The sequence below is a fragment of the Vicugna pacos genome, unplaced genomic scaffold, assembly GCF_048564905.1.
Source record: "Vicugna pacos unplaced genomic scaffold, VicPac4 scaffold_195, whole genome shotgun sequence".
NCBI lineage: Eukaryota > Metazoa > Chordata > Mammalia > Artiodactyla > Camelidae > Vicugna > Vicugna pacos.
This window is the reverse complement of record NW_027328874.1, coordinates 380,066-442,372: the sequence shown is the minus strand read 5'-3', so window position 1 is coordinate 442,372 and position 62,307 is coordinate 380,066. Positions and strand designations below refer to the sequence as shown.

Below are 62,307 nucleotides of genomic sequence, written 5' to 3'. Positions count from 1 at the left end.
AAGACTGCAAATGGGATATCAACACAATGTCAAAAATAGTTGTCTTCGGACAATCCCTCCCACCACGGCTGTATAGAAACAAAGAGCTAAGCAAATATCACATTTCTGTGAAATGTATCTGGATAGTGTTGATTCATCGATGCCCAGTTGGCAGAGAAGAAGTGCAACCTGCACTCACTCGCTCCCATGTACAGAGCAATGGAAACATCCACTCACCCAGCCCTTAGCATAGGACACTGGCAGAAGAGAGGTCTGTTACTCCCAAAAACAGGATGAGGCCTCAGGACACCTGGAAGCAGGAGAATGCAAAGCAGGGAATGGAAACCAGTGCAGGTTCGGACCCCTGGTGATGGAGCAACAAGGGTGAAACTCTGTTTAACTTGGACGCACACTCTCAAGCGGACAGGAGACATGGGTTTGAAGGTGATGTGCTGAGATTTACAAGAGTGCACAGCAGATGCTTGGCTGAGAGAACTCAAAGAAACCAGCGCAAAATATCCCCACAGTTAATTCTGAGACCAAGATCCCAGCTGCCAAATTTGAGGTAGCAGAGGCAATGGTCAGTGAGGCATAGAGCTACGGATGATGGCACACGCTGAGTCTCAGGGATCTGGAGTGCGTTGTGGGATGTGGTGGGTCAAATCAAGAGAGCAAACCGAACTGTGTACCAATAATAAATCAACCACACTGGTCGCGCGGTTGCGATTACCGATATGTCCCATGGCCACACCCAGTACATCTGCAGGACCAGGGACCAATTGGGAATTTTGCCAATAGAGCACGTGTGGGGCTGAATCAGAGATATCGTGCATCTGGTCTGAGGGATCCAGGGGGCCTTGAATTTGAAATCAGAATGAAAAGCCTTAGGATATGCTACATTCATAACCTGGGCTGGGATTATGGTTTGGTTTGAGTCACAGGATGCGCAACAACTCTGTGGTTGCCTTCGTGCACCCGTGCCACAAGGATGAGAGGACAAGGGAGAGTGGTCCAAGTCCACAGCGTGAGAAGAGGAAGCATTCCCCTCAGCACTATCTCCCAAAAGCGGATGCTACATTTTGGATGGCACCGGCACGGTACGGCACCTAGGACAACAAGGAAGGTCTGCGGGATCATTCCAGCAGGCCCTGATATGTGACATCCATAGATATGCTTCCACTGGTGTTTCTGTAGACAGAGAAGCTCTGGAAAGAACTGATTTCATTGGGACATTCCCGTGGCAATAAAAAGCAGAAGAGCACTCTCAGTTTGCTGTTTTGGAAACACTCCAAAATGACATAGAGAAGAATGCAGAGCTGAGAACTTTTAGAAGCTTCATTTCCACAAGAGGAAGTGTCCTGTGCACTTTCAGAAGTGTGAGATAAGTATAATCAAAATGAAGTTATGCTAATCGAAGTAGTATGGGTTGTTCACCACAACTAATGCAACACCAGCAATTGGAGATATACCAAACAACACACACAGGTACAGGTTATGGCATCAATGCCTAGGAGAAATTGTCCTCACAGAAATCCCATGGAATTGCGTAGAGACAAGAGTCTAAAATTTTCAATTAACAAAGCCCTAGAAGTCTACATTAGATACCTGATATTACCTGACCAGTAGAGATGAAGAAGAACAGTAAAAGAAACAGGAAGTACCATTTTCAGTTCCAAAGATATTGAAGGCGCAAAAGATAAGCTTTCAAACAACTAGTCTGCAAAACGCTATCCAGAACAAGTGTTGAAAATGAAGGTCAGGAAAACACTGAAGAACACCAGTGTCTCAGAATCACAAAAGGCAGAATACCAGAAAAGGGGAAGAGAAAGTCTCAACACGAGCCAAAAATATCAGGAAACTCAATGGTTGTGATAATATCAGGGCTAAAATTCAGTCCTTAGCAGACTAGATAATGCAGAGGGACGCGTGAATGACTGTGAAGACAGGGGAAGAGAAAAACCTCGGTCAGAAGCAGACATAGGAAAGCAAGTGCCAACAAATGGAAACATTGCAGTTGAACCCTGGGTTAAGACAGGGCATGAAAGAATAGAAATCATGAGTCCCAGATGGAAAAGCAAGAGATAAAGAAACAAAAAGTGTCTGAAAATTTATCTGTAGAAAAATCAGACTGAAACTTGCTGAAAGCCAAGAAAGAATCATCTATGCGAATTCAGGAATTACACAGCATCCGAAGGAGGTGGAATCCCAATAGACCTACCAGCAGCTGTATGATTCAAATCAACAAAGTTCACGAATATCCGAGTGATTTAAAATGCACCTGGAGGAAACAACATAGTCACAAGGAAACCTCCAGAGGGGTTTCAGCTGATATCTCGGCAGCAATATTGCAGGACAGGGAGGAGTGCCAGGACACAGACCATATCCTGAATGGCCAAATGCTGCCACCTAGGGTAGCCTATGCCACATGAACACCATTTCAAATAACGGCAGAGCTAGAGAATTCTACAGACCGGCAAATCTTAAAAGAATTCAGCAGTTCAAAAGTTTTTCTAAAAGAAAGGTTGAGAAAACTCCCCTGAATAGAAAAGCAGCAAGATGGAATGGAAAGAAGAAACCATTATTGGAAATGCAAGAAGAGCATGTGTGGCAGAGAAGAAAGAAGAAGAACTTAAGGAGGACATCAAAACCCTAAAGATGGGAGAGGGAAGCAGGAAATCATAGGTGATTGGAAGCACTCTCTTAAGTGAATCAGCTTATTTGACTCTGTTTGAAGCGAAAGGAGAGATGCATGGCCTGACGTGTTTGCAAAACAAGCGAGAAGAAGACCAACAAAGAATCAAACCAACAAACAAGCACCAAAATGGTATGGTTGGCTGACATATACAAAGGGAACCATGATTATTCAAAAGAAAATACTCAAGGTGAGGTCAAGGGTCATTCAGAACGCATCGACCCAGTATCGTGGCTTGCATGTACTCAGCACACTTGTATTCGGAAATCAGAAGCGTGCATTCATATTCGTAAATTTTGATTCATAAGAGCATATCGTGACCTAACACTAATGCCGATTTGGAATCAAATGGACTCCTAGTCCGTGATGTAGACTTGTATGTCTTCCAACAGGATGAAGGAATGCCATATTCTAGGCTACGTAGAGAAGAAATGTAAGAAGCCTATAACAAAGGCAAGTAGCTCTGCCAAAGTGTACTAAGTGCAAAAGAGACCGACAGCAAAGTGCACATTGGGGTTGGTTTCATTTCTTGGAATTTCAGCCCCCATGAATCCAATGGATCCATGTCCTGAGAGTGTGGGTGTTTCAGCAGAAATCAGGCGACGCATATGTATTCCGGGTGTACGGATATTACAGGAACATAAGTCTCCTTTAGTGGGTCCCTGTGTACTGTGAACTGTTAGAAAGTTTAAAGACGTGTGAAACCATCAACTGAAAAGGGACACACTTCCCTCCATTGGTACGGTGCATAGAGCTCTGAACAAAAGGAAAGAGGGAAGAAGAAAGGCCCATGGGACGCTAGTGGGTAGAATCACATTTACCTTAGGAACCTCTCGTCGGATGCAGCCCCTCCCCCAACACTGACAAGATGCAGCAGCCATTGGGGATGGCAGTTAGCGGTTGGATTCCAGGTGGAATGTTGGTGTTTACCGCGAGGCTTGTTGTGGCTGTTGGATCCTAGGTAACCGGGCAGAGTTCTGTGGGTGGATCAGTGTGATGGAGGGGCTGCCGCCCTCTGTGGAGCTTGGCTTAGGTCTTTGGTCCGGGAAGCTGTGTAAGTTCGAGATACTGCTGCTGCCCAAAGACCTGAGGTCACAGGTCAGTTTCCAGAACCTGAAAGGGCAGACAGTGGAAGATCTGCCTGTCATCAGCTTACTGGTCAGGCTCCGAGGTACTTTCAGACTTGCCCAGTCCTGGTGAAGTCGACTTTAGGGGAGACACGAAGAGAAGCTGGCCGGTAAGCTGGCTGCACGGATTGAGGAGAGATGCGAACACATGGATGAGAGATGTTCTGCTACAATGGAGAATACTGGCGTGGAGACAGCTGTAGAGGATACCAGGCTCAAAAGACATTCATGAGACATATTGAAACTCACTGATACAGGCAGAAACATACGGAGTGCCAACGTGGACTTGAGGAAGTTCCTCAATTCTCTTCTCCAATAACGGGTCCAAGGTCCCTGACGTCTGAAGGAGAAGAAATGGCAGAGATGATCAAAACGCTCCTGTTCTTGGAAGAGGTCGTGAGAATCCACACGTCCCAAGGGGCATTCCCAAGCCATTCAGACCAAAATTCAACAAGCCCAGGTAAGCCTTTTCCCAGGTTTGGGCCTAGCTAGTGAGCACTTGCCCTTGCCTCCCCTCCACTCAGGCATCCATTTTGAAGGATCAGTACCTGAGCTGCAATGAAGCCATTACGAGAAGAGCAAGCCCCTCCTAGAATCAGAGTTCCTCCAGCTTCACTCTCTGTGAACAACAGTGAACACCTTAAAGGTCAAATAGTCTCGGCTGAAATAGATAAAATTGAATACTTAGCTCACACCTAGAAACGATGTCCTTCTGCTAGATTCAGCAAATGTTGTGTTTATCTCTTCCCTGGGGTGAAGGGAGTGTGGTAAGTGAGGGGAATCTTTGACTGAACATGAATCTGTATTAGGCTTCAGTTTTTCAAGACAGTGAAGGTAAATAGTACAAGTCAGAAAGTGAACTGAACTGTAAAAGTCGCCAATGACATTAAAGACACAGCTTATGTGGATGGTCTTTCACTTGAGTCAAGCCCCCGGGGGCACTATATCATGGGGGTGCAGACTTGGTTGCGTTAAATGGCTTTAAACTACAGGATCGGATGATTAAGCGTTCTCAACACTGATAGAAAAACACCTGGTTCTCAATAGACTAGCATAACTGCAGCAGGATTCTCCTAGCTAGAATGCCTCTAGGTGCTTTTGGATTCAAACCTAAATGTATATATTTGGTTTGTTTCCTCTTGTATTTTCCTAGAGAGGGATGTTACCCCTTGAAATGCCAACATTGGCCAGTAGGTGTCATTGGGATACAGGGCACCACATGCACAAGTGTATCCAAGGTTGGGGGTTATTCCATGTTTCCAAAAGTTATTTCATGGTTCCTGTTGGTTTCGGAGGCTTCAACCTTAAAGAGCTGACATGACCCCTTGAACAGTTTGGACTGCTAGTTTGCATTCTATCTGTCTAGCTTTTCCGTAGAGCTGACACAATGTTACCAAAATTGACAAGTCTGGCTTCTAGGTCGATTTAGTGTGTTTCAAAATATAACTCCATTTTCGTATAACTCCCAAAACATGTAAATGAGTTCTGTTAAACTTCTTAAAGACTGCAAATGGGATATCAACACAATGTCAAAAATAGTTGTCTTCGGACAATCCCTCCCACCACGGCTGTATAGAAACAAAGAGCTAAGCAAATATCACATTTCTGTGAAATGTATCTGGATAGTGTTGATTCATCGATGCCCAGTTGGCAGAGAAGAAGTGCAACCTGCACTCACTCGCTCCCATGTACAGAGCAATGGAAACATCCACTCACCCAGCCCTTAGCATAGGACACTGGCAGAAGAGAGGTCTGTTACTCCCAAAAACAGGATGAGGCCTCAGGACACCTGGAAGCAGGAGAATGCAAAGCAGGGAATGGAAACCAGTGCAGGTTCGGACCCCTGGTGATGGAGCAACAAGGGTGAAACTCTGTTTAACTTGGACGCACACTCTCAAGCGGACAGGAGACATGGGTTTGAAGGTGATGTGCTGAGATTTACAAGAGTGCACAGCAGATGCTTGGCTGAGAGAACTCAAAGAAACCAGCGCAAAATATCCCCACAGTTAATTCTGAGACCAAGATCCCAGCTGCCAAATTTGAGGTAGCAGAGGCAATGGTCAGTGAGGCATAGAGCTACGGATGATGGCACACGCTGAGTCTCAGGGATCTGGAGTGCGTTGTGGGATGTGGTGGGTCGAATCAAGAGAGCAAACCGAACTGTGTACCAATAATAAATCAACCACACTGGTCGCGCGGTTGCGATTACCGATATGTCCCATGGCCACACCCAGTACATCTGCAGGACCAGGGACCAATTGGGAATTTTGCCAATAGAGCACGTGTGGGGCTGAATCAGAGATATCGTGCATCTGGTCTGAGGGATCCAGGGGGCCTTGAATTTGAAATCAGAATGAAAAGCCTTAGGATATGCTACATTCATAACCTGGGCTGGGATTATGGTTTGGTTTGAGTCACAGGATGCGCAACAACTCTGTGGTTGCCTTCGTGCACCCGTGCCACAAGGATGAGAGGACAAGGGAGAGTGGTCCAAGTCCACAGCGTGAGAAGAGGAAGCATTCCCTTCAGCACTATCTCCCAAAAGCGGATGCTACATTTTGGATGGCACCGGCACGGTACGGCACCTAGGACAACAAGGAAGGTCTGCGGGATCATTCCAGCAGGCCCTGATATGTGACATCCATAGATATGCTTCCACTGGTGTTTCTGTAGACAGAGAAGCTCTGGAAAGAACTGATTTCATTGGGACATTCCCGTGGCAATAAAAAGCAGAAGAGCACTCTCAGTTTGCTGTTTTGGAAACACTCCAAAATGACATAGAGAAGAATGCAGAGCTGAGAACTTTTAGAAGCTTCATTTCCACAAGAGGAAGTGTCCTGTGCACTTTCAGAAGTGTGAGATAAGTATAATCAAAATGAAGTTATGCTAATCGAAGTAGTATGGGTTGTTCACCACAACTAATGCAACACCAGCAATTGGAGATATACCAAACAACACACACAGGTACAGGTTATGGCATCAATGCCTAGGAGAAATTGTCCTCACAGAAATCCCATGGAATTGCGTAGAGACAAGAGTCTAAAATTTTCAATTAACAAAGCCCTAGAAGTCTACATTAGATACCTGATATTACCTGACCAGTAGAGATGAAGAAGAACAGTAAAAGAAACAGGAAGTACCATTTTCAGTTCCAAAGATATTGAAGGCGCAAAAGATAAGCTTTCAAACAACTAGTCTGCAAAACGCTATCCAGAACAAGTGTTGAAAATGAAGGTCAGGAAAACACTGAAGAACACCAGTGTCTCAGAATCACAAAAGGCAGAATACCAGAAAAGGGGAAGAGAAAGTCTCAACACGAGCCAAAAATATCAGGAAACTCAATGGTTGTGATAATATCAGGGCTAAAATTCAGTCCTTAGCAGACTAGATAATGCAGAGGGACGCGTGAATGACTGTGAAGACAGGGGAAGAGAAAAACCTCGGTCAGAAGCAGACATAGGAAAGCAAGTGCCAACAAATGGAAACATTGCAGTTGAACCCTGGGTTAAGACAGGGCATGAAAGAATAGAAATCATGAGTCCCAGATGGAAAAGCAAGAGATAAAGAAACAAAAAGTGTCTGAAAATTTATCTGTAGAAAAATCAGACTGAAACTTGCTGAAAGCCAAGAAAGAATCATCTATGCGAATTCAGGAATTACACAGCATCCGAAGGAGGTGGAATCCCAATAGACCTACCAGCAGCTGTATGATTCAAATCAACAAAGTTCACGAATATCCGAGTGATTTAAAATGCACCTGGAGGAAACAACATAGTCACAAGGAAACCTCCAGAGGGGTTTCAGCTGATATCTCGGCAGCAATATTGCAGGACAGGGAGGAGTGCCAGGACACAGACCATATCCTGAATGGCCAAATGCTGCCACCTAGGGTAGCCTATGCCACATGAACACCATTTCAAATAACGGCAGAGCTAGAGAATTCTACAGACCGGCAAATCTTAAAAGAATTCAGCAGTTCAAAAGTTTTTCTAAAAGAAAGGTTGAGAAAACTCCCCTGAATAGAAAAGCAGCAAGATGGAATGGAAAGAAGAAACCATTATTGGAAATGCAAGAAGAGCATGTGTGGCAGAGAAGAAAGAAGAAGAACTTAAGGAGGACATCAAAACCCTAAAGATGGGAGAGGGAAGCAGGAAATCATAGGTGATTGGAAGCACTCTCTTAAGTGAATCAGCTTATTTGACTCTGTTTGAAGCGAAAGGAGAGATGCATGGCCTGACGTGTTTGCAAAACAAGCGAGAAGAAGACCAACAAAGAATCAAACCAACAAACAAGCACCAAAATGGTATGGTTGGCTGACATATACAAAGGGAACCATGATTATTCAAAAGAAAATACTCAAGGTGAGGTCAAGGGTCATTCAGAACGCATCGACCCAGTATCGTGGCTTGCATGTACTCAGCACACTTGTATTCGGAAATCAGAAGCGTGCATTCATATTCGTAAATTTTGATTCATAAGAGCATATCGTGACCTAACACTAATGCCGATTTGGAATCAAATGGACTCCTAGTCCGTGATGTAGACTTGTATGTCTTCCAACAGGATGAAGGAATGCCATATTCTAGGCTACGTAGAGAAGAAATGTAAGAAGCCTATAACAAAGGCAAGTAGCTCTGCCAAAGTGTACTAAGTGCAAAAGAGACCGACAGCAAAGTGCACATTGGGGTTGGTTTCATTTCTTGGAATTTCAGCCCCCATGAATCCAATGGATCCATGTCCTGAGAGTGTGGGTGTTTCAGCAGAAATCAGGCGACGCATATGTATTCCGGGTGTACGGATATTATAGGAACATAAGTCTCCTTTAGTGGGTCCCTGTGTACTGTGAACTGTTAGAAAGTTTAAAGACGTGTGAAACCATCAACTGAAAAGGGACACACTTCCCTCCATTGGTACGGTGCATAGAGCTCTGAACAAAAGGAAAGAGGGAAGAAGAAAGGCCCATGGGACGCTAGTGGGTAGAATCACATTTACCTTAGGAACCTCTCGTCGGATGCAGCCCCTCCCCCAACACTGACAAGATGCAGCAGCCATTGGGGATGGCAGTTAGCGGTTGGATTCCAGGTGGAATGTTGGTGTTTACCGCGAGGCTTGTTGTGGCTGTTGGATCCTAGGTAACCGGGCAGAGTTCTGTGGGTGGATCAGTGTGATGGAGGGGCTGCCGCCCTCTGTGGAGCTTGGCTTAGGTCTTTGGTCCGGGAAGCTGTGTAAGTTCGAGATACTGCTGCTGCCCAAAGACCTGAGGTCACAGGTCAGTTTCCAGAACCTGAAAGGGCAGACAGTGGAAGATCTGCCTGTCATCAGCTTACTGGTCAGGCTCCGAGGTACTTTCAGACTTGCCCAGTCCTGGTGAAGTCGACTTTAGGGGAGACACGAAGAGAAGCTGGCCGGTAAGCTGGCTGCACGGATTGAGGAGAGATGCGAACACATGGATGAGAGATGTTCTGCTACAATGGAGAATACTGGCGTGGAGACAGCTGTAGAGGATACCAGGCTCAAAAGACATTCATGAGACATATTGAAACTCACTGATACAGGCAGAAACATACGGAGTGCCAACGTGGACTTGAGGAAGTTCCTCAATTCTCTTCTCCAATAACGGGTCCAAGGTCCCTGACGTCTGAAGGAGAAGAAATGGCAGAGATGATCAAAACGCTCCTGTTCTTGGAAGAGGTCGTGAGAATCCACACGTCCCAAGGGGCATTCCCAAGCCATTCAGACCAAAATTCAACAAGCCCAGGTAAGCCTTTTCCCAGGTTTGGGCCTAGCTAGTGAGCACTTGCCCTTGCCTCCCCTCCACTCAGGCATCCATTTTGAAGGATCAGTACCTGAGCTGCAATGAAGCCATTACGAGAAGAGCAAGCCCCTCCTAGAATCAGAGTTCCTCCAGCTTCACTCTCTGTGAACAACAGTGAACACCTTAAAGGTCAAATAGTCTCGGCTGAAATAGATAAAATTGAATACTTAGCTCACACCTAGAAACGATGTCCTTCTGCTAGATTCAGCAAATGTTGTGTTTATCTCTTCCCTGGGGTGAAGGGAGTGTGGTAAGTGAGGGGAATCTTTGACTGAACATGAATCTGTATTAGGCTTCAGTTTTTCAAGACAGTGAAGGTAAATAGTACAAGTCAGAAAGTGAACTGAACTGTAAAAGTCGCCAATGACATTAAAGACACAGCTTATGTGGATGGTCTTTCACTTGAGTCAAGCCCCCGGGGGCACTATATCATGGGGGTGCAGACTTGGTTGCGTTAAATGGCTTTAAACTACAGGATCGGATGATTAAGCGTTCTCAACACTGATAGAAAAACACCTGGTTCTCAATAGACTAGCATAACTGCAGCAGGATTCTCCTAGCTAGAATGCCTCTAGGTGCTTTTGGATTCAAACCTAAATGTATATATTTGGTTTGTTTCCTCTTGTATTTTCCTAGAGAGGGATGTTACCCCTTGAAATGCCAACATTGGCCAGTAGGTGTCATTGGGATACAGGGCACCACATGCACAAGTGTATCCAAGGTTGGGGGTTATTCCATGTTTCCAAAAGTTATTTCATGGTTCCTGTTGGTTTCGGAGGCTTCAACCTTAAAGAGCTGACATGACCCCTTGAACAGTTTGGACTGCTAGTTTGCATTCTATCTGTCTAGCTTTTCCGTAGAGCTGACACAATGTTACCAAAATTGACAAGTCTGGCTTCTAGGTCGATTTAGTGTGTTTCAAAAAATAACTCCATTTTCGTATAACTCCCAAAACATGTAAATGAGTTCTGTTAAACTTCTTAAAGACTGCAAATGGGATATCAACACAATGTCAAAAATAGTTGTCTTCGGACAATCCCTCCCACCACGGCTGTATAGAAACAAAGAGCTAAGCAAATATCACATTTCTGTGAAATGTATCTGGATAGTGTTGATTCATCGATGCCCAGTTGGCAGAGAAGAAGTGCAACCTGCACTCACTCGCTCCCATGTACAGAGCAATGGAAACATCCACTCACCCAGCCCTTAGCATAGGACACTGGCAGAAGAGAGGTCTGTTACTCCCAAAAACAGGATGAGGCCTCAGGACACCTGGAAGCAGGAGAATGCAAAGCAGGGAATGGAAACCAGTGCAGGTTCGGACCCCTGGTGATGGAGCAACAAGGGTGAAACTCTGTTTAACTTGGACGCACACTCTCAAGCGGACAGGAGACATGGGTTTGAAGGTGATGTGCTGAGATTTACAAGAGTGCACAGCAGATGCTTGGCTGAGAGAACTCAAAGAAACCAGCGCAAAATATCCCCACAGTTAATTCTGAGACCAAGATCCCAGCTGCCAAATTTGAGGTAGCAGAGGCAATGGTCAGTGAGGCATAGAGCTACGGATGATGGCACACGCTGAGTCTCAGGGATCTGGAGTGCGTTGTGGGATGTGGTGGGTCGAATCAAGAGAGCAAACCGAACTGTGTACCAATAATAAATCAACCACACTGGTCGCACGGTTGCGATTACCGATATGTCCCATGGCCACACCCAGTACATCTGCAGGACCAGGGACCAATTGGGAATTTTGCCAATAGAGCACGTGTGGGGCTGAATCAGAGATATCGTGCATCTGGTCTGAGGGATCCAGGGGGCCTTGAATTTGAAATCAGAATGAAAAGCCTTAGGATATGCTACATTCATAACCTGGGCTGGGATTATGTTTTGGTTTGAGTCACAGGATGCGCAACAACTCTGTGGTTGCCTTCGTGCACCCGTGCCACAAGGATGAGAGGACAAGGGAGAGTGGTCCAAGTCCACAGCGTGAGAAGAGGAAGCATTCCCCTCAGCACTATCTCCCAAAAGCGGATGCTACATTTTGGATGGCACCGGCACGGTACGGCACCTAGGACAACAAGGAAGGTCTGCGGGATCATTCCAGCAGGCCCTGATATGTGACATCCATAGATATGCTTCCACTGGTGTTTCTGTAGACAGAGAAGCTCTGGAAAGAACTGATTTCATTGGGACATTCCCGTGGCAATAAAAAGCAGAAGAGCACTCTCAGTTTGCTGTTTTGGAAACACTCCAAAATGACATAGAGAAGAATGCAGAGCTGAGAACTTTTAGAAGCTTCATTTCCACAAGAGGAAGTGTCCTGTGCACTTTCAGAAGTGTGAGATAAGTATAATCAAAATGAAGTTATGCTAATCGAAGTAGTATGGGTTGTTCACCACAACTAATGCAACACCAGCAATTGGAGATATACCAAACAACACACACAGGTACAGGTTATGGCATCAATGCCTAGGAGAAATTGTCCTCACAGAAATCCCATGGAATTGCGTAGAGACAAGAGTCTAAAATTTTCAATTAACAAAGCCCTAGAAGTCTACATTAGATACCTGATATTACCTGACCAGTAGAGATGAAGAAGAACAGTAAAAGAAACAGGAAGTACCATTTTCAGTTCCAAAGATATTGAAGGCGCAAAAGATAAGCTTTCAAACAACTAGTCTGCAAAACGCTATCCAGAACAAGTGTTGAAAATGAAGGTCAGGAAAACACTGAAGAACACCAGTGTCTCAGAATCACAAAAGGCAGAATACCAGAAAAGGGGAAGAGAAAGTCTCAACACGAGCCAAAAATATCAGGAAACTCAATGGTTGTGATAATATCAGGGCTAAAATTCAGTCCTTAGCAGACTAGATAATGCAGAGGGACGCGTGAATGACTGTGAAGACAGGGGAAGAGAAAAACCTCGGTCAGAAGCAGACATAGGAAAGCAAGTGCCAACAAATGGAAACATTGCAGTTGAACCCTGGGTTAAGACAGGGCATGAAAGAATAGAAATCATGAGTCCCAGATGGAAAAGCAAGAGATAAAGAAACAAAAAGTGTCTGAAAATTTATCTGTAGAAAAATCAGACTGAAACTTGCTGAAAGCCAAGAAAGAATCATCTATGCGAATTCAGGAATTACACAGCATCCGAAGGAGGTGGAATCCCAATAGACCTACCAGCAGCTGTATGATTCAAATCAACAAAGTTCACGAATATCCGAGTGATTTAAAATGCACCTGGAGGAAACAACATAGTCACAAGGAAACCTCCAGAGGGGTTTCAGCTGATATCTCGGCAGCAATATTGCAGGACAGGGAGGAGTGCCAGGACACAGACCATATCCTGAATGGCCAAATGCTGCCACCTAGGGTAGCCTATGCCACATGAACACCATTTCAAATAACGGCAGAGCTAGAGAATTCTACAGACCGGCAAATCTTAAAAGAATTCAGCAGTTCAAAAGTTTTTCTAAAAGAAAGGTTGAGAAAACTCCCCTGAATAGAAAAGCAGCAAGATGGAATGGAAAGAAGAAACCATTATTGGAAATGCAAGAAGAGCATGTGTGGCAGAGAAGAAAGAAGAAGAACTTAAGGAGGACATCAAAACCCTAAAGATGGGAGAGGGAAGCAGGAAATCATAGGTGATTGGAAGCACTCTCTTAAGTGAATCAGCTTATTTGACTCTGTTTGAAGCGAAAGGAGAGATGCATGGCCTGACGTGTTTGCAAAACAAGCGAGAAGAAGACCAACAAAGAATCAAACCAACAAACAAGCACCAAAATGGTATGGTTGGCTGACATATACAAAGGGAACCATGATTATTCAAAAGAAAATACTCAAGGTGAGGTCAAGGGTCATTCAGAACGCATCGACCCAGTATCGTGGCTTGCATGTACTCAGCACACTTGTATTCGGAAATCAGAAGCGTGCATTCATATTCGTAAATTTTGATTCATAAGAGCATATCGTGACCTAACACTAATGCCGATTTGGAATCAAATGGACTCCTAGTCCGTGATGTAGACTTGTATGTCTTCCAACAGGATGAAGGAATGCCATATTCTAGGCTACGTAGAGAAGAAATGTAAGAAGCCTATAACAAAGGCAAGTAGCTCTGCCAAAGTGTACTAAGTGCAAAAGAGACCGACAGCAAAGTGCACATTGGGGTTGGTTTCATTTCTTGGAATTTCAGCCCCCATGAATCCAATGGATCCATGTCCTGAGAGTGTGGGTGTTTCAGCAGAAATCAGGCGACGCATATGTATTCCGGGTGTACGGATATTACAGGAACATAAGTCTCCTTTAGTGGGTCCCTGTGTACTGTGAACTGTTAGAAAGTTTAAAGACGTGTGAAACCATCAACTGAAAAGGGACACACTTCCCTCCATTGGTACGGTGCATAGAGCTCTGAACAAAAGGAAAGAGGGAAGAAGAAAGGCCCATGGGACGCTAGTGGGTAGAATCACATTTACCTTAGGAACCTCTCGTCGGATGCAGCCCCTCCCCCAACACTGACAAGATGCAGCAGCCATTGGGGATGGCAGTTAGTGGTTGGATTCCAGGTGGAATGTTGGTGTTTACCGCGAGGCTTGTTGTGGCTGTTGGATCCTAGGTAACCGGGCAGAGTTCTGTGGGTGGATCAGTGTGATGGAGGGGCTGCCGCCCTCTGTGGAGCTTGGCTTAGGTCTTTGGTCCGGGAAGCTGTGTAAGTTCGAGATACTGCTGCTGCCCAAAGACCTGAGGTCACAGGTCAGTTTCCAGAACCTGAAAGGGCAGACAGTGGAAGATCTGCCTGTCATCAGCTTACTGGTCAGGCTCCGAGGTACTTTCAGACTTGCCCAGTCCTGGTGAAGTCGACTTTAGGGGAGACACGAAGAGAAGCTGGCCGGTAAGCTGGCTGCACGGATTGAGGAGAGATGCGAACACATGGATGAGAGATGTTCTGCTACAATGGAGAATACTGGCGTGGAGACAGCTGTAGAGGATACCAGGCTCAAAAGACATTCATGAGACATATTGAAACTCACTGATACAGGCAGAAACATACGGAGTGCCAACGTGGACTTGAGGAAGTTCCTCAATTCTCTTCTCCAATAACGGGTCCAAGGTCCCTGACGTCTGAAGGAGAAGAAATGGCAGAGATGATCAAAACGCTCCTGTTCTTGGAAGAGGTCGTGAGAATCCACACGTCCCAAGGGGCATTCCCAAGCCATTCAGACCAAAATTCAACAAGCCCAGGTAAGCCTTTTCCCAGGTTTGGGCCTAGCTAGTGAGCACTTGCCCTTGCCTCCCCTCCACTCAGGCATCCATTTTGAAGGATCAGTACCTGAGCTGCAATGAAGCCATTACGAGAAGAGCAAGCCCCTCCTAGAATCAGAGTTCCTCCAGCTTCACTCTCTGTGAACAACAGTGAACACCTTAAAGGTCAAATAGTCTCGGCTGAAATAGATAAAATTGAATACTTAGCTCACACCTAGAAACGATGTCCTTCTGCTAGATTCAGCAAATGTTGTGTTTATCTCTTCCCTGGGGTGAAGGGAGTGTGGTAAGTGAGGGGAATCTTTGACTGAACATGAATCTGTATTAGGCTTCAGTTTTTCAAGACAGTGAAGGTAAATAGTACAAGTCAGAAAGTGAACTGAACTGTAAAAGTCGCCAATGACATTAAAGACACAGCTTATGTGGATGGTCTTTCACTTGAGTCAAGCCCCCGGGGGCACTATATCATGGGGGTGCAGACTTGGTTGCGTTAAATGGCTTTAAACTACAGGATCGGATGATTAAGCGTTCTCAACACTGATAGAAAAACACCTGGTTCTCAATAGACTAGCATAACTGCAGCAGGATTCTCCTAGCTAGAATGCCTCTAGGTGCTTTTGGATTCAAACCTAAATGTATATATTTGGTTTGTTTCCTCTTGTATTTTCCTAGAGAGGGATGTTACCCCTTGAAATGCCAACATTGGCCAGTAGGTGTCATTGGGATACAGGGCACCACATGCACAAGTGTATCCAAGGTTGGGGGTTATTCCATGTTTCCAAAAGTTATTTCATGGTTCCTGTTGGTTTCGGAGGCTTCAACCTTAAAGAGCTGACATGACCCCTTGAACAGTTTGGACTGCTAGTTTGCATTCTATCTGTCTAGCTTTTCTGTAGAGCTGACACAATGTTACCAAAATTGACAAGTCTGGCTTCTAGGTCGATTTAGTGTGTTTCAAAATATAACTCCATTTTCGTATAACTCCCAAAACATGTAAATGAGTTCTGTTAAACTTCTTAAAGACTGCAAATGGGATATCAACACAATGTCAAAAATAGTTGTCTTCGGACAATCCCTCCCACCACGGCTGTATAGAAACAAAGAGCTAAGCAAATATCACATTTCTGTGAAATGTATCTGGATAGTGTTGATTCATCGATGCCCAGTTGGCAGAGAAGAAGTGCAACCTGCACTCACTCGCTCCCATGTACAGAGCAATGGAAACATCCACTCACCCAGCCCTTAGCATAGGACACTGGCAGAAGAGAGGTCTGTTACTCCCAAAAACAGGATGAGGCCTCAGGACACCTGGAAGCAGGAGAATGCAAAGCAGGGAATGGAAACCAGTGCAGGTTCGGACCCCTGGTGATGGAGCAACAAGGGTGAAACTCTGTTTAACTTGGACGCACACTCTCAAGCGGACAGGAGACATGGGTTTGAAGGTGATGTGCTGAGATTTACAAGAGTGCACAGCAGATGCTTGGCTGAGAGAACTCAAAGAAACCAGCGCAAAATATCCCCACAGTTAATTCTGAGACCAAGATCCCAGCTGCCAAATTTGAGGTAGCAGAGGCAATGGTCAGTGAGGCATAGAGCTACGGATGATGGCACACGCTGAGTCTCAGGGATCTGGAGTGCGTTGTGGGATGTGGTGGGTCGAATCAAGAGAGCAAACCGAACTGTGTACCAATAATAAATCAACCACACTGGTCGCGCGGTTGCGATTACCGATATGTCCCATGGCCACACCCAGTACATCTGCAGGACCAGGGACCAATTGGGAATTTTGCCAATAGAGCACGTGTGGGGCTGAATCAGAGATATCGTGCATCTGGTCTGAGGGATCCAGGGGGCCTTGAATTTGAAATCAGAATGAAAAGCCTTAGGATATGCTACATTCATAACCTGGGCTGGGATTATGGTTTGGTTTGAGTCACAGGATGCGCAACAACTCTGTGGTTGCCTTCGTGCACCCGTGCCACAAGGATGAGAGGACAAGGGAGAGTGGTCCAAGTCCACAGCGTGAGAAGAGGAAGCATTCCCTTCAGCACTATCTCCCAAAAGCGGATGCTACATTTTGGATGGCACCGGCACGGTACGGCACCTAGGACAACAAGGAAGGTCTGCGGGATCATTCCAGCAGGCCCTGATATGTGACATCCATAGATATGCTTCCACTGGTGTTTCTGTAGACAGAGAAGCTCTGGAAAGAACTGATTTCATTGGGACATTCCTGTGGCAATAAAAAGCAGAAGAGCACTCTCAGTTTGCTGTTTTGGAAACACTCCAAAATGACATAGAGAAGAATGCAGAGCTGAGAACTTTTAGAAGCTTCATTTCCACAAGAGGAAGTGTCCTGTGCACTTTCAGAAGTGTGAGATAAGTATAATCAAAATGAAGTTATGCTAATCGAAGTAGTATGGGTTGTTCACCACAACTAATGCAACACCAGCAATTGGAGATATACCAAACAACACACACAGGTACAGGTTATGGCATCAATGCCTAGGAGAAATTGTCCTCACAGAAATCCCATGGAATTGCGTAGAGACAAGAGTCTAAAATTTTCAATTAACAAAGCCCTAGAAGTCTACATTAGATACCTGATATTACCTGACCAGTAGAGATGAAGAAGAACAGTAAAAGAAACAGGAAGTACCATTTTCAGTTCCAAAGATATTGAAGGCGCAAAAGATAAGCTTTCAAACAACTAGTCTGCAAAACGCTATCCAGAACAAGTGTTGAAAATGAAGGTCAGGAAAACACTGAAGAACACCAGTGTCTCAGAATCACAAAAGGCAGAATACCAGAAAAGGGGAAGAGAAAGTCTCAACACGAGCCAAAAATATCAGGAAACTCAATGGTTGTGATAATATCAGGGCTAAAATTCAGTCCTTAGCAGACTAGATAATGCAGAGGGACGCGTGAATGACTGTGAAGACAGGGGAAGAGAAAAACCTCGGTCAGAAGCAGACATAGGAAAGCAAGTGCCAACAAATGGAAACATTGCAGTTGAACCCTGGGTTAAGACAGGGCATGAAAGAATAGAAATCATGAGTCCCAGATGGAAAAGCAAGAGATAAAGAAACAAAAAGTGTCTGAAAATTTATCTGTAGAAAAATCAGACTGAAACTTGCTGAAAGCCAAGAAAGAATCATCTATGCGAATTCAGGAATTACACAGCATCCGAAGGAGGTGGAATCCCAATAGACCTACCAGCAGCTGTATGATTCAAATCAACAAAGTTCACGAATATCCGAGTGATTTAAAATGCACCTGGAGGAAACAACATAGTCACAAGGAAACCTCCAGAGGGGTTTCAGCTGATATCTCGGCAGCAATATTGCAGGACAGGGAGGAGTGCCAGGACACAGACCATATCCTGAATGGCCAAATGCTGCCACCTAGGGTAGCCTATGCCACATGAACACCATTTCAAATAACGGCAGAGCTAGAGAATTCTACAGACCGGCAAATCTTAAAAGAATTCAGCAGTTCAAAAGTTTTTCTAAAAGAAAGGTTGAGAAAACTCCCCTGAATAGAAAAGCAGCAAGATGGAATGGAAAGAAGAAACCATTATTGGAAATGCAAGAAGAGCATGTGTGGCAGAGAAGAAAGAAGAAGAACTTAAGGAGGACATCAAAACCCTAAAGATGGGAGAGGGAAGCAGGAAATCATAGGTGATTGGAAGCACTCTCTTAAGTGAATCAGCTTATTTGACTCTGTTTGAAGCGAAAGGAGAGATGCATGGCCTGACGTGTTTGCAAAACAAGCGAGAAGAAGACCAACAAAGAATCAAACCAACAAACAAGCACCAAAATGGTATGGTTGGCTGACATATACAAAGGGAACCATGATTATTCAAAAGAAAATACTCAAGGTGAGGTCAAGGGTCATTCAGAACGCATCGACCCAGTATCGTGGCTTGCATGTACTCAGCACACTTGTATTCGGAAATCAGAAGCGTGCATTCATATTCGTAAATTTTGATTCATAAGAGCATATCGTGACCTAACACTAATGCCGATTTGGAATCAAATGGACTCCTAGTCCGTGATGTAGACTTGTATGTCTTCCAACAGGATGAAGGAATGCCATATTCTAGGCTACGTAGAGAAGAAATGTAAGAAGCCTATAACAAAGGCAAGTAGCTCTGCCAAAGTGTACTAAGTGCAAAAGAGACCGACAGCAAAGTGCACATTGGGGTTGGTTTCATTTCTTGGAATTTCAGCCCCCATGAATCCAATGGATCCATGTCCTGAGAGTGTGGGTGTTTCAGCAGAAATCAGGCGACGCATATGTATTCCGGGTGTACGGATATTATAGGAACATAAGTCTCCTTTAGTGGGTCCCTGTGTACTGTGAACTGTTAGAAAGTTTAAAGACGTGTGAAACCATCAACTGAAAAGGGACACACTTCCCTCCATTGGTACGGTGCATAGAGCTCTGAACAAAAGGAAAGAGGGAAGAAGAAAGGCCCATGGGACGCTAGTGGGTAGAATCACATTTACCTTAGGAACCTCTCGTCGGATGCAGCCCCTCCCCCAACACTGACAAGATGCAGCAGCCATTGGGGATGGCAGTTAGCGGTTGGATTCCAGGTGGAATGTTGGTGTTTACCGCGAGGCTTGTTGTGGCTGTTGGATCCTAGGTAACCGGGCAGAGTTCTGTGGGTGGATCAGTGTGATGGAGGGGCTGCCGCCCTCTGTGGAGCTTGGCTTAGGTCTTTGGTCCGGGAAGCTGTGTAAGTTCGAGATACTGCTGCTGCCCAAAGACCTGAGGTCACAGGTCAGTTTCCAGAACCTGAAAGGGCAGACAGTGGAAGATCTGCCTGTCATCAGCTTACTGGTCAGGCTCCGAGGTACTTTCAGACTTGCCCAGTCCTGGTGAAGTCGACTTTAGGGGAGACACGAAGAGAAGCTGGCCGGTAAGCTGGCTGCACGGATTGAGGAGAGATGCGAACACATGGATGAGAGATGTTCTGCTACAATGGAGAATACTGGCGTGGAGACAGCTGTAGAGGATACCAGGCTCAAAAGACATTCATGAGACATATTGAAACTCACTGATACAGGCAGAAACATACGGAGTGCCAACGTGGACTTGAGGAAGTTCCTCAATTCTCTTCTCCAATAACGGGTCCAAGGTCCCTGACGTCTGAAGGAGAAGAAATGGCAGAGATGATCAAAACGCTCCTGTTCTTGGAAGAGGTCGTGAGAATCCACACGTCCCAAGGGGCATTCCCAAGCCATTCAGACCAAAATTCAACAAGCCCAGGTAAGCCTTTTCCCAGGTTTGGGCCTAGCTAGTGAGCACTTGCCCTTGCCTCCCCTCCACTCAGGCATCCATTTTGAAGGATCAGTACCTGAGCTGCAATGAAGCCATTACGAGAAGAGCAAGCCCCTCCTAGAATCAGAGTTCCTCCAGCTTCACTCTCTGTGAACAACAGTGAACACCTTAAAGGTCAAATAGTCTCGGCTGAAATAGATAAAATTGAATACTTAGCTCACACCTAGAAACGATGTCCTTCTGCTAGATTCAGCAAATGTTGTGTTTATCTCTTCCCTGGGGTGAAGGGAGTGTGGTAAGTGAGGGGAATCTTTGACTGAACATGAATCTGTATTAGGCTTCAGTTTTTCAAGACAGTGAAGGTAAATAGTACAAGTCAGAAAGTGAACTGAACTGTAAAAGTCGCCAATGACATTAAAGACACAGCTTATGTGGATGGTCTTTCACTTGAGTCAAGCCCCCGGGGGCACTATATCATGGGGGTGCAGACTTGGTTGCGTTAAATGGCTTTAAACTACAGGATCGGATGATTAAGCGTTCTCAACACTGATAGAAAAACACCTGGTTCTCAATAGACTAGCATAACTGCAGCAGGATTCTCCTAGCTAGAATGCCTCTAGGTGCTTTTGGATTCAAACCTAAATGTATATATTTGGTTTGTTTCCTCTTGTATTTTCCTAGAGAGGGATGTTACCCCTTGAAATGCCAACATTGGCCAGTAGGTGTCATTGGGATACAGGGCACCACATGCACAAGTGTATCCAAGGTTGGGGGTTATTCCATGTTTCCAAAAGTTATTTCATGGTTCCTGTTGGTTTCGGAGGCTTCAACCTTAAAGAGCTGACATGACCCCTTGAACAGTTTGGACTGCTAGTTTGCATTCTATCTGTCTAGCTTTTCCGTAGAGCTGACACAATGTTACCAAAATTGACAAGTCTGGCTTCTAGGTCGATTTAGTGTGTTTCAAAAAATAACTCCATTTTCGTATAACTCCCAAAACATGTAAATGAGTTCTGTTAAACTTCTTAAAGACTGCAAATGGGATATCAACACAATGTCAAAAATAGTTGTCTTCGGACAATCCCTCCCACCACGGCTGTATAGAAACAAAGAGCTAAGCAAATATCACATTTCTGTGAAATGTATCTGGATAGTGTTGATTCATCGATGCCCAGTTGGCAGAGAAGAAGTGCAACCTGCACTCACTCGCTCCCATGTACAGAGCAATGGAAACATCCACTCACCCAGCCCTTAGCATAGGACACTGGCAGAAGAGAGGTCTGTTACTCCCAAAAACAGGATGAGGCCTCAGGACACCTGGAAGCAGGAGAATGCAAAGCAGGGAATGGAAACCAGTGCAGGTTCGGACCCCTGGTGATGGAGCAACAAGGGTGAAACTCTGTTTAACTTGGACGCACACTCTCAAGCGGACAGGAGACATGGGTTTGAAGGTGATGTGCTGAGATTTACAAGAGTGCACAGCAGATGCTTGGCTGAGAGAACTCAAAGAAACCAGCGCAAAATATCCCCACAGTTAATTCTGAGACCAAGATCCCAGCTGCCAAATTTGAGGTAGCAGAGGCAATGGTCAGTGAGGCATAGAGCTACGGATGATGGCACACGCTGAGTCTCAGGGATCTGGAGTGCGTTGTGGGATGTGGTGGGTCGAATCAAGAGAGCAAACCGAACTGTGTACCAATAATAAATCAACCACACTGGTCGCACGGTTGCGATTACCGATATGTCCCATGGCCACACCCAGTACATCTGCAGGACCAGGGACCAATTGGGAATTTTGCCAATAGAGCACGTGTGGGGCTGAATCAGAGATATCGTGCATCTGGTCTGAGGGATCCAGGGGGCCTTGAATTTGAAATCAGAATGAAAAGCCTTAGGATATGCTACATTCATAACCTGGGCTGGGATTATGTTTTGGTTTGAGTCACAGGATGCGCAACAACTCTGTGGTTGCCTTCGTGCACCCGTGCCACAAGGATGAGAGGACAAGGGAGAGTGGTCCAAGTCCACAGCGTGAGAAGAGGAAGCATTCCCCTCAGCACTATCTCCCAAAAGCGGATGCTACATTTTGGATGGCACCGGCACGGTACGGCACCTAGGACAACAAGGAAGGTCTGCGGGATCATTCCAGCAGGCCCTGATATGTGACATCCATAGATATGCTTCCACTGGTGTTTCTGTAGACAGAGAAGCTCTGGAAAGAACTGATTTCATTGGGACATTCCCGTGGCAATAAAAAGCAGAAGAGCACTCTCAGTTTGCTGTTTTGGAAACACTCCAAAATGACATAGAGAAGAATGCAGAGCTGAGAACTTTTAGAAGCTTCATTTCCACAAGAGGAAGTGTCCTGTGCACTTTCAGAAGTGTGAGATAAGTATAATCAAAATGAAGTTATGCTAATCGAAGTAGTATGGGTTGTTCACCACAACTAATGCAACACCAGCAATTGGAGATATACCAAACAACACACACAGGTACAGGTTATGGCATCAATGCCTAGGAGAAATTGTCCTCACAGAAATCCCATGGAATTGCGTAGAGACAAGAGTCTAAAATTTTCAATTAACAAAGCCCTAGAAGTCTACATTAGATACCTGATATTACCTGACCAGTAGAGATGAAGAAGAACAGTAAAAGAAACAGGAAGTACCATTTTCAGTTCCAAAGATATTGAAGGCGCAAAAGATAAGCTTTCAAACAACTAGTCTGCAAAACGCTATCCAGAACAAGTGTTGAAAATGAAGGTCAGGAAAACACTGAAGAACACCAGTGTCTCAGAATCACAAAAGGCAGAATACCAGAAAAGGGGAAGAGAAAGTCTCAACACGAGCCAAAAATATCAGGAAACTCAATGGTTGTGATAATATCAGGGCTAAAATTCAGTCCTTAGCAGACTAGATAATGCAGAGGGACGCGTGAATGACTGTGAAGACAGGGGAAGAGAAAAACCTCGGTCAGAAGCAGACATAGGAAAGCAAGTGCCAACAAATGGAAACATTGCAGTTGAACCCTGGGTTAAGACAGGGCATGAAAGAATAGAAATCATGAGTCCCAGATGGAAAAGCAAGAGATAAAGAAACAAAAAGTGTCTGAAAATTTATCTGTAGAAAAATCAGACTGAAACTTGCTGAAAGCCAAGAAAGAATCATCTATGCGAATTCAGGAATTACACAGCATCCGAAGGAGGTGGAATCCCAATAGACCTACCAGCAGCTGTATGATTCAAATCAACAAAGTTCACGAATATCCGAGTGATTTAAAATGCACCTGGAGGAAACAACATAGTCACAAGGAAACCTCCAGAGGGGTTTCAGCTGATATCTCGGCAGCAATATTGCAGGACAGGGAGGAGTGCCAGGACACAGACCATATCCTGAATGGCCAAATGCTGCCACCTAGGGTAGCCTATGCCACATGAACACCATTTCAAATAACGGCAGAGCTAGAGAATTCTACAGACCGGCAAATCTTAAAAGAATTCAGCAGTTCAAAAGTTTTTCTAAAAGAAAGGTTGAGAAAACTCCCCTGAATAGAAAAGCAGCAAGATGGAATGGAAAGAAGAAACCATTATTGGAAATGCAAGAAGAGCATGTGTGGCAGAGAAGAAAGAAGAAGAACTTAAGGAGGACATCAAAACCCTAAAGATGGGAGAGGGAAGCAGGAAATCATAGGTGATTGGAAGCACTCTCTTAAGTGAATCAGCTTATTTGACTCTGTTTGAAGCGAAAGGAGAGATGCATGGCCTGACGTGTTTGCAAAACAAGCGAGAAGAAGACCAACAAAGAATCAAACCAACAAACAAGCACCAAAATGGTATGGTTGGCTGACATATACAAAGGGAACCATGATTATTCAAAAGAAAATACTCAAGGTGAGGTCAAGGGTCATTCAGAACGCATCGACCCAGTATCGTGGCTTGCATGTACTCAGCACACTTGTATTCGGAAATCAGAAGCGTGCATTCATATTCGTAAATTTTGATTCATAAGAGCATATCGTGACCTAACACTAATGCCGATTTGGAATCAAATGGACTCCTAGTCCGTGATGTAGACTTGTATGTCTTCCAACAGGATGAAGGAATGCCATATTCTAGGCTACGTAGAGAAGAAATGTAAGAAGCCTATAACAAAGGCAAGTAGCTCTGCCAAAGTGTACTAAGTGCAAAAGAGACCGACAGCAAAGTGCACATTGGGGTTGGTTTCATTTCTTGGAATTTCAGCCCCCATGAATCCAATGGATCCATGTCCTGAGAGTGTGGGTGTTTCAGCAGAAATCAGGCGACGCATATGTATTCCGGGTGTACGGATATTATAGGAACATAAGTCTCCTTTAGTGGGTCCCTGTGTACTGTGAACTGTTAGAAAGTTTAAAGACGTGTGAAACCATCAACTGAAAAGGGACACACTTCCCTCCATTGGTACGGTGCATAGAGCTCTGAACAAAAGGAAAGAGGGAAGAAGAAAGGCCCATGGGACGCTAGTGGGTAGAATCACATTTACCTTAGGAACCTCTCGTCGGATGCAGCCCCTCCCCCAACACTGACAAGATGCAGCAGCCATTGGGGATGGCAGTTAGTGGTTGGATTCCAGGTGGAATGTTGGTGTTTACCGCGAGGCTTGTTGTGGCTGTTGGATCCTAGGTAACCGGGCAGAGTTCTGTGGGTGGATCAGTGTGATGGAGGGGCTGCCGCCCTCTGTGGAGCTTGGCTTAGGTCTTTGGTCCGGGAAGCTGTGTAAGTTCGAGATACTGCTGCTGCCCAAAGACCTGAGGTCACAGGTCAGTTTCCAGAACCTGAAAGGGCAGACAGTGGAAGATCTGCCTGTCATCAGCTTACTGGTCAGGCTCCGAGGTACTTTCAGACTTGCCCAGTCCTGGTGAAGTCGACTTTAGGGGAGACACGAAGAGAAGCTGGCCGGTAAGCTGGCTGCACGGATTGAGGAGAGATGCGAACACATGGATGAGAGATGTTCTGCTACAATGGAGAATACTGGCGTGGAGACAGCTGTAGAGGATACCAGGCTCAAAAGACATTCATGAGACATATTGAAACTCACTGATACAGGCAGAAACTTACGGAGTGCCAACGTGGACTTGAGGAAGTTCCTCAATTCTCTTCTCCAATAACGGGTCCAAGGTCCCTGACGTCTGAAGGAGAAGAAATGGCAGAGATGATCAAAACGCTCCTGTTCTTGGAAGAGGTCGTGAGAATCCACACGTCCCAAGGGGCATTCCCAAGCCATTCAGACCAAAATTCAACAAGCCCAGGTAAGCCTTTTCCCAGGTTTGGGCCTAGCTAGTGAGCACTTGCCCTTGCCTCCCCTCCACTCAGGCATCCATTTTGAAGGATCAGTACCTGAGCTGCAATGAAGCCATTACGAGAAGAGCAAGCCCCTCCTAGAATCAGAGTTCCTCCAGCTTCACTCTCTGTGAACAACAGTGAACACCTTAAAGGTCAAATAGTCTCGGCTGAAATAGATAAAATTGAATACTTAGCTCACACCTAGAAACGATGTCCTTCTGCTAGATTCAGCAAATGTTGTGTTTATCTCTTCCCTGGGGTGAAGGGAGTGTGGTAAGTGAGGGGAATCTTTGACTGAACATGAATCTGTATTAGGCTTCAGTTTTTCAAGACAGTGAAGGTAAATAGTACAAGTCAGAAAGTGAACTGAACTGTAAAAGTCGCCAATGACATTAAAGACACAGCTTATGTGGATGGTCTTTCACTTGAGTCAAGCCCCCGGGGGCACTATATCATGGGGGTGCAGACTTGGTTGCGTTAAATGGCTTTAAACTACAGGATCGGATGATTAAGCGTTCTCAACACTGATAGAAAAACACCTGGTTCTCAATAGACTAGCATAACTGCAGCAGGATTCTCCTAGCTAGAATGCCTCTAGGTGCTTTTGGATTCAAACCTAAATGTATATATTTGGTTTGTTTCCTCTTGTATTTTCCTAGAGAGGGATGTTACCCCTTGAAATGCCAACATTGGCCAGTAGGTGTCATTGGGATACAGGGCACCACATGCACAAGTGTATCCAAGGTTGGGGGTTATTCCATGTTTCCAAAAGTTATTTCATGGTTCCTGTTGGTTTCGGAGGCTTCAACCTTAAAGAGCTGACATGACCCCTTGAACAGTTTGGACTGCTAGTTTGCATTCTATCTGTCTAGCTTTTCCGTAGAGCTGACAAAATGTTACCAAAATTGACAAGTCTGGCTTCTAGGTCGATTTAGTGTGTTTCAAAATATAACTCCATTTTCGTATAACTCCCAAAACATGTAAATGAGTTCTGTTAAACTTCTTAAAGACTGCAAATGGGATATCAACACAATGTCAAAAATAGTTGTCTTCGGACAATCCCTCCCACCACGGCTGTATAGAAACAAAGAGCTAAGCAAATATCACATTTCTGTGAAATGTATCTGGATAGTGTTGATTCATCGATGCCCAGTTGGCAGAGAAGAAGTGCAACCTGCACTCACTCGCTCCCATGTACAGAGCAATGGAAACATCCACTCACCCAGCCCTTAGCATAGGACACTGGCCGAAGAGAGGTCTGTTACTCCCAAAGACAGGATGAGGCCTCAGGACACCTGGAAGCAGGAGAATGCAAAGCAGGGAATGGAAACCAGTGCAGGTTCGGACCCCTGGTGATGGAGCAACAAGGGTGAAACTCTATTTAACTTGGACGCACACTCTCAAGTGGACAGGAGACATGGGTTTGAAGGTGATGTGCTGAGATTTACAAGAGTGCACAGCAGATGCTTGGCTGAGAGAACTCAAAGAAACCAGCGCAAAATATCCCCACAGTTAATTCTGAGACCAAGATCCCAGCTGCCAAATTTGAGGTAGCAGAGGCAATGGTCAGTGAGGCATAGAGCTACGGATGATGGCACACGCTGAGTCTCAGGGATCTGGAGTGCGTTGTGGGATGTGGTGGGTCGAATCAAGAGAGCAAACCGAACTGTGTACCAATAATAAATCAACCACACTGGTCGCGCGGTTGCGATTACCGATATGTCCCATGGCCACACCCAGTACATCTGCAGGACCAGGGACCAATTGGGAATTTTGCCAATAGAGCACGTGTGGGGCTGAATCAGAGATATCGTGCATCTGGTCTGAGGGATCCAGGGGGCCTTGAATTTGAAATCAGAATGAAAAGCCTTAGGATATGCTACATTCATAACCTGGGCTGGGATTATGGTTTGGTTTGAGTCACAGGATGCGCAACAACTCTGTGGTTGCCTTCGTGCACCCGTGCCACAAGGATGAGAGGACAAGGGAGAGTGGTCCAAGTCCACAGCGTGAGAAGAGGAAGCATTCCCTTCAGCACTATCTCCCAAAAGCGGATGCTACATTTTGGATGGCACCGGCACGGTACGGCACCTAGGACAACAAGGAAGGTCTGCGGGATCATTCCAGCAGGCCCTGATATGTGACATCCATAGATATGCTTCCACTGGTGTTTCTGTAGACAGAGAAGCTCTGGAAAGAACTCATTTCATTGGGACATTCCCGTGGCAATAAAAAGCAGAAGAGCACTCTCAGTTTGCTGTTTTGGAAACACTCCAAAATGACATAGAGAAGAATGCAGAGCTGAGAACTTTTAGAAGCTTCATTTCCACAAGAGGAAGTGTCCTGTGCACTTTCAGAAGTGTGAGATAAGTATAATCAAAATGAAGTTATGCTAATCGAAATAGTATGGGTTGTTCACCACAACTAATGCAACACCAGCAATTGGAGATATACCAAACAACACACACAGGTACAGGTTATGGCATCAATGCCTAGGAGAAATTGTCCTCACAGAAATCCCATGGAATTGCGTAGAGACAAGAGTCTAAAATTTTCAATTAACAAAGCCCTAGAAGTCTACATTAGATACCTGATATTACCTGACCAGTAGAGATGAAGAAGAACAGTAAAAGAAACAGGAAGTACCATTTTCAGTTCCAAAGATATTGAAGGCGCAAAAGATAAGCTTTCAAACAACTAGTCTGCAAAACGCTATCCAGAACAAGTGTTGAAAATGAAGGTCAGGAAAACACTGAAGAACACCAGTGTCTCAGAATCACAAAAGGCAGAATACCAGAAAAGGGGAAGAGAAAGTCTCAACACGAGCCAAAAATATCAGGAAACTCAATGGTTGTGATAATATCAGGGCTAAAATTCAGTCCTTAGCAGACTAGATAATGCAGAGGGACGCGTGAATGACTGTGAAGACAGGGGAAGAGAAAAACCTCGGTCAGAAGCAGACATAGGAAAGCAAGTGCCAACAAATGGAAACATTGCAGTTGAACCCTGGGTTAAGACAGGGCATGAAAGAATAGAAATCATGAGTCCCAGATGGAAAAGCAAGAGATAAAGAAACAAAAAGTGTCTGAAAATTTATCTGTAGAAAAATCAGACTGAAACTTGCTGAAAGCCAAGAAAGAATCATCTATGCGAATTCAGGAATTACACAGCATCCGAAGGAGGTGGAATCCCAATAGACCTACCAGCAGCTGTATGATTCAAATCAACAAAGTTCACGAATATCCGAGTGATTTAAAATGCACCTGGAGGAAACAACATAGTCACAAGGAAACCTCCAGAGGGGTTTCAGCTGATATCTCGGCAGCAATATTGCAGGACAGGGAGGAGTGCCAGGACACAGACCATATCCTGAATGGCCAAATGCTGCCACCTAGGGTAGCCTATGCCACATGAACACCATTTCAAATAACGGCAGAGCTAGAGAATTCTACAGACCGGCAAATCTTAAAAGAATTCAGCAGTTCAAAAGTTTTTCTAAAAGAAAGGTTGAGAAAACTCCCCTGAATAGAAAAGCAGCAAGATGGAATGGAAAGAAGAAACCATTATTGGAAATGCAAGAAGAGCATGTGTGGCAGAGAAGAAAGAAGAAGAACTTAAGGAGGACATCAAAACCCTAAAGATGGGAGAGGGAAGCAGGAAATCATAGGTGATTGGAAGCACTCTCTTAAGTGAATCAGCTTATTTGACTCTGTTTGAAGCGAAAGGAGAGATGCATGGCCTGACGTGTTTGCAAAACAAGCGAGAAGAAGACCAACAAAGAATCAAACCAACAAACAAGCACCAAAATGGTATGGTTGGCTGACATATACAAAGGGAACCATGATTATTCAAAAGAAAATACTCAAGGTGAGGTCAAGGGTCATTCAGAACGCATCGACCCAGTATCGTGGCTTGCATGTACTCAGCACACTTGTATTCGGAAATCAGAAGCGTGCATTCATATTCGTAAATTTTGATTCATAAGAGCATATCGTGACCTAACACTAATGCCGATTTGGAATCAAATGGATTCCTAGTCCGTGATGTAGACTTGTATGTCTTCCAACAGGATGAAGGAATGCCATATTCTAGGCTACGTAGAGAAGAAATGTAAGAAGCCTATAACAAAGGCAAGTAGCTCTGCCAAAGTGTACTAAGTGCAAAAGAGACCGACAGCAAAGTGCACATTGGGGTTGGTTTCATTTCTTGGAATTTCAGCCCCCATGAATCCAATGGATCCATGTCCTGAGAGTGTGGGTGTTTCAGCAGAAATCAGGCGACGCATATGTATTCCGGGTGTACGGATATTACAGGAACATAAGTCTCCTTTAGTGGGTCCCTGTGTACTGTGAACTGTTAGAAAGTTTAAAGACGTGTGAAACCATCAACTGAAAAGGGACACACTTCCCTCCATTGGTACGGTGCATAGAGCTCTGAACAAAAGGAAAGAGGGAAGAAGAAAGGCCCATGGGACGCTAGTGGGTAGAATCACATTTACCTTAGGAACCTCTCGTCGGATGCAGCCCCTCCCCCAACACTGACAAGATGCAGCAGCCATTGGGGATGGCAGTTAGCGGTTGGATTCCAGGTGGAATGTTGGTGTGTACCGCGAGGCTTGTTGTGGCTTTTGGATCCTAGGTAACCGGGCAGAGTTCTGTGGGTGGATCAGTGTGATGGAGGGGCTGCCGCCCTCTGTGGAGCTTGGCTTAGGTCTTTGGTCCGGGAAGCTGTGTAAGTTCGAGATACTGCTGCTGCCCAAAGACCTGAGGTCACAGGTCAGTTTCCAGAACCTGAAAGGGCAGACAGTGGAAGATCTGCCTGTCATCAGCTTACTGGTCAGGCTCCGAGGTACTTTCAGACTTGCCCAGTCCTGGTGAAGTCGACTTTAGGGGAGACACGAAGAGAAGCTGGCCGGTAAGCTGGCTGCACGGATTGAGGAGAGATGCGAACACATGGATGAGAGATGTTCTGCTACAATGGAGAATACTGGCGTGGAGACAGCTGTAGAGGATACCAGGCTCAAAAGACATTCATGAGACATATTGAAACTCACTGATACAGGCACAAACATACGGAGTGCCAACGTGGACTTGAGGAAGTTCCTCAATTCTCTTCTCCAATAACGGGTCCAAGGTCCCTGACGTCTGAAGGAGAAGAAATGGCAGAGATGATCAAAACGCTCCTGTTCTTGGAAGAGGTCGTGAGAATCCACACGTCCCAAGGGGCATTCCCAAGCCATTCAGACCAAAATTCAACAAGCCCAGGTAAGCCTTTTCCCAGGTTTGGGCCTAGCTAGTGAGCACTTGCCCTTGCCTCCCCTCCACTCAGGCATCCATTTTGAAGGATCAGTACCTGAGCTGCAATGAAGCCATTACGAGAAGAGCAAGCCCCTCCTAGAATCAGAGTTCCTCCAGCTTCACTCTCTGTGAACAACAGTGAACACCTTAAAGGTCAAATAGTCTCGGCTGAAATAGATAAAATTGAATACTTAGCTCACACCTAGAAACGATGTCCTTCTGCTAGATTCAGCAAATGTTGTGTTTATCTCTTCCCTGGGGTGAAGGGAGTGTGGTAAGTGAGGGGAATCTTTGACTGAACATGAATCTGTATTAGGCTTCAGTTTTTCAAGACAGTGAAGGTAAATAGTACAAGTCAGAAAGTGAACTGAACTGTAAAAGTCGCCAATGACATTAAAGACACAGCTTATGTGGATGGTCTTTCACTTGAGTCAAGCCCCCGGGGGCACTATATCATGGGGGTGCAGACTTGGTTGCGTTAAATGGCTTTAAACTACAGGATCGGATGATTAAGCGTTCTCAACACTGATAGAAAAACACCTGGTTCTCAATAGACTAGCATAACTGCAGCAGGATTCTCCTAGCTAGAATGCCTCTAGGTGCTTTTGGATTCAAACCTAAATGTATATATTTGGTTTGTTTCCTCTTGTATTTTCCTAGAGAGGGATGTTACCCCTTGAAATGCCAACATTGGCCAGTAGGTGTCATTGGGATACAGGGCACCACATGCACAAGTGTATCCAAGGTTGGGGGTTATTCCATGTTTCCAAAAGTTATTTCATGGTTCCTGTTGGTTTCGGAGGCTTCAACCTTAAAGAGCTGACATGACCCCTTGAACAGTTTGGACTGCTAGTTTGCATTCTATCTGTCTAGCTTTTCCGTAGAGCTGACACAATGTTACCAAAATTGACAAGTCTGGCTTCTAGGTCGATTTAGTGTGTTTCAAAATATAACTCCATTTTCGTATAACTCCCAAAACATGTAAATGAGTTCTGTTAAACTTCTTAAAGACTGCAAATGGGATATCAACACAATGTCAAAAATAGTTGTCTTCGGACAATCCCTCCCACCACGGCTGTATAGAAACAAAGAGCTAAGCAAATATCACATTTCTGTGAAATGTATCTGGATAGTGTTGATTCATCGATGCCCAGTTGGCAGAGAAGAAGTGCAACCTGCACTCAAACTCGCTCCCATGTACAGAGCAATGGAAACATCCACTCACCCAGCCCTTAGCATAGGACACTGGCAGAAGAGAGGTCTGTTACTCCCAAAAACAGGATGAGGCCTCAGGACACCTGGAAGCAGGAGAATGCAAAGCAGGGAATGGAAACCAGTGCAGGTTCGGACCCCTGGTGATGGAGCAACAAGGGTGAAACTCTGTTTAACTTGGACGCACACTCTCAAGCGGACAGGAGACATGGGTTTGAAGGTGATGTGCTGAGATTTACAAGAGTGCACAGCAGATGCTTGGCTGAGAGAACTCAAAGAAACCAGCGCAAAATATCCCCACAGTTAATTCTGAGACCAAGATCCCAGCTGCCAAATTTGAGGTAGCAGAGGCAATGGTCAGTGAGGCATAGAGCTACGGATGATGGCACACGCTGAGTCTCAGGGATCTGGAGTGCGTTGTGGGATGTGGTGGGTCGAATCAAGAGAGCAAACCGAACTGTGTACCAATAATAAATCAACCACACTGGTCGCGCGGTTGCGATTACCGATATGTCCCATGGCCACACCCAGTACATCTGCAGGACCAGGGACCAATTGGGAATTTTGCCAATAGAGCACGTGTGGGGCTGAATCAGAGATATCGTGCATCTGGTCTGAGGGATCCAGGGGGCCTTGAATTTGAAATCAGAATGAAAAGCCTTAGGATATGCTACATTCATAACCTGGGCTGGGATTATGGTTTGGTTTGAGTCACAGGATGCGCAACAACTCTGTGGTTGCCTTCGTGCACCCGTGCCACAAGGATGAGAGGACAAGGGAGAGTGGTCCAAGTCCACAGCGTGAGAAGAGGAAGCATTCCCTTCAGCACTATCTCCCAAAAGCGGATGCTACATTTTGGATGGCACCGGCACGGTACGGCACCTAGGACAACAAGGAAGGTCTGCGGGATCATTCCAGCAGGCCCTGATATGTGACATCCATAGATATGCTTCCACTGGTGTTTCTGTAGACAGAGAAGCTCTGGAAAGAACTGATTTCATTGGGACATTCCCGTGGCAATAAAAAGCAGAAGAGCACTCTCAGTTTGCTGTTTTGGAAACACTCCAAAATGACATAGAGAAGAATGCAGAGCTGAGAACTTTTAGAAGCTTCATTTCCACAAGAGGAAGTGTCCTGTGCACTTTCAGAAGTGTGAGATAAGTATAATCAAAATGAAGTTATGCTAATCGAAGTAGTATGGGTTGTTCACCACAACTAATGCAACACCAGCAATTGGAGATATACCAAACAACACACACAGGTACAGGTTATGGCATCAATGCCTAGGAGAAATTGTCCTCACAGAAATCCCATGGAATTGCGTAGAGACAAGAGTCTAAAATTTTCAATTAACAAAGCCCTAGAAGTCTACATTAGATACCTGATATTACCTGACCAGTAGAGATGAAGAAGAACAGTAAAAGAAACAGGAAGTACCATTTTCAGTTCCAAAGATATTGAAGGCGCAAAAGATAAGCTTTCAAACAACTAGTCTGCAAAACGCTATCCAGAACAAGTGTTGAAAATGAAGGTCAGGAAAACACTGAAGAACACCAGTGTCTCAGAATCACAAAAGGCAGAATACCAGAAAAGGGGAAGAGAAAGTCTCAACACGAGCCAAAAATATCAGGAAACTCAATGGTTGTGATAATAACAGGGCTAAAATTCAGTCCTTAGCAGACTAGATAATGCAGAGGGACGCGTGAATGACTGTGAAGACAGGGGAAGAGAAAAACCTCGGTCAGAAGCAGACATAGGAAAGCAAGTGCCAACAAATGGAAACATTGCAGTTGAACCCTGGGTTAAGACAGGGCATGAAAGAATAGAAATCATGAGTCCCAGATGGAAAAGCAAGAGATAAAGAAACAAAAAGTGTCTGAAAATTTATCTGTAGAAAAATCAGACTGAAACTTGCTGAAAGCCAAGAAAGAATCATCTATGCGAATTCAGGAATTACACAGCATCCGAAGGAGGTGGAATCCCAATAGACCTACCAGCAGCTGTATGATTCAAATCAACAAAGTTCACGAATATCCGAGTGATTTAAAATGCACCTGGAGGAAACAACATAGTCACAAGGAAACCTCCAGAGGGGTTTCAGCTGATATCTCGGCAGCAATATTGCAGGACAGGGAGGAGTGCCAGGACACAGACCATATCCTGAATGGCCAAATGCTGCCACCTAGGGTAGCCTATGCCACATGAACACCATTTCAAATAACGGCAGAGCTAGAGAATTCTACAGACCGGCAAATCTTAAAAGAATTCAGCAGTTCAAAAGTTTTTCTAAAAGAAAGGTTGAGAAAACTCCCCTGAATAGAAAAGCAGCAAGATGGAATGGAAAGAAGAAACCATTATTGGAAATGCAAGAAGAGCATGTGTGGCAGAGAAGAAAGAAGAAGAACTTAAGGAGGACATCAAAACCCTAAAGATGGGAGAGGGAAGCAGGAAATCATAGGTGATTGGAAGCACTCTCTTAAGTGAATCAGCTTATTTGACTCTGTTTGAAGCGAAAGGAGAGATGCATGGCCTGACGTGTTTGCAAAACAAGCGAGAAGAAGACCAACAAAGAATCAAACCAACAAACAAGCACCAAAATGGTATGGTTGGCTGACATATACAAAGGGAACCATGATTATTCAAAAGAAAATACTCAAGGTGAGGTCAAGGGTCATTCAGAACGCATCGACCCAGTATCGTGGCTTGCATGTACTCAGCACACTTGTATTCGGAAATCAGAAGCGTGCATTCATATTCGTAAATTTTGATTCATAAGAGCATATCGTGACCTAACACTAATGCCGATTTGGAATCAAATGGACTCCTAGTCCGTGATGTAGACTTGTATGTCTTCCAACAGGATGAAGGAATGCCATATTCTAGGCTACGTAGAGAAGAAATGTAAGAAGCCTATAACAAAGGCAAGTAGCTCTGCCAAAGTGTACTAAGTGCAAAAGAGACCGACAGCAAAGTGCACATTGGGGTTGGTTTCATTTCTTGGAATTTCAGCCCCCATGAATCCAATGGATCCATGTCCTGAGAGTGTGGGTGTTTCAGCAGAAATCAGGCGACGCATATGTATTCCGGGTGTACGGATATTATAGGAACATAAGTCTCCTTTAGTGGGTCCCTGTGTACTGTGAACTGTTAGAAAGTTTAAAGACGTGTGAAACCATCAACTGAAAAGGGACACACTTCCCTCCATTGGTACGGTGCATAGAGCTCTGAACAAAAGGAAAGAGGGAAGAAGAAAGGCCCATGGGACGCTAGTGGGTAGAATCACATTTACCTTAGGAACCTCTCGTCGGATGCAGCCCCTCCCCCAACACTGACAAGATGCAGCAGCCATTGGGGATGGCAGTTAGCGGTTGGATTCCAGGTGGAATGTTGGTGTTTACCGCGAGGCTTGTTGTGGCTGTTGGATCCTAGGTAACCGGGCAGAGTTCTGTGGGTGGATCAGTGTGATGGAGGGGCTGCCGCCCTCTGTGGAGCTTGGCTTAGGTCTTTGGTCCGGGAAGCTGTGTAAGTTCGAGATACTGCTGCTGCCCAAAGACCTGAGGTCACAGGTCAGTTTCCAGAACCTGAAAGGGCAGACAGTGGAAGATCTGCCTGTCATCAGCTTACTGGTCAGGCTCCGAGGTACTTTCAGACTTGCCCAGTCCTGGTGAAGTCGACTTTAGGGGAGACACGAAGAGAAGCTGGCCGGTAAGCTGGCTGCACGGATTGAGGAGAGATGCGAACAGATGGATGAGAGATGTTCTGCTACAATGGAGAATACTGGCGTGGAGACAGCTGTAGAGGATACCAGGCTCAAAAGACATTCATGAGACATATTGAAACTCACTGATACAGGCAGAAACATACGGAGTGCCAACGTGGACTTGAGGAAGTTCCTCAATTCTCTTCTCCAATAACGGGTCCAAGGTCCCTGACGTCTGAAGGAGAAGAAATGGCAGAGATGATCAAAACGCTCCTGTTCTTGGAAGAGGTCGTGAGAATCCACACGTCCCAAGGGGCATTCCCAAGCCATTCAGACCAAAATTCAACAAGCCCAGGTAAGCCTTTTCCCAGGTTTGGGCCTAGCTAGTGAGCACTTGCCCTTGCCTCCCCTCCACTCAGGCATCCATTTTGAAGGATCAGTACCTGAGCTGCAATGAAGCCATTACGAGAAGAGCAAGCCCCTCCTAGAATCAGAGTTCCTCCAGCTTCACTCTCTGTGAACAACAGTGAACACCTTAAAGGTCAAATAGTCTCGGCTGAAATAGATAAAATTGAATACTTAGCTCACACCTAGAAACGATGTCCTTCTGCTAGATTCAGCAAATGTTGTGTTTATCTCTTCCCTGGGGTGAAGGGAGTGTGGTAAGTGAGGGGAATCTTTGACTGAACATGAATCTGTATTAGGCTTCAGTTTTTCAAGACAGTGAAGGTAAATAGTACAAGTCAGAAAGTGAACTGAACTGTAAAAGTCGCCAATGACATTAAAGACACAGCTTATGTGGATGGTCTTTCACTTGAGTCAAGCCCCCGGGGGCACTATATCATGGGGGTGCAGACTTGGTTGCGTTAAATGGCTTTAAACTACAGGATCGGATGATTAAGCGTTCTCAACACTGATAGAAAAACACCTGGTTCTCAATAGACTAGCATAACTGCAGCAGGATTCTCCTAGCTAGAATGCCTCTAGGTGCTTTTGGATTCAAACCTAAATGTATATATTTGGTTTGTTTCCTCTTGTATTTTCCTAGAGAGGGATGTTACCCCTTGAAATGCCAACATTGGCCAGTAGGTGTCATTGGGATACAGGGCACCACATGCACAAGTGTATCCAAGGTTGGGGGTTATTCCATGTTTCCAAAAGTTATTTCATGGTTCCTGTTGGTTTCGGAGGCTTCAACCTTAAAGAGCTGACATGACCCCTTGAACAGTTTGGACTGCTAGTTTGCATTCTATCTGTCTAGCTTTTCCGTAGAGCTGACACAATGTTACCAAAATTGACAAGTCTGGCTTCTAGGTCGATTTAGTGTGTTTCAAAATATAACTCCATTTTCGTATAACTCCCAAAACATGTAAATGAGTTCTGTTAAACTTCTTAAAGACTGCAAATGGGATATCAACACAATGTCAAAAATAGTTGTCTTCGGACAATCCCTCCCACCACGGCTGTATAGAAACAAAGAGCTAAGCAAATATCACATTTCTGTGAAATGTATCTGGATAGTGTTGATTCATCGATGCCCAGTTGGCAGAGAAGAAGTGCAACCTGCACTCACTCGCTCCCATGTACAGAGCAATGGAAACATCCACTCACCCAGCCCTTAGCATAGGACACTGGCAGAAGAGAGGTCTGTTACTCCCAAAAACAGGATGAGGCCTCAGGACACCTGGAAGCAGGAGAATGCAAAGCAGGGAATGGAAACCAGTGCAGGTTCGGACCCCTGGTGATGGAGCAACAAGGGTGAAACTCTGTTTAACTTGGACGCACACTCTCAAGCGGACAGGAGACATGGGTTTGAAGGTGATGTGCTGAGATTTACAAGAGTGCACAGCAGATGCTTGGCTGAGAGAACTCAAAGAAACCAGCGCAAAATATCCCCACAGTTAATTCTGAGACCAAGATCCCAGCTGCCAAATTTGAGGTAGCAGAGGCAATGGTCAGTGAGGCATAGAGCTACGGATGATGGCACACGCTGAGTCTCAGGGATCTGGAGTGCGTTGTGGGATGTGGTGGGTCGAATCAAGAGAGCAAACCGAACTGTGTACCAATAATAAATCAACCACACTGGTCGCGCGGTTGCGATTACCGATATGTCCCATGGCCACACCCAGTACATCTGCAGGACCAGGGACCAATTGGGAATTTTGCCAATAGAGCACGTGTGGGGCTGAATCAGAGATATCGTGCATCTGGTCTGAGGGATCCAGGGGGCCTTGAATTTGAAATCAGAATGAAAAGCCTTAGGATATGCTACATTCATAACCTGGGCTGGGATTATGGTTTGGTTTGAGTCACAGGATGCGCAACAACTCTGTGGTTGCCTTCGTGCACCCGTGCCACAAGGATGAGAGGACAAGGGAGAGTGGTCCAAGTCCACAGCGTGAGAAGAGGAAGCATTCCCTTCAGCACTATCTCCCAAAAGCGGATGCTACATTTTGGATGGCACCGGCACGGTACGGCACCTAGGACAACAAGGAAGGTCTGCGGGATCATTCCAGCAGGCCCTGATATGTGACATCCATAGATATGCTTCCACTGGTGTTTCTGTAGACAGAGAAGCTCTGGAAAGAACTGATTTCATTGGGACATTCCCGTGGCAATAAAAAGCAGAAGAGCACTCTCAGTTTGCTGTTTTGGAAACACTCCAAAATGACATAGAGAAGAATGCAGAGCTGAGAACTTTTAGAAGCTTCATTTCCACAAGAGGAAGTGTCCTGTGCACTTTCAGAAGTGTGAGATAAGTATAATCAAAATGAAGTTATGCTAATCGAAGTAGTATGGGTTGTTCACCACAACTAATGCAACACCAGCAATTGGAGATATACCAAACAACACACACAGGTACAGGTTATGGCATCAATGCCTAGGAGAAATTGTCCTCACAGAAATCCCATGGAATTGCGTAGAGACAAGAGTCTAAAATTTTCAATTAACAAAGCCCTAGAAGTCTACATTAGATACCTGATATTACCTGACCAGTAGAGATGAAGAAGAACAGTAAAAGAAACAGGAAGTACCATTTTCAGTTCCAAAGATATTGAAGGCGCAAAAGATAAGCTTTCAAACAACTAGTCTGCAAAACGCTATCCAGAACAAGTGTTGAAAATGAAGGTCAGGAAAACACTGAAGAACACCAGTGTCTCAGAATCACAAAAGGCAGAATACCAGAAAAGGGGAAGAGAAAGTCTCAACACGAGCCAAAAATATCAGGAAACTCAATGGTTGTGATAATATCAGGGCTAAAATTCAGTCCTTAGCAGACTAGATAATGCAGAGGGACGCGTGAATGACTGTGAAGACAGGGGAAGAGAAAAACCTCGGTCAGAAGCAGACATAGGAAAGCAAGTGCCAACAAATGGAAACATTGCAGTTGAACCCTGGGTTAAGACAGGGCATGAAAGAATAGAAATCATGAGTCCCAGATGGAAAAGCAAGAGATAAAGAAACAAAAAGTGTCTGAAAATTTATCTGTAGAAAAATCAGACTGAAACTTGCTGAAAGCCAAGAAAGAATCATCTATGCGAATTCAGGAATTACACAGCATCCGAAGGAGGTGGAATCCCAATAGACCTACCAGCAGCTGTATGATTCAAATCAACAAAGTTCACGAATATCCGAGTGATTTAAAATGCACCTGGAGGAAACAACATAGTCACAAGGAAACCTCCAGAGGGGTTTCAGCTGATATCTCGGCAGCAATATTGCAGGACAGGGAGGAGTGCCAGGACACAGACCATATCCTGAATGGCCAAATGCTGCCACCTAGGGTAGCCTATGCCACATGAACACCATTTCAAATAACGGCAGAGCTAGAGAATTCTACAGACCGGCAAATCTTAAAAGAATTCAGCAGTTCAAAAGTTTTTCTAAAAGAAAGGTTGAGAAAACTCCCCTGAATAGAAAAGCAGCAAGATGGAATGGAAAGAAGAAACCATTATTGGAAATGCAAGAAGAGCATGTGTGGCAGAGAAGAAAGAAGAAGAACTTAAGGAGGACATCAAAACCCTAAAGATGGGAGAGGGAAGCAGGAAATCATAGGTGATTGGAAGCACTCTCTTAAGTGAATCAGCTTATTTGACTCTGTTTGAAGCGAAAGGAGAGATGCATGGCCTGACGTGTTTGCAAAACAAGCGAGAAGAAGACCAACAAAGAATCAAACCAACAAACAAGCACCAAAATGGTATGGTTGGCTGACATATACAAAGGGAACCATGATTATTCAAAAGAAAATACTCAAGGTGAGGTCAAGGGTCATTCAGAACGCATCGACCCAGTATCGTGGCTTGCATGTACTCAGCACACTTGTATTCGGAAATCAGAAGCGTGCATTCATATTCGTAAATTTTGATTCATAAGAGCATATCGTGACCTAACACTAATGCCGATTTGGAATCAAATGGACTCCTAGTCCGTGATGTAGACTTGTATGTCTTCCAACAGGATGAAGGAATGCCATATTCTAGGCTACGTAGAGAAGAAATGTAAGAAGCCTATAACAAAGGCAAGTAGCTCTGCCAAAGTGTACTAAGTGCAAAAGAGACCGACAGCAAAGTGCACATTGGGGTTGGTTTCATTTCTTGGAATTTCAGCCCCCATGAATCCAATGGATCCATGTCCTGAGAGTGTGGGTGTTTCAGCAGAAATCAGGCGACGCATATGTATTCCGGGTGTACAGATATTATAGGAACATAAGTCTCCTTTAGTGGGTCCCTGTGTACTGTGAACTGTTAGAACGTTTAAAGACGTGTGAAACCATCAACTGAAAAGGGACACACTTCCCTCCATTGGTACGGTGCATAGAGCTCTGAACAAAAGGAAAGAGGGAAGAAGAAAGGCCCATGGGACGCTAGTGGGTAGAATCACATTTACCTTAGGAACCTCTCGTCGGATGCAGCCCCTCCCCCAACACTGACAAGATGCAGCAGCCATTGGGGATGGCAGTTAGCGGTTGGATTCCAGGTGGAATGTTGGTGTTTACCGCGAGGCTTGTTGTGGCTGTTGGATCCTAGGTAACCGGGCAGAGTTCTGTGGGTGGATCAGTGTGATGGAGGGGCTGCCGCCCTCTGTGGAGCTTGGCTTAGGTCTTTGGTCCGGGAAGCTGTGTAAGTTCGAGATACTGCTGCTGCCCAAAGACCTGAGGTCACAGGTCAGTTTCCAGAACCTGAAAGGGCAGACAGTGGAAGATCTGCCTGTCATCAGCTTACTGGTCAGGCTCCGAGGTACTTTCAGACTTGCCCAGTCCTGGTGAAGTCGACTTTAGGGGAGACACGAAGAGAAGCTGGCCGGTAAGCTGGCTGCACGGATTGAGGAGAGATGCGAACACATGGATGAGAGATGTTCTGCTACAATGGAGAATACTGGCGTGGAGACAGCTGTAGAGGATACCAGGCTCAAAAGACATTCATGAGACATATTGAAACTCACTGATACAGGCAGAAACATACGGAGTGCCAACGTGGACTTGAGGAAGTTCCTCAATTCTCTTCTCCAATAACGGGTCCAAGGTCCCTGACGTCTGAAGGAGAAGAAATGGCAGAGATGATCAAAACGCTCCTGTTCTTGGAAGAGGTCGTGAGAATCCACACGTCCCAAGGGGCATTCCCAAGCCATTCAGACCAAAATTCAACAAGCCCAGGTAAGCCTTTTCCCAGGTTTGGGCCTAGCTAGTGAGCACTTGCCCTTGCCTCCCCTCCACTCAGGCATCCATTTTGAAGGATCAGTACCTGAGCTGCAATGAAGCCATTACGAGAAGAGCAAGCCCCTCCTAGAATCAGAGTTCCTCCAGCTTCACTCTCTGTGAACAACAGTGAACACCTTAAAGGTCAAATAGTCTCGGCTGAAATAGATAAAATTGAATACTTAGCTCACACCTAGAAACGATGTCCTTCTGCTAGATTCAGCAAATGTTGTGTTTATCTCTTCCCTGGGGTGAAGGGAGTGTGGTAAGTGAGGGGAATCTTTGACTGAACATGAATCTGTATTAGGCTTCAGTTTTTCAAGACAGTGAAGGTAAATAGTACAAGTCAGAAAGTGAACTGAACTGTAAAAGTCGCCAATGACATTAAAGACACAGCTTATGTGGATGGTCTTTCACTTGAGTCAAGCCCCCGGGGGCACTATATCATGGGGGTGCAGACTTGGTTGCGTTAAATGGCTTTAAACTACAGGATCGGATGATTAAGCGTTCTCAACACTGATAGAAAAACACCTGGTTCTCAATAGACTAGCATAACTGCAGCAGGATTCTCCTAGCTAGAATGCCTCTAGGTGCTTTTGGATTCAAACCTAAATGTATATATTTGGTTTGTTTCCTCTTGTATTTTCCTAGAGAGGGATGTTACCCCTTGAAATGCCAACATTGGCCAGTAGGTGTCATTGGGATACAGGGCACCACATGCACAAGTGTATCCAAGGTTGGGGGTTATTCCATGTTTCCAAAAGTTATTTCATGGTTCCTGTTGGTTTCGGAGGCTTCAACCTTAAAGAGCTGACATGACCCCTTGAACAGTTTGGACTGCTAGTTTGCATTCTATCTGTCTAGCTTTTCCGTAGAGCTGACACAATGTTACCAAAATTGACAAGTCTGGCTTCTAGGTCGATTTAGTGTGTTTCAAAATATAACTCCATTTTCGTATAACTCCCAAAACATGTAAATGAGTTCTGTTAAACTTCTTAAAGACTGCAAATGGGATATCAACACAATGTCAAAAATAGTTGTCTTCGGACAATCCCTCCCACCACGGCTGTATAGAAACAAAGAGCTAAGCAAATATCACATTTCTGTGAAATGTATCTGGATAGTGTTGATTCATCGATGCCCAGTTGGCAGAGAAGAAGTGCAACCTGCACTCACTCGCTCCCATGTACAGAGCAATGGAAACATCCACTCACCCAGCCCTTAGCATAGGACACTGGCAGAAGAGAGGTCTGTTACTCCCAAAAACAGGATGAGGCCTCAGGACACCTGGAAGCAGGAGAATGCAAAGCAGGGAATGGAAACCAGTGCAGGTTCGGACCCCTGGTGATGGAGCAACAAGGGTGAAACTCTGTTTAACTTGGACGCACACTCTCAAGCGGACAGGAGACATGGGTTTGAAGGTGATGTGCTGAGATTTACAAGAGTGCACAGCAGATGCTTGGCTGAGAGAACTCAAAGAAACCAGCGCAAAATATCCCCACAGTTAATTCTGAGACCAAGATCCCAGCTGCCAAATTTGAGGTAGCAGAGGCAATGGTCAGTGAGGCATAGAGCTACGGATGATGGCACACGCTGAGTCTCAGGGATCTGGAGTGCGTTGTGGGATGTGGTGGGTCGAATCAAGAGAGCAAACCGAACTGTGTACCAATAATAAATCAACCACACTGGTCGCGCGGTTGCGATTACCGATATGTCCCATGGCCACACCCAGTACATCTGCAGGACCAGGGACCAATTGGGAATTTTGCCAATAGAGCACGTGTGGGGCTGAATCAGAGATATCGTGCATCTGGTCTGAGGGATCCAGGGGGCCTTGAATTTGAAATCAGAATGAAAAGCCTTAGGATATGCTACATTCATAACCTGGGCTGGGATTATGGTTTGGTTTGAGTCACAGGATGCGCAACAACTCTGTGGTTGCCTTCGTGCACACGTGCCACAAGGATGAGAGGACAAGGGAGAGTGGTCCAAGTCCACAGCGTGAGAAGAGGAAGCATTCCCCTCAGCACTATCTCCCAAAAGCGGATGCTACATTTTGGATGGCACCGGCACGGTACGGCACCTAGGACAACAAGGAAGGTCTGCGGGATCATTCCAGCAGGCCCTGATATGTGACATCCATAGATATGCTTCCACTGGTGTTTCTGTAGACAGAGAAGCTCTGGAAAGAACTGATTTCATTGGGACATTCCCGTGGCAATAAAAAGCAGAAGAGCACTCTCAGTTTGCTGTTTTGGAAACACTCCAAAATGACATAGAGAAGAATGCAGAGCTGAGAACTTTTAGAAGCTTCATTTCCACAAGAGGAAGTGTCCTGTGCACTTTCAGAAGTGTGAGATAAGTATAATCAAAATGAAGTTATGCTAATCGAAGTAGTATGGGTTGTTCACCACAACTAATGCAACACCAGCAATTGGAGATATACCAAACAACACACACAGGTACAGGTTATGGCATCAATGCCTAGGAGAAATTGTCCTCACAGAAATCCCATGGAATTGCGTAGAGACAAGAGTCTAAAATTTTCAATTAACAAAGCCCTAGAAGTCTACATTAGATACCTGATATTACCTGACCAGTAGAGATGAAGAAGAACAGTAAAAGAAACAGGAAGTACCATTTTCAGTTCCAAAGATATTGAAGGCGCAAAAGATAAGCTTTCAAACAACTAGTCTGCAAAACGCTATCCAGAACAAGTGTTGAAAATGAAGGTCAGGAAAACACTGAAGAACACCAGTGTCTCAGAATCACAAAAGGCAGAATACCAGAAAAGGGGAAGAGAAAGTCTCAACACGAGCCAAAAATATCAGGAAACTCAATGGTTGTGATAATATCAGGGCTAAAATTCAGTCCTTAGCAGACTAGATAATGCAGAGGGACGCGTGAATGACTGTGAAGACAGGGGAAGAGAAAAACCTCGGTCAGAAGCAGACATAGGAAAGCAAGTGCCAACAAATGGAAACATTGCAGTTGAACCCTGGGTTAAGACAGGGCATGAAAGAATAGAAATCATGAGTCCCAGATGGAAAAGCAAGAGATAAAGAAACAAAAAGTGTCTGAAAATTTATCTGTAGAAAAATCAGACTGAAACTTGCTGAAAGCCAAGAAAGAATCATCTATGCGAATTCAGGAATTACACAGCATCCGAAGGAGGTGGAATCCCAATAGACCTACCAGCAGCTGTATGATTCAAATCAACAAAGTTCACGAATATCCGAGTGATTTAAAATGCACCTGGAGGAAACAACATAGTCACAAGGAAACCTCCAGAGGGGTTTCAGCTGATATCTCGGCAGCAATATTGCAGGACAGGGAGGAGTGCCAGGACACAGACCATATCCTGAATGGCCAAATGCTGCCACCTAGGGTAGCCTATGCCACATGAACACCATTTCAAATAACGGCAGAGCTAGAGAATTCTACAGACCGGCAAATCTTAAAAGAATTCAGCAGTTCAAAAGTTTTTCTAAAAGAAAGGTTGAGAAAACTCCCCTGAATAGAAAAGCAGCAAGATGGAATGGAAAGAAGAAACCATTATTGGAAATGCAAGAAGAGCATGTGTGGCAGAGAAGAAAGAAGAAGAACTTAAGGAGGACATCAAAACCCTAAAGATGGGAGAGGGAAGCAGGAAATCATAGGTGATTGGAAGCACTCTCTTAAGTGAATCAGCTTATTTGACTCTGTTTGAAGCGAAAGGAGAGATGCATGGCCTGACGTGTTTGCAAAACAAGCGAGAAGAAGACCAACAAAGAATCAAACCAACAAACAAGCACCAAAATGGTATGGTTGGCTGACATATACAAAGGGAACCATGATTATTCAAAAGAAAATACTCAAGGTGAGGTCAAGGGTCATTCAGAACGCATCGACCCAGTATCGTGGCTTGCATGTACTCAGCACACTTGTATTCGGAAATCAGAAGCGTGCATTCATATTCGTAAATTTTGATTCATAAGAGCATATCGTGACCTAACACTAATGCCGATTTGGAATCAAATGGACTCCTAGTCCGTGATGTAGACTTGTATGTCTTCCAACAGGATGAAGGAATGCCATATTCTAGGCTACGTAGAGAAGAAATGTAAGAAGCCTATAACAAAGGCAAGTAGCTCTGCCAAAGTGTACTAAGTGCAAAAGAGACCGACAGCAAAGTGCACATTGGGGTTGGTTTCATTTCTTGGAATTTCAGCCCCCATGAATCCAATGGATCCATGTCCTGAGAGTGTGGGTGTTTCAGCAGAAATCAGGCGACGCATATGTATTCCGGGTGTACGGATATTATAGGAACATAAGTCTCCTTTAGTGGGTCCCTGTGTACTGTGAACTGTTAGAAAGTTTAAAGACGTGTGAAACCATCAACTGAAAAGGGACACACTTCCCTCCATTGGTACGGTGCATAGAGCTCTGAACAAAAGGAAAGAGGGAAGAAGAAAGGCCCATGGGACGCTAGTGGGTAGAATCACATTTACCTTAGGAACCTCTCGTCGGATGCAGCCCCTCCCCCAACACTGACAAGATGCAGCAGCCATTGGGGATGGCAGTTAGCGGTTGGATTCCAGGTGGAATGTTGGTGTTTACCGCGAGGCTTGTTGTGGCTGTTGGATCCTAGGTAACCGGGCAGAGTTCTGTGGGTGGATCAGTGTGATGGAGGGGCTGCCGCCCTCTGTGGAGCTTGGCTTAGGTCTTTGGTCCGGGAAGCTGTGTAAGTTCGAGATACTGCTGCTGCCCAAAGACCTGAGGTCACAGGTCAGTTTCCAGAACCTGAAAGGGCAGACAGTGGAAGATCTGCCTGTCATCAGCTTACTGGTCAGGCTCCGAGGTACTTTCAGACTTGCCCAGTCCTGGTGAAGTCGACTTTAGGGGAGACACGAAGAGAAGCTGGCCGGTAAGCTGGCTGCACGGATTGAGGAGAGATGCGAACAGATGGATGAGAGATGTTCTGCTACAATGGAGAATACTGGCGTGGAGACAGCTGTAGAGGATACCAGGCTCAAAAGACATTCATGAGACATATTGAAACTCACTGATACAGGCAGAAACATACGGAGTGCCAACGTGGACTTGAGGAAGTTCCTCAATTCTCTTCTCCAATAACGGGTCCAAGGTCCCTGACGTCTGAAGGAGAAGAAATGGCAGAGATGATCAAAACGCTCCTGTTCTTGGAAGAGGTCGTGAGAATCCACACGTCCCAAGGGGCATTCCCAAGCCATTCAGACCAAAATTCAACAAGCCCAGGTAAGCCTTTTCCCAGGTTTGGGCCTAGCTAGTGAGCACTTGCCCTTGCCTCCCCTCCACTCAGGCATCCATTTTGAAGGATCAGTACCTGAGCTGCAATGAAGCCATTACGAGAAGAGCAAGCCCCTCCTAGAATCAGAGTTCCTCCAGCTTCACTCTCTGTGAACAACAGTGAACACCTTAAAGGTCAAATAGTCTCGGCTGAAATAGATAAAATTGAATACTTAGCTCACACCTAGAAACGATGTCCTTCTGCTAGATTCAGCAAATGTTGTGTTTATCTCTTCCCTGGGGTGAAGGGAGTGTGGTAAGTGAGGGGAATCTTTGACTGAACATGAATCTGTATTAGGCTTCAGTTTTTCAAGACAGTGAAGGTAAATAGTACAAGTCAGAAAGTGAACTGAACTGTAAAAGTCGCCAATGACATTAAAGACACAGCTTATGTGGATGGTCTTTCACTTGAGTCAAGCCCCCGGGGGCACTATATCATGGGGGTGCAGACTTGGTTGCGTTAAATGGCTTTAAACTACAGGATCGGATGATTAAGCGTTCTCAACACTGATAGAAAAACACCTGGTTCTCAATAGACTAGCATAACTGCAGCAGGATTCTCCTAGCTAGAATGCCTCTAGGTGCTTTTGGATTCAAACCTAAATGTATATATTTGGTTTGTTTCCTCTTGTATTTTCCTAGAGAGGGATGTTACCCCTTGAAATGCCAACATTGGCCAGTAGGTGTCATTGGGATACAGGGCACCACATGCACAAGTGTATCCAAGGTTGGGGGTTATTCCATGTTTCCAAAAGTTATTTCATGGTTCCTGTTGGTTTCGGAGGCTTCAACCTTAAAGAGCTGACATGACCCCTTGAACAGTTTGGACTGCTAGTTTGCATTCTATCTGTCTAGCTTTTCCGTAGAGCTGACACAATGTTACCAAAATTGACAAGTCTGGCTTCTAGGTCGATTTAGTGTGTTTCAAAATATAACTCCATTTTCGTATAACTCCCAAAACATGTAAATGAGTTCTGTTAAACTTCTTAAAGACTGCAAATGGGATATCAACACAATGTCAAAAATAGTTGTCTTCGGACAATCCCTCCCACCACGGCTGTATAGAAACAAAGAGCTAAGCAAATATCACATTTCTGTGAAATGTATCTGGATAGTGTTGATTCATCGATGCCCAGTTGGCAGAGAAGAAGTGCAACCTGCACTCACTCGCTCCCATGTACAGAGCAATGGAAACATCCACTCACCCAGCCCTTAGCATAGGACACTGGCAGAAGAGAGGTCTGTTACTCCCAAAAACAGGATGAGGCCTCAGGACACCTGGAAGCAGGAGAATGCAAAGCAGGGAATGGAAACCAGTGCAGGTTCGGACCCCTGGTGATGGAGCAACAAGGGTGAAACTCTGTTTAACTTGGACGCACACTCTCAAGCGGACAGGAGACATGGGTTTGAAGGTGATGTGCTGAGATTTACAAGAGTGCACAGCAGATGCTTGGCTGAGAGAACTCAAAGAAACCAGCGCAAAATATCCCCACAGTTAATTCTGAGACCAAGATCCCAGCTGCCAAATTTGAGGTAGCAGAGGCAATGGTCAGTGAGGCATAGAGCTACGGATGATGGCACACGCTGAGTCTCAGGGATCTGGAGTGCGTTGTGGGATGTGGTGGGTCGAATCAAGAGAGCAAACCGAACTGTGTACCAATAATAAATCAACCACACTGGTCGCGCGGTTGCGATTACCGATATGTCCCATGGCCACACCAAGTACATCTGCAGGACCAGGGACCAATTGGGAATTTTGCCAATAGAGCACGTGTGGGGCTGAATCAGAGATATCGTGCATCTGGTCTGAGGGATCCAGGGGGCCTTGAATTTGAAATCAGAATGAAAAGCCTTAGGATATGCTACATTCATAACCTGGGCTGGGATTATGTTTTGGTTTGAGTCACAGGATGCGCAACAACTCTGTGGTTGCCTTCGTGCACCCGTGCCACAAGGATGAGAGGACAAGGGAGAGTGGTCCAAGTCCACAGCGTGAGAAGAGGAAGCATTCCCCTCAGCACTATCTCCCAAAAGCGGATGCTACATTTTGGATGGCACCGGCACGGTACGGCACCTAGGACAACAAGGAAGGTCTGCGGGATCATTCCAGCAGGCCCTGATATGTGACATCCATAGATATGCTTCCACTGGTGTTTCTGTAGACAGAGAAGCTCTGGAAAGAACTGATTTCATTGGGACATTCCCGTGGCAATAAAAAGCAGAAGAGCACTCTCAGTTTGCTGTTTTGGAAACACTCCAAAATGACATAGAGAAGAATGCAGAGCTGAGAACTTTTAGAAGCTTCATTTCCACAAGAGGAAGTGTCCTGTGCACTTTCAGAAGTGTGAGATAAGTATAATCAAAATGAAGTTATGCTAATCGAAGTAGTATGGGTTGTTCACCACAACTAATGCAACACCAGCAATTGGAGATATACCAAACAACACACACAGGTACAGGTTATGGCATCAATGCCTAGGAGAAATTGTCCTCACAGAAATCCCATGGAATTGCGTAGAGACAAGAGTCTAAAATTTTCAATTAACAAAGCCCTAGAAGTCTACATTAGATACCTGATATTACCTGACCAGTAGAGATGAAGAAGAACAGTAAAAGAAACAGGAAGTACCATTTTCAGTTCCAAAGATATTGAAGGCGCAAAAGATAAGCTTTCAAACAACTAGTCTGCAAAACGCTATCCAGAACAAGTGTTGAAAATGAAGGTCAGGAAAACACTGAAGAACACCAGTGTCTCAGAATCACAAAAGGCAGAATACCAGAAAAGGGGAAGAGAAAGTCTCAACACGAGCCAAAAATATCAGGAAACTCAATGGTTGTGATAATATCAGGGCTAAAATTCAGTCCTTAGCAGACTAGATAATGCAGAGGGACGCGTGAATGACTGTGAAGACAGGGGAAGAGAAAAACCTCGGTCAGAAGCAGACATAGGAAAGCAAGTGCCAACAAATGGAAACATTGCAGTTGAACCCTGGGTTAAGACAGGGCATGAAAGAATAGAAATCATGAGTCCCAGATGGAAAAGCAAGAGATAAAGAAACAAAAAGTGTCTGAAAATTTATCTGTAGAAAAATCAGACTGAAACTTGCTGAAAGCCAAGAAAGAATCATCTATGCGAATTCAGGAATTACACAGCATCCGAAGGAGGTGGAATCCCAATAGACCTACCAGCAGCTGTATGATTCAAATCAACAAAGTTCACGAATATCCGAGTGATTTAAAATGCACCTGGAGGAAACAACATAGTCACAAGGAAACCTCCAGAGGGGTTTCAGCTGATATCTCGGCAGCAATATTGCAGGACAGGGAGGAGTGCCAGGACACAGACCATATCCTGAATGGCCAAATGCTGCCACCTAGGGTAGCCTATGCCACATGAACACCATTTCAAATAACGGCAGAGCTAGAGAATTCTACAGACCGGCAAATCTTAAAAGAATTCAGCAGTTCAAAAGTTTTTCTAAAAGAAAGGTTGAGAAAACTCCCCTGAATAGAAAAGCAGCAAGATGGAATGGAAAGAAGAAACCATTATTGGAAATGCAAGAAGAGCATGTGTGGCAGAGAAGAAAGAAGAAGAACTTAAGGAGGACATCAAAACCCTAAAGATGGGAGAGGGAAGCAGGAAATCATAGGTGATTGGAAGCACTCTCTTAAGTGAATCAGCTTATTTGACTCTGTTTGAAGCGAAAGGAGAGATGCATGGCCTGACGTGTTTGCAAAACAAGCGAGAAGAAGACCAACAAAGAATCAAACCAACAAACAAGCACCAAAATGGTATGGTTGGCTGACATATACAAAGGGAACCATGATTATTCAAAAGAAAATACTCAAGGTGAGGTCAAGGGTCATTCAGAACGCATCGACCCAGTATCGTGGCTTGCATGTACTCAGCACACTTGTATTCGGAAATCAGAAGCGTGCATTCATATTCGTAAATTTTGATTCATAAGAGCATATCGTGACCTAACACTAATGCCGATTTGGAATCAAATGGACTCCTAGTCCGTGATGTAGACTTGTATGTCTTCCAACAGGATGAAGGAATGCCATATTCTAGGCTACGTAGAGAAGAAATGTAAGAAGCCTATAACAAAGGCAAGTAGCTCTGCCAAAGTGTACTAAGTGCAAAAGAGACCGACAGCAAAGTGCACATTGGGGTTGGTTTCATTTCTTGGAATTTCAGCCCCCATGAATCCAATGGATCCATGTCCTGAGAGTGTGGGTGTTTCAGCAGAAATCAGGCGACGCATATGTATTCCGGGTGTACGGATATTATAGGAACATAAGTCTCCTTTAGTGGGTCCCTGTGTACTGTGAACTGTTAGAAAGTTTAAAGACGTGTGAAACCATCAACTGAAAAGGGACACACTTCCCTCCATTGGTACGGTGCATAGAGCTCTGAACAAAAGGAAAGAGGGAAGAAGAAAGGCCCATGGGACGCTAGTGGGTAGAATCACATTTACCTTAGGAACCTCTCGTCGGATGCAGCCCCTCCCCCAACACTGACAAGATGCAGCAGCCATTGGGGATGGCAGTTAGCGGTTGGATTCCAGGTGGAATGTTGGTGTTTACCGCGAGGCTTGTTGTGGCTGTTGGATCCTAGGTAACCGGGCAGAGTTCTGTGGGTGGATCAGTGTGATGGAGGGGCTGCCGCCCTCTGTGGAGCTTGGCTTAGGTCTTTGGTCCGGGAAGCTGTGTAAGTTCGAGATACTGCTGCTGCCCAAAGACCTGAGGTCACAGGTCAGTTTCCAGAACCTGAAAGGGCAGACAGTGGAAGATCTGCCTGTCATCAGCTTACTGGTCAGGCTCCGAGGTACTTTCAGACTTGCCCAGTCCTGGTGAAGTCGACTTTAGGGGAGACACGAAGAGAAGCTGGCCGATAAGCTGGCTGCACGGATTGAGGAGAGATGCGAACAGATGGATGAGAGATGTTCTGCTACAATGGAGAATACTGGCGTGGAGACAGCTGTAGAGGATACCAGGCTCAAAAGACATTCATGAGACATATTGAAACTCACTGATACAGGCAGAAACATACGGAGTGCCAACGTGGACTTGAGGAAGTTCCTCAATTCTCTTCTCCAATAACGGGTCCAAGGTCCCTGACGTCTGAAGGAGAAGAAATGGCAGAGATGATCAAAACGCTCCTGTTCTTGGAAGAGGTCGTGAGAATCCACACGTCCCAAGGGGCATTCCCAAGCCATTCAGACCAAAATTCAACAAGCCCAGGTAAGCCTTTTCCCAGGTTTGGGCCTAGCTAGTGAGCACTTGCCCTTGCCTCCCCTCCACTCAGGCATCCATTTTGAAGGATCAGTACCTGAGCTGCAATGAAGCCATTACGAGAAGAGCAAGCCCCTCCTAGAATCAGAGTTCCTCCAGCTTCACTCTCTGTGAACAACAGTGAACACCTTAAAGGTCAAATAGTCTCGGCTGAAATAGATAAAATTGAATACTTAGCTCACACCTAGAAACGATGTCCTTCTGCTAGATTCAGCAAATGTTGTGTTTATCTCTTCCCTGGGGTGAAGGGAGTGTGGTAAGTGAGGGGAATCTTTGACTGAACATGAATCTGTATTAGGCTTCAGTTTTTCAAGACAGTGAAGGTAAATAGTACAAGTCAGAAAGTGAACTGAACTGTAAAAGTCGCCAATGACATTAAAGACACAGCTTATGTGGATGGTCTTTCACTTGAGTCAAGCCCCCGGGGGCACTATATCATGGGGGTGCAGACTTGGTTGCGTTAAATGGCTTTAAACTACAGGATCGGATGATTAAGCGTTCTCAACACTGATAGAAAAACACCTGGTTCTCAATAGACTAGCATAACTGCAGCAGGATTCTCCTAGCTAGAATGCCTCTAGGTGCTTTTGGATTCAAACCTAAATGTATATATTTGGTTTGTTTCCTCTTGTATTTTCCTAGAGAGGGATGTTACCCCTTGAAATGCCAACATTGGCCAGTAGGTGTCATTGGGATACAGGGCACCACATGCACAAGTGTATCCAAGGTTGGGGGTTATTCCATGTTTCCAAAAGTTATTTCATGGTTCCTGTTGGTTTCGGAGGCTTCAACCTTAAAGAGCTGACATGACCCCTTGAACAGTTTGGACTGCTAGTTTGCATTCTATCTGTCTAGCTTTTCCGTAGAGCTGACACAATGTTACCAAAATTGACAAGTCTGGCTTCTAGGTCGATTTAGTGTGTTTCAAAATATAACTCCATTTTCGTATAACTCCCAAAACATGTAAATGAGTTCTGTTAAACTTCTTAAAGACTGCAAATGGGATATCAACACAATGTCAAAATAGTTGTCTTCGGACAATCCCTCCCACCACGGCTGTATAGAAACAAAGAGCTAAGCAAATATCACATTTCTGTGAAATGTATCTGGATAGTGTTGATTCATCGATGCCCAGTTGGCAGAGAAGAAGTGCAACCTGCACTCACTCGCTCCCATGTACAGAGCAATGGAAACATCCACTCACCCAGCCCTTAGCATAGGACACTGGCCGAAGAGAGGTCTGTTACTCCCAAAGACAGGATGAGGCCTCAGGACACCTGGAAGCAGGAGAATGCAAAGCAGGGAATGGAAACCAGTGCAGGTTCGGACCCCTGGTGATGGAGCAACAAGGGTGAAACTCTGTTTAACTTGGACGCACACTCTCAAGCGGACAGGAGACATGGGTTTGAAGGTGATGTGCTGAGATTTACAAGAGTGCACAGCAGATGCTTGGCTGAGAGAACTCAAAGAAACCAGCGCAAAATATCCCCACAGTTAATTCTGAGACCAAGATCCCAGCTGCCAAATTTGAGGTAGCAGAGGCAATGGTCAGTGAGGCATAGAGCTACGGATGATGGCACACGCTGAGTCTCAGGGATCTGGAGTGCGTTGTGGGATGTGGTGGGTCGAATCAAGAGAGCAAACCGAACTGTGTACCAATAATAAATCAACCACACTGGTCGCGCGGTTGCGATTACCGATATGTCCCATGGCCACACCCAGTACATCTGCAGGACCAGGGACCAATTGGGAATTTTGCCAATAGAGCACGTGTGGGGCTGAATCAGAGATATCGTGCATCTGGTCTGAGGGATCCAGGGGGCCTTGAATTTGAAATCAGAATGAAAAGCCTTAGGATATGCTACATTCATAACCTGGGCTGGGATTATTGTTTGGTTTGAGTCACAGGATGCGCAACAACTCTGCGGTTGCCTTCGTGCACCCGTGCGACAAGGATGAGAGGACAAGGGAGAGTGGTCCAAGTCCACAGCGTGAGAAGAGGAAGCATTCCCTTCAGCACTATCTCCCAAAAGCGGATGCTACATTTTGGATGGCACCGGCACGGTACGGCACCTAGGACAACAAGGAAGGTCTGCGGGATCATTCCAGCAGGCCCTGATATGTGACATCCATAGATATGCTTCCACTGGTGTTTCTGTAGACAGAGAAGCTCTGGAAAGACCTGATTTCATTGGGACATTCCCGTGGCAATAAAAAGCAGAAGAGCACTCTCAGTTTGCTGTTTTGGAAACACTCCAAAATGACATAGAGAAGAATGCAGAGCTGAGAACTTTTAGAAGCTTCATTTCCACAAGAGGAAGTGTCCTGTGCACTTTCAGAAGTGTGAGATAAGTATAATCAAAATGAAGTTATGCTAATCGAAGTAGTATGGGTTGTTCACCACAACTAATGCAACACCAGCAATTGGAGATATACCAAACAACACACACAGGTACAGGTTATGGCATCAATGCCTAGGAGAAATTGTCCTCACAGAAATCCCATGGAATTGCGTAGAGACAAGAGTCTAAAATTTTCAATTAACAAAGCCCTAGAAGTCTACATTAGATACCTGATATTACCTGACCAGTAGAGATGAAGAAGAACAGTAAAAGAAACAGGAAGTACCATTTTCAGTTCCAAAGATATTGAAGGCGCAAAAGATAAGCTTTCAAACAACTAGTCTGCAAAACGCTATCCAGAACAAGTGTTGAAAATGAAGGTCAGGAAAACACTGAAGAACACCAGTGTCTCAGAATCACAAAAGGCAGAATACCAGAAAAGGGGAAGAGAAAGTCTCAACACGAGCCAAAAATATCAGGAAACTCAATGGTTGTGATAATATCAGGGCTAAAATTCAGTCCTTAGCAGACTAGATAATGCAGAGGGACGCGTGAATGACTGTGAAGACAGGGGAAGAGAAAAACCTCGGTCAGAAGCAGACATAGGAAAGCAAGTGCCAACAAATGGAAACATTGCAGTTGAACCCTGGGTTAAGACAGGGCATGAAAGAATAGAAATCATGAGTCCCAGATGGAAAAGCAAGAGATAAAGAAACAAAAAGTGTCTGAAAATTTATCTGTAGAAAAATCAGACTGAAACTTGCTGAAAGCCAAGAAAGAATCATCTATGCGAATTCAGGAATTACACAGCATCCGAAGGAGGTGGAATCCCAATAGACCTACCAGCAGCTGTATGATTCAAATCAACAAAGTTCACGAATATCCGAGTGATTTAAAATGCACCTGGAGGAAACAACATAGTCACAAGGAAACCTCCAGAGGGGTTTCAGCTGATATCTCGGCAGCAATATTGCAGGACAGGGAGGAGTGCCAGGACACAGACCATATCCTGAATGGCCAAATGCTGCCACCTAGGGTAGCCTATGCCACATGAACACCATTTCAAATAACGGCAGAGCTAGAGAATTCTACAGACCGGCAAATCTTAAAAGAATTCAGCAGTTCAAAAGTTTTTCTAAAAGAAAGGTTGAGAAAACTCCCCTGAATAGAAAAGCAGCAAGATGGAATGGAAAGAAGAAACCATTATTGGAAATGCAAGAAGAGCATGTGTGGCAGAGAAGAAAGAAGAAGAACTTAAGGAGGACATCAAAACCCTAAAGATGGGAGAGGGAAGCAGGAAATCATAGGTGATTGGAAGCACTCTCTTAAGTGAATCAGCTTATTTGACTCTGTTTGAAGCGAAAGGAGAGATGCATGGCCTGACGTGTTTGCAAAACAAGCGAGAAGAAGACCAACAAAGAATCAAACCAACAAACAAGCACCAAAATGGTATGGTTGGCTGACATATACAAAGGGAACCATGATTATTCAAAAGAAAATACTCAAGGTGAGGTCAAGGGTCATTCAGAACGCATCGACCCAGTATCGTGGCTTGCATGTACTCAGCACACTTGTATTCGGAAATCAGAAGCGTGCATTCATATTCGTAAATTTTGATTCATAAGAGCATATCGTGACCTAACACTAATGCCGATTTGGAATCAAATGGATTCCTAGTCCGTGATGTAGACTTGTATGTCTTCCAACAGGATGAAGGAATGCCATATTCTAGGCTACGTAGAGAAGAAATGTAAGAAGCCTATAACAAAGGCAAGTAGCTCTGCCAAAGTGTACTAAGTGCAAAAGAGACCGACAGCAAAGTGCACATTGGGGTTGGTTTCATTTCTTGGAATTCCAGCCCCCATGAATCCAATGGATCCATGTCCTGAGAGTGTGGGTGTTTCAGCAGAAATCAGGCGACGCATATGTATTCCGGGTGTACGGATATTATAGGAACATAAGTCTCCTTTAGTGGGTCCCTGTGTACTGTGAACTGTTAGAAAGTTTAAAGACGTGTGAAACCATCAACTGAAAAGGGACACACTTCCCTCCATTGGTACGGTGCATAGAGCTCTGAACAAAAGGAAAGAGGGAAGAAGAAAGGCCCATGGGACGCTAGTGGGTAGAATCACATTTACCTTAGGAACCTCTCGTCGGATGCAGCCCCTCCCCCAACACTGACAAGATGCAGCAGCCATTGGGGATGGCAGTTAGCGGTTGGATTCCAGGTGGAATGTTGGTGTTTACCGCGAGGCTTGTTGTGGCTGTTGGATCCTAGGTAACCGGGCAGAGTTCTGTGGGTGGATCAGTGTGATGGAGGGGCTGCCGCCCTCTGTGGAGCTTGGCTTAGGTCTTTGGTCCGGGAAGCTGTGTAAGTTCGAGATACTGCTGCTGCCCAAAGACCTGAGGTCACAGGTCAGTTTCCAGAACCTGAAAGGGCAGACAGTGGAAGATCTGCCTGTCATCAGCTTACTGGTCAGGCTCCGAGGTACTTTCAGACTTGCCCAGTCCTGGTGAAGTCGACTTTAGGGGAGACACGAAGAGAAGCTGGCCGATAAGCTGGCTGCACGGATTGAGGAGAGATGCGAACACATGGATGAGAGATGTTCTGCTACAATGGAGAATACTGGCGTGGAGACAGCTGTAGAGGATACCAGGCTCAAAAGACATTCATGAGACATATTGAAACTCACTGATACAGGCACAAACATACGGAGTGCCAACGTGGACTTGAGGAAGTTCCTCAATTCTCTTCTCCAATAACGGGTCCAAGGTCCCTGACGTTTGAAGGAGAAGAAATGGCAGAGATGATCAAAACGCTCCTGTTCTTGGAAGAGGTCGTGAGAATCCACACGTCCCAAGGGGCATTCCCAAGCCATTCAGACCAAAATTCAACAAGCCCAGGTAAGCCTTTTCCCAGGTTTGGGCCTAGCTAGTGAGCACTTGCCCTTGCCTCCCCTCCACTCAGGCATCCATTTTGAAGGATCAGTACCTGAGCTGCAATGAAGCCATTACGAGAAGAGCAAGCCCCTCCTAGAATCAGAGTTCCTCCAGCTTCACTCTCTGTGAACAACAGTGAACACCTTCAAGGTCAAATAGTCTCGGCTGAAATAGATAAAATTGAATACTTAGCTCACACCTAGAAACGATGTCCTTCTGCTAGATTCAGCAAATGTTGTGTTTATGTCTTCCCTGGGGTGAAGGGAGTGTGGTAAGTGAGGGGAATCTTTGACTGAACATGAATCTGTATTAGGCTTCAGTTTTTCAAGACAGTGAAGGTAAATAGTACAAGTCAGAAAGTGAACTGAACTGTAAAAGTCGCCAATGACATTAAAGACACAGCTTATGTGGATCGTCTATCACTTGAGTCAAGCCCCCGGGGGCACTATATCATGGGGGTGCAGACTTGGTTGCGTTAAATGGCTTTAAACTACAGGATCGGATGATTAAGCGTTCTCAACACTGATAGAAAAACACCTGGTTCTCAATAGACTAGCATAACTGCAGCAGGATTCTCCTAGCTAGAATGCCTCTAGGTGCTTTTGGATTCAAACCTAAATGTATATATTTGGTTTGTTTCCTCTTGTATTTTCCTAGAGAGGGATGTTACCCCTTGAAATGCCAACATTGGCCAGTAGGTGTCATTGGGATACAGGGCACCACATGCACAAGTGTATCCAAGGTTGGGGGTTATTCCATGTTTCCAAAAGTTATTTCATGGTTCCTGTTGGTTTCGGAGGCTTCAACCTTAAAGAGCTGACATGACCCCTTGAACAGTTTGGACTGCTAGTTTGCATTCTATCTGTCTAGCTTTTCCGTAGAGCTGACACAATGTTACCAAAATTGACAAGTCTGGCTTCTAGGTCGATTTAGTGTGTTTCAAAAAATAACTCCATTTTCGTATAACTCCCAAAACATGTAAATGAGTTCTGTTAAACTTCTTAAAGACTGCAAATGGGATATCAACACAATGTCAAAATAGTTGTCTTCGGACAATCCCTCCCACCACGGCTGTATAGAAACAAAGAGCTAAGCAAATATCACATTTCTGTGAAATGTATCTGGATAGTGTTGATTCATCGATGCCCAGTTGGCAGAGAAGAAGTGCAACCTGCACTCACTCGCTCCCATGTACAGAGCAATGGAAACATCCACTCACCCAGCCCTTAGCATAGGACACTGGCCGAAGAGAGGTCTGTTACTCCCAAAGACAGGATGAGGCCTCAGGACACCTGGAAGCAGGAGAAGGCAAAGCAGGGAATGGAAACCAGTGCAGGTTCGGACCCCTGGTGATGGAGCAACAAGGGTGAAACTCTGTTTAACTTGGACGCACACTCTCAAGCGGACAGGAGACATGGGTTTGAAGGTGATGTGCTGAGATTTACAAGAGTGCACAGCAGATGCTTGGCTGAGAGAACTCAAAGAAACCAGCGCAAAATATCCCCACAGTTAATTCTGAGACCAAGATCCCAGCTGCCAAATTTGAGGTAGCAGAGGCAATGGTCAGTAAGGCATAGAGCTACGGATGATGGCACACGCTGAGTCTCAGGGATCTGGAGTGCGTTGTGGGATGTGGTGGGTCGAATCAAGAGAGCAAACCGAACTGTGTACCAATAATAAATCAACCACACTGGTCGCGCGGTTGCGATTACCGATATGTCCCATGGCCACACCCAGTACATCTGCAGGACCAGGGACCAATTGGGAATTTTGCCAATAGAGCACGTGTGGGGCTGAATCAGAGATATCGTGCATCTGGTCTGAGGGATCCAGGGGGCCTTGAATTTGAAATCAGAATGAAAAGCCTTAGGATATGCTACATTCATAACCTGGGCTGGGATTATGGTTTGGTTTGAGTCACAGGATGCGCAACAACTCTGTGGTTGCCTTCGTGCACCCGTGCCACAAGGATGAGAGGACAAGGGAGAGTGGTCCAAGTCCACAGCGTGAGAAGAGGAAGCATTCCCTTCAGCACTATCTCCCAAAAGCGGATGCTACATTTTGGATGGCACCGGCACGGTACGGCACCTAGGACAACAAGGAAGGTCTGCGGGATCATTCCAGCAGGCCCTGATATGTGACATCCATAGATATGCTTCCACTGGTGTTTCTGTAGACAGAGAAGCTCTGGAAAGAACTGATTTCATTGGGACATTCCCGTGGCAATAAAAAGCAGAAGAGCACTCTCAGTTTGCTGTTTTGGAAACACTCCAAAATGACATAGAGAAGAATGCAGAGCTGAGAACTTTTAGAAGCTTCATTTCCACAAGAGGAAGTGTCCTGTGCACTTTCAGAAGTGTGAGATAAGTATAATCAAAATGAAGTTATGCTAATCGAAGTAGTATGGGTTGTTCATCACAACTAATGCAACACCAGCAATTGGAGATATACCAAACAACACACACAGGTACAGGTTATGGCATCAATGCCTAGGAGAAATTGTCCTCACAGAAATCCCATGGAATTGCGTAGAGACAAGAGTCTAAAATTTTCAATTAACAAAGCCCTAGAAGTCTACATTAGATACCTGATATTACCTGACCAGTAGAGATGAAGAAGAACAGTAAAAGAAACAGGAAGTACCATTTTCAGTTCCAAAGATATTGAAGGCGCAAAAGATAAGCTTTCAAACAACTAGTCTGCAAAACGCTATCCAGAACAAGTGTTGAAAATGAAGGTCAGGAAAACACTGAAGAACACCAGTGTCTCAGAATCACAAAAGGCAGAATACCAGAAAAGGGGAAGAGAAAGTCTCAACACGAGCCAGAAATATCAGGAAACTCAATGGTTGTGATAATATCAGGGCTAAAATTCAGTCCTTAGCAGACTAGATAATGCAGAGGGACGCGTGAATGACTGTGAAGACAGGGGAAGAGAAAAACCTCGGTCAGAAGCAGACATAGGAAAGCAAGTGCAAACAAATGAAAACATTGCAGTTGAACCCTGGGTTAAGACAGGGCATGAAAGAATAGAAATCATGAGTCCCAGATGGAAAAGCAAGAGATAAAGAAACAAAAAGTGTCTGAAAATTTATCTGTAGAAAAATCAGACTGAAACTTGCTGAAAGCCAAGAAAGAATCATCTATGCGAATTCAGGAATTACACAGCATCCGAAGGAGGTGGAATCCCAATAGACCTACCAGCAGCTGTATGATTCAAATCAACAAAGTTCACGAATATCCGAGTGATTTAAAATGCACCTGGAGGAAACAACATAGTCACAAGGAAACCTCCAGAGGGGTTTCAGCTGATATCTCGGCAGCAATATTGCAGGACAGGGAGGAGTGCCAGGACACAGACCATATCCTGAATGGCCAAATGCTGCCACCTAGGGTAGCCTATGCCACATGAACACCATTTCAAATAACGGCAGAGCTAGAGAATTCTACAGACCGGCAAATCTTAAAAGAATTCAGCAGTTCAAAAGTTTTTCTAAAAGAAAGGTTGAGAAAACTCCCCTGAATAGAAAAGCAGCAAGATGGAATGGAAAGAAGAAACCATTATTGGAAATGCAAGAAGAGCATGTGTGGCAGAGAAGAAAGAAGAAGAACTTAAGGAGGACATCAAAACCCTAAAGATGGGAGAGGGAAGCAGGAAATCATAGGTGATTGGAAGCACTCTCTTAAGTGAATCAGCTTATTTGACTCTGTTTGAAGCGAAAGGAGAGATGCATGGCCTGACGTGTTTGCAAAACAAGCGAGAAGAAGACCAACAAAGAATCAAACCAACAAACAAGCACCAAAATGGTATGGTTGGCTGACATATACAAAGGGAACCATGATTATTCAAAAGAAAATACTCAAGGTGAGGTCAAGGGTCATTCAGAACGCATCGACCCAGTATCGTGGCTTGCATGTACTCAGCACACTTGTATTCGGAAATCAGAAGCGTGCATTCATATTCGTAAATTTTGATTCATAAGAGCATATCGTGACCTAACACTAATGCCGATTTGGAATCAAATGGATTCCTAGTCCGTGATGTAGACTTGTATGTCTTCCAACAGGATGAAGGAATGCCATATTCTAGGCTACGTAGAGAAGAAATGTAAGAAGCCTATAACAAAGGCAAGTAGCTCTGCCAAAGTGTACTAAGTGCAAAAGAGACCGACAGCAAAGTGCACATTGGGGTTGGTTTCATTTCTTGGAATTTCAGCCCCCATGAATCCAATGGATCCATGTCCTGAGAGTGTGGGTGTTTCAGCAGAAATCAGGCGACGCATATGTATTCCGGGTGTACGGATATTATAGGAACATAAGTCTCCTTTAGTGGGTCCCTGTGTACTGTGAACTGTTAGAAAGTTTAAAGACGTGTGAAACCATCAACTGAAAAGGGACACACTTCCCTCCATTGGTACGGTGCATAGAGCTCTGAACAAAAGGAAAGAGGGAAGAAGAAAGGCCCATGGGACGCTAGTGGGTAGAATCACATTTACCTTAGGAACCTCTCGTCGGATGCAGCCCCTCCCCCAACACTGACAAGATGCAGCAGCCATTGGGGATGGCAGTTAGCGGTTGGATTCCAGGTGGAATGTTGGTGTTTACCGCGAGGCTTGTTGTGGCTGTTGGATCCTAGGTAACCGGGCAGAGTTCTGTGGGTGGATCAGTGTGATGGAGGGGCTGCCGCCCTCTGTGGAGCTTGGCTTAGGTCTTTGGTCCGGGAAGCTGTGTAAGTTCGAGATACTGCTGCTGCCCAAAGACCTGAGGTCACAGGTCAGTTTCCAGAACCTGAAAGGGCAGACAGTGGAAGATCTGCCTGTCATCAGCTTACTGGTCAGGCTCCGAGGTACTTTCAGACTTGCCCAGTCCTGGTGAAGTCGACTTTAGGGGAGACACGAAGAGAAGCTGGCCGATAAGCTGGCTGCACGGATTGAGGAGAGATGCGAACACATGGATGAGAGATGTTCTGCTACAATGGAGAATACTGGCGTGGAGACAGCTGTAGAGGATACCAGGCTCAAAAGACTTTCATG

The 62,307-nt window shown here is 45.1% G+C and overlaps 8 long non-coding RNA genes across 15 annotated transcripts; all 8 read right to left on the bottom strand.

Annotated features, from left to right (window-relative positions):
* Positions 1-3,690: 3,690 nt before the first annotated feature.
* Positions 3,691-8,972, bottom strand: LOC140695328 (uncharacterized). Of its 2 annotated transcripts, none has more exons than XR_012071047.1 (4): positions 8,791-8,972; positions 4,347-4,417; positions 4,068-4,138; positions 3,691-3,917 (listed from the first exon to the last, which is right to left on the bottom strand). It is a non-coding gene; the product is annotated as an uncharacterized lncRNA (long non-coding RNA). The 2 variants fall into 2 exon arrangements; XR_012071046.1 differs by lacking the exon at positions 8,791-8,972 and adding an exon at positions 5,515-5,589.
* A 14-nt stretch (positions 8,973-8,986) lies between these two features.
* LOC140695320 (uncharacterized) lies at positions 8,987-10,887 on the bottom strand. The gene is made up of 4 exons (XR_012071031.1): positions 10,813-10,887; positions 9,645-9,715; positions 9,366-9,436; positions 8,987-9,215 (listed from the first exon to the last, which is right to left on the bottom strand). It is a non-coding gene; the product is annotated as an uncharacterized lncRNA (long non-coding RNA).
* Positions 10,888-24,785: 13,898 nt separating this feature from the next.
* Positions 24,786-25,764, bottom strand: LOC140695311 (uncharacterized). 2 transcript variants are annotated; one of them, XR_012071017.1, is made up of 4 exons: positions 25,539-25,764; positions 25,240-25,330; positions 25,020-25,109; positions 24,786-24,913 (listed from the first exon to the last, which is right to left on the bottom strand). It is a non-coding gene; the product is annotated as an uncharacterized lncRNA (long non-coding RNA). The 2 variants fall into 2 exon arrangements; XR_012071018.1 differs by lacking the exon at positions 24,786-24,913 and having other exon boundaries at positions 24,947-25,157.
* A 4,698-nt stretch (positions 25,765-30,462) lies between these two features.
* On the bottom strand, positions 30,463-35,464 carry LOC140695312 (uncharacterized). The gene is made up of 3 exons (XR_012071019.1): positions 35,283-35,464; positions 30,837-30,907; positions 30,463-30,628 (listed from the first exon to the last, which is right to left on the bottom strand). It is a non-coding gene; the product is annotated as an uncharacterized lncRNA (long non-coding RNA).
* A 16-nt stretch (positions 35,465-35,480) lies between these two features.
* LOC140695325 (uncharacterized) lies at positions 35,481-40,762 on the bottom strand. 3 transcript variants are annotated; one of them, XR_012071041.1, is made up of 4 exons: positions 40,581-40,762; positions 36,137-36,207; positions 35,858-35,928; positions 35,481-35,707 (listed from the first exon to the last, which is right to left on the bottom strand). It is a non-coding gene; the product is annotated as an uncharacterized lncRNA (long non-coding RNA). The 3 variants fall into 3 exon arrangements; XR_012071043.1 differs by lacking the exon at positions 40,581-40,762 and adding an exon at positions 37,305-37,449 and having other exon boundaries at positions 35,502-35,707; positions 35,838-35,928; positions 36,137-36,249; XR_012071042.1 differs by lacking the exon at positions 40,581-40,762 and adding an exon at positions 37,305-37,379 and having other exon boundaries at positions 35,502-35,707; positions 35,838-35,928.
* A 16-nt stretch (positions 40,763-40,778) lies between these two features.
* On the bottom strand, positions 40,779-46,060 carry LOC140695321 (uncharacterized). 3 transcript variants are annotated; one of them, XR_012071033.1, is made up of 4 exons: positions 45,879-46,060; positions 41,435-41,505; positions 41,156-41,226; positions 40,779-41,005 (listed from the first exon to the last, which is right to left on the bottom strand). It is a non-coding gene; the product is annotated as an uncharacterized lncRNA (long non-coding RNA). The 3 variants fall into 3 exon arrangements; XR_012071032.1 differs by lacking the exon at positions 45,879-46,060 and adding an exon at positions 42,603-42,677; XR_012071034.1 differs by lacking the exon at positions 45,879-46,060 and adding an exon at positions 42,603-42,677 and having other exon boundaries at positions 40,801-41,005; positions 41,136-41,226.
* Positions 46,061-46,097: 37 nt separating this feature from the next.
* On the bottom strand, positions 46,098-48,045 carry LOC140695323 (uncharacterized). Of its 2 annotated transcripts, none has more exons than XR_012071038.1 (4): positions 47,901-48,045; positions 46,733-46,845; positions 46,434-46,524; positions 46,098-46,303 (listed from the first exon to the last, which is right to left on the bottom strand). It is a non-coding gene; the product is annotated as an uncharacterized lncRNA (long non-coding RNA). The 2 variants fall into 2 exon arrangements; XR_012071037.1 differs by having other exon boundaries at positions 46,733-46,803; positions 47,901-47,975.
* A 3,692-nt stretch (positions 48,046-51,737) lies between these two features.
* Positions 51,738-53,368, bottom strand: LOC140695335 (uncharacterized). Its single transcript, XR_012071056.1, has 3 exons — positions 53,198-53,368; positions 52,031-52,101; positions 51,738-51,822 (listed from the first exon to the last, which is right to left on the bottom strand). It is a non-coding gene; the product is annotated as an uncharacterized lncRNA (long non-coding RNA).
* Between the last annotated feature and the right edge of the window lie 8,939 nt (positions 53,369-62,307).